Source organism: Capsicum annuum, chromosome 4 (assembly GCF_002878395.1).
Source record: "Capsicum annuum cultivar UCD-10X-F1 chromosome 4, UCD10Xv1.1, whole genome shotgun sequence".
Lineage (NCBI taxonomy): Eukaryota > Viridiplantae > Streptophyta > Magnoliopsida > Solanales > Solanaceae > Capsicum > Capsicum annuum.
Window position 1 is genome coordinate 191,255,680 of NC_061114.1, and position 72,089 is coordinate 191,327,768.

A 72,089-nucleotide genomic window follows, 5' to 3' on the forward strand; every position below is an offset into this window, starting at 1 on the left:
ACCGAGAGCTCAACCTTTCACTATCCCAATTTCGATGGCTCAAGAAGTTGAACCTTATGAGGAGATGGAAAAGAAAGTAAGGTCAAAAGTAGATGAAAATATAGCAAAGGAGATTTGCGTGTTAAAGAAAACGTTTAGAAACATCCAACGAAACAAAGAATGCGAAGGGCTTGAGTAGGAAGATTTATGTGTTTATACAGATGTCGAGCTGTCAATTAGGTATAAGGTATCGAACTTTGATATATTTGATAGAAAAGGGAATCCTCGAGCTCATTTAAGGTCGTACTGTGACAAACTGGTTGGAGTAAGGAAGGATGAGGACATTAGAATGAGTTTGACAGGAGAAGCTTTAGATTGGTACAAGTGCCAAAACCCATGAAAATGCCATAGGTGGAATGCCTTGGCATAAGAATTTATGGATATGTTTAGGTTTAACACTGAGGTCAACCTGGATCAATTTCACTTGATGAAGATAGAGAATAAATCGATAGAGTCCTTCAAAGAATATGCCATCCGGTGGAGAGAAAATGTCTCAAAAGTTCAACCTCCGATGGCAGAAAGCCAGATGACTTCTTTTTTTGTGTAGTCTCAAAAAGATGCGACGTATTATGACAAGCTGCAAACTGTGGTTGCACAAAAGTTCTCCGAGGTTGTTAGGATAGGAGAATTTGTTGAAGAATGTATTGAAACTGGGAGAATCACTAATTTGGTAGCTTTACAAGCAATAAGTAAGGTAATGCAGTCTGATCCAACTGGGGGAGCAAACAAAAAGAAGAAGGATGGAGTTTCTGCAATCATGACTATTCAGGAGAAAGGACCAAACCAAATGTTAACATACCAAAATCCACCACCCCAGCCTTCTTACTATAACCAATATGCCCAAATTCCTCACCCATATTGCCAATCTTTACTTGCCATATATCCAATTTATGCCACCCAACCAGTATATTATCTACCTCAAGCAACAGGTTATCAAAATCCGCCATAATATCAACCTACCTATCTATCTCAAACCCACTACCAACAACAAAATCGTCCTCCAAATTCACCCAGACCTCGTCCGAACTAAGAAAAGACCAACCAAAACCTATACACCTCTAACTGAACTCTTTGTATGAAAGATTGAGAACTGTAGGAGTACTCCAGTCGATCCAAGGTATAATTCCCAATCCCCTTCCTCGATGGTATGATGGGATAAGCATTGTGCTTACCACTCCAGGGTTGCTGGGCATGACACTGAGAATTGTCTTACTCTTAAGGATAAGATTAAGGCACTAATCAAAGAAGGAGTTATTCAACACAAATGAGCTCCCCCCAATATGAATAACAATCCCCTTCCAAATTATAGTGGTGCCCATGTGAACATGATCACCATTGATGAATAATGTAATTTGGAAGGAACTATTGTATTAGCTGGTGATAAAAAAGTGAAAACATCAGCTTTTTTCTCACCTATAATTACAATCCAAATGCGAGCGCCAATTGAAGTAGAAGTTATTATTCCCAAGCCTATGATCACAGGCTTAGTTTCTTAAACACCTTCAAATACTAAGGTAGTTCCTTGGAATTACTCAGATGATGTAAGGGACAAAGGAAAAGGAAAATTATTTATAGAAGTTGTTGCTGTGGGAATGATAAGATTGGGCATTGTTATGCCCTTGAAGGAGTTGTGCAATGAGCGTCTAATAAGGAGAATAGTCAAAAAGGGTTGTGACAGAGGCTGAGGTAGAGGATTTCTAAAGAAAAATGTCGACTAAGTCATATTCTTTTGTGGAATAGCTAAAGAAAACTCCTACCCAAATTTCCTTATTATCATTATTGATGAATTCAGCAACTCATAGGAGCTCTTTGGTGGAGGTTCTAAATGAAGCTTAAATGCTAACTGAGATCACTGGTGAGAATTTTTCAGCTCTGGTGGGACAATTTCTGGAAGCTAATACAGTCTCTTTTCACGAAGATGAGTTGCCGCTTGAGGGACTGGGGCTTAATAGAGCATTAAACATCACTGTCAGGTGTAGGAATAAGTTTGTTTCTAAAGTTCTCATTGACAATGGCTAAGCTGTTAATATTTGTCCTTTTACTAACCTTGAGCTTTGGGAGTTGACATTAGGAAAGTTCGTGAAAGTAATATGAGGGTTAAAGGCTTTGATGGGACTCAAAGAGGAGTTATTGGAGAAATTCATTTAGCGCTACTAATTGGACTTGTGGATTTTACAGTATAATTTCAACTGTTGGACATTTCTACTAGTTACAATTTGTTACTCAAAAGACCGTGGATTCATAGTGCTGGTGCAGTCCCTTCTACCCTACACCAGACTTTGAAATTTTTTTAGGATTATCATGAGATTGTGATTCATGGGGAGAAAAATAGTTCTATCTACCAAGTGAACTCAGTCCCTATTATTGAATAATTGGAACACCTGGATGGATCCATTTTTCAAGTTAAGGAGATCATATGTACTTCTCAGGTAGAAAACTTAAAGTTTCCATGGGTACTTATGATGGTGGCTTTGGAAATGTTAAAGAATTGTTTTGTGCTTGGTTATGGTCTTGGTGTGAACTTGGATAGAATACTAGAGACAGTTCAATTGTCTAGACATAAGAGCACTTTTGTTCTTAGATAGAGACTTCTCCATCTTAAAAGGAAAGGTAACATTCTCCACCCAAATCTTGTTCCTCTCCTAAATCAATTATTTTCTAGAGCATTTGTTGCCCTAGTGCCAGAGGAAGATCATGAAAAAGACCTCATGTAAGGACTCAAAACTTGTCCATTACTAAAGAAGAAGTTGAGTGCAATGTGATTCTGGAGGATTACATCGAGACACTAACTATCTGGGATGCTGAGCCTGGATATGCTTTGAACAATTGAACTTGTACCCCATCCCTATTTCTTTGGGAATCTTAGTAGATGATTGTATTAGTATTAATGAAACAACACGATTCAAAATTAAGGCCTGAATCATGTTTATGAATTTGTGTGTTTTGCCTCTACTTTTGAAAGCCTCACCTTGGTGACCTCCTGATGGAGGAAAGACTGATGTCATGGTTAGAAATCAAACTTAAATGCCAAATCCAAACTATGTTTTGATGTATTTATTTCCAATCATCTTTATTAGTTTTTTCCTTTTTTCCCTTTTCAGCCAGCAAACTAATAAATCTGTCAATACTATGAATGTGACATATAATGAAACAAGCAAAAAAATTCCAAATAGCCAATAAGACTTTGCAGAATATGAAGAAGATCTATTATCTGAAGAGTTGACTAAATAATTGGAACATTTTTAACATAAGGAAAAACCAAAAAGATGATAAACTTGGGGAACACAGAGCTCATAAGATAAATAAGGATTAGTGTTCATTTGACTCCATCCCAAAATAATGAATTGATTGGTTTTTTAAAGCAATATATAGATGTGTTTGCATGGTCCTATTATGATATACCGGGTCTAAGCATAGACATTATTTCTCATAGGTTGCTAACTAATCCATCTTGTCCTCCTGTAAATCAAAAGTTGAGAAATATGAAACTTGATTTGAGCTTCAAAGTCAAGGAGGAAGTGTCCAATCAATTCGATGCCAATGTCATCTGAGTCACGAAGTATCCCACTTGATTAGACAACATACTACCCGTGCCAAAGAAAGATGAAAAAATTAGAGTATGTATGGATTATTAGGATCTCAACAAGGCTAGCCTAAAAGATGATTTCCCTCTCCCAAATATTCACATACTCATTGATAATTGTGTGAAGCACGAGATGCAATCATTTGTTGATTGCTTCACAGGGTACCATTAGATCTTGATGGGTGAAGAAGATGCCGAAAAACTGCTTTCATCATACCTTGGAGGGTATATTATTGTTGGGTGATGCCTTTGGATTCAAGAACATAGGGGAAATAGTTGAGGGCTATGACTATCATTTTTCAAGAAATGATCCACAAAGATATTGAAGTCTATATAGATGATGTTATTATCAAATGGCAAAAGGACTCGGATCACTTGACAGATTTGAAGAAGTTCTTCAATAGTTTGAGGCGGTGCAATATTAAATTGAATCCCGCAAAGTGTGTATTTGGTGTCCCCGCTGGGAAGCTATTGGGTTTCATCGTGAGTAGGAAAGGCATAGAATTGGATCCTTCAAAAATAAAGGCTATCTAAGACTTGCCTCCTCCAAGAAGTCAAAAGTAAATGGTGAGTTTCCTAGGTCGACTCAATTACATCATTCAAATTATTGCACAATCCACAATGATCTGTGAATGGATATTCAAGTTGTTGAGAAAGGATGCTGCTACGAAATGGATAGAAGATTGCCAACATAATGGCATCACTACTAGAATCTAAAAGCCTGACTTAGTTACTTGTTCTATCATCTCCCCCTTAGGTTAAAACTATCATTCTAAATCTATAGGCCCCTTTAATAAACTCTAAACTGAACTGTAACTACTTTATTCTAGAGTCCGAGATATACCAATACACATAAATGCTAAACTCACCCTGAAAGACAACACCTGAACATGTAAAGACCACTACTAGTTCTTTCTTTTGAGATACACTCTTAACTTTCTATAGTCCCAATAGTCATCATACAATAACTTAAAACACTGATGAACTTGGAATTTCCAAGAGTTTTACCATGCCATGAGTTCACACCATCTAGAATTTCAACTCTTCTTTCTATTAGCTCAATCTTCAAAGATTCAAACTTAGATTTTAACACTTAACATGAATATTTCCAAACCTTTAATAAACCATAATACTTCCATCATAGCCTACCAATATCATATCTCTAAACTTAAATTTTTCCCTAAACTATGAGAATTACCATTACACCAACATACCCTACATCAACAACATATAATTTTGATTCAACATACATAAATTCTTACATATACTATTTCAAGTTTTATGGTTCACATTTCATACAACTAGCCCCATGGGTACATAATGTACTAAATTCAGATAACACTATCCCCACTTTACTACCGCTAAACTTCTGGGTTCATGCTTCTAACTCTAGATTATATGCTATCAAAGGATTTTGAGAAGGGATTTGAAAGCACACCTTACTTTGGCTTAGTGTACAATTTTCATGAATATGAATAAAGTCCTTAAAACTTTAGAACTTAAAAGTAATAATGGGATACTTTTGAGCCTGCGTGCAATCCTATAACTGTCTATGGGGACTATCTGACAAAACTTTATTTGTAAGGATTTAAGCTTGGATATTTCTATTGCCTCAAGAATAAGGCAGAGTTGGAAAGAATTGATTAATGTGAGAATCTACATAAGTTCCTTAGAGAACACTTCCACTACACGATCTGAGACATAAAAAAGGGAAAATATTTCATAAATGCCCTGTAGCTTCTCGAAGAAAAGTACAGATGTCTCCGTACAATTTCGCAAGACTCTACTAGACATGGTTTCATAAAAACCCTAAGACACTTGGAATCTATGCTCTAATACTACGTTTTTCATGACCTGAGACTACCCCTAGTCGTAACTCGGTGCTTGGAACCACAAGTGATCCCAAGCTAACCCATAAACTGGCATACTATTGAGCAATTGATTTAATATATGTAAAATAGTTGAGTTTGTTGTGCAGAAACATAATCCTGGTATAATCTAGATAAATACAATACTGATAAAGTTTACAAGCTGATAGAGTTGAGGAAAGAACTCAAATTACATTACTGACTCTGACTAACGTCTATGAAGCCTCTACTATATTGACTATAGATAGCTGGGATATGCCTCCAATAACCAATAATCAATACACATGGATAATAAAAATAAAGTACATGAACAACATCTGACTAGAGTCTCAAAAATAGGAGAACTCATCACCTACTAGCTGGAAACTACAACTGTCTAATCATGATGTGCGGGCTACAACTGGTACCTACATTATGAAATAATGTAGCAACACAAACATATATATGGATCAGTACTTTTGGAATGTACTGAGCAAGCAGGGGTGAATGTAATACATAAAATTGAATAGGTACATAATCTTAAAAAGTGTATGCTAAGTGCAAGTAGACTCACCAAGAGACTGAAATCAACTAAAATCTAAAGTAACTTAAATCATGAGTAACAAACATAATCTGATAAGCTGGTGAATCATTACACTTAAATTCTTAAAACTTTTATTTTGTAGAATAAGTAAAACTGAAGCTAGTATATGGTAAAACATGAATACATGAAAATACGAAACCAAACATACATGTATTGAGCTGACCTGACTAACTAAATAACTGATGCATGGGTAAAGAAAAATAATTGAAATCTAAGTAAAGGGATAACTAATGTGTATATACTGAGTAGCTGATATATGAATACGGACTACAAATATCCAAACACTGAATAGCTGATGACTGAATATTGAATGACTGGCATTTGAATACTAATTATATAAAATTGAACTATACTTAGTTGGAATAAATAGACTAAAATTATGGGGTACTGTGCATATGAGATAAGGACTGACTGAACAACATAAAATAGTTGAGCATGAATGCATGAAAGCTATAACATCTGAGAATGCAAGACCAACCATAATCATATTTTTTAAATAATTTGTAAACTGAAAGACTAAAATCTGATAACTGATTAACTAAGAATCTGTATGCTTTGGTCAAGAAAACCTAAACTTAAACTACACTGAATACTGTACTGAGACTGTGGGAGCTAACTATAACTGACATGCCCCGAATCAGTTATTGAGGTCCAACCTATAACCCTAATTAGAAGGGTGTCAGTACCGTGCCACGGGTACTAACACTGAATGTGAGTCACCCTATCCTGGCAGGTGCTCTTATGAGATATGTGTCAACCCTATCCTGGCAGGTGGACATCTCAAACCGATGTTGGCTATGTAGTTCTGTAACTTAGGGACTGCTACTAAGGGTCACACCCTGTCCTGGAAAGTGAACCCCCATCCCTAGTACACTCGGTGCTAAGTGTTTCTCCCAACTGATTGACACTAATATTAAACTAAACTAAGCTAAACTGAATGTTATTACATAACTGATAGTGCACATTATAAATATGAATATCTGAGTATACTGATAAGATTCATGGGTTAACTATCTGCATACTTAAAAAATTAAATTTATGTAAATCATATGGGTATCAGGTGTTAACAACCCACCAACACTGAATGACCACAAAGCACGACATTAACACATAAAACTGTAGTATGAGAATCATGTTTCAAAAATCCAAAACATAAACATTCCATCAAACATGTCAGAATGCTTTAAACATGAGAAAATAGAATGATTACATAACTAAAATCATAAATTGGGGATTTAACATGGAATCTACTTGAAATAGGACACGGGGAATTGAAATTCATAGCATGAGGAAGTCAAATCTTGCATGGAATTATACATGGGCTAAATTTAATTTAAATCACATGAAAACATGAAATTCAATCTTTCTTGAACAAACAAAATACCATAATAATACCATAATAATAGAAAATTCATTCTTTAGTTGAAAGAAAAGGGTTTTTGGGCTCCATGGGTGAAAGAGGGCCCATGGATGAAATCCCACATACCTTAGTTTCTTGCTTTCGTGATAAAAGCTCAAAATTGAACTTGAATTCTTAAATTTCTTGTTATTGAGAAGAAACCCTAATCTAATTATTCTTGAGATTTTTGATGATAGGAGGAGGAAAAACATGTTAAGGGACTACGGATGGGGGAAAATAACGCCATCTTATGTTTTTAAGTCATAGGGGTAAGGTTTGAGGTGAGGAAAAGACCAAAATACCTTTCAAAATTAATTAAAAATTGATGAAATTTTCTTTAGTTGATGACTTGGTTGATGGATTTTCAATTGGTTGACAGCCTATCAGCATAGTCATCAACTCCCTTTAATGTTCTGGTTATGGGTGATGAGTTGGCTAATGGATTATCAACTGGTTGACAGCCTATCAGCCTAGTCGTCAACTCCTTCAGAGTTACTGCCTAAGATTGACGACTTTGGCTGATGGCTTGTCAACTGGTTGACAACTTATCAGCCTGGTCGTCACCTTCTTCAGTGATTCTACCTGAGGTTGATGACTTTGGCTGATGGCTTGTCAACTTATTGAAAACTTATCAGCCTAGTCTTCACTTTGATGACAGATAGATATGCTGAGGAAAAATGGGCATAATTTCCCACTTCGATATTGGATTAAGGTGAAATCAGATGCATTGGAAAGAAAAATCAAAGAACTTTAATTTGATATATAGTAGGACACCTGAATAAATATATTTTAGGATTTAAAATCATCTAAAGTGGACCCTAGCTGGAGCATCTATCAAAACCCTATCGATAGAAAAGTCCTTAACTTGTCTTTGAGTTAAGAGAGTATTATGACCTTGATTTATATAAAAAGTTATTACCACCTCATAGATTTGATAATCACACATGTATCTACATAGAATAATTGGGTTCAAGTTTGTTCGCAGAGGAAAAATAATTTGAATTCTAGCCTGAAAATGTGGGGTGTTATATATACATTACTGGAACATACCTATTGTGCATTGACTTGGGTTGCACAAAATTTAAGGCATTACATGTGTGCATATATCAATTTTTTGATTTCTATGATAGATCCGCTTAAGTATATTTTTTAGAAGCCCATGCCTACCAGGAAGCTAGCAAAGTGGCAGATTTTGCTAAGTGAATTCGACATTGTTTATATTACTTAAAAGGTGATCAAAGAACAAGCTTTAGCTGACCATCTTGCTGAAAACCTGTAGATGAAGAGTACAAACCTCTTAAAACTTATTACCCAGATGAAGAAGTCCTATTTATTAGAGAAGATATTTTAAAAGAATATCCAGGTTGGAGAATGTTCTTTAATGGGGCTACAAACTTCAAAGGAGTCGGTATTAGGGCAGTTCTAATTTCAAAGTCAAGCCAGCATTATCTGGTTGCAGTAAAGATTAGATTTCCATTCACTAACAATATGGCAGAGTACGAGTCCTGAATTGTTGGTCTTCGAATGGTTGCTGATATGAACATACTAAAACTATTGGTTATAGGAGATTCAGATTTAGTGGTTCATCAAGTACAAGGAGAATTCGTTCATCAAGTACTAGGATAATGTAGTGTCAAGAACTTAAAGTTGCTTCTATATCTGGACTGTGTGAAAGAGTTGCACAAGAACTTTATCAAGGTTGAATTTAAACATGTCCCAAGAACTCCAAATGAGTTAGCAGACGCATTGGTAACCTTGTCCTCTATGATTCAACATCTTGTCAAAAATTTTATAGATCCTATCAAGGTGAATGTACAAGACCAACCGACATCCTATCTTCATGTAGATGCAGAACCAGACAGCAAACCCTGGTACTATGATATCAAGAGGATTCTCAAGTAGGGAGACTATCCATAAGGTATAACCAGTATTCAAAAGAGAACACTTCGGAGATTGGTAAATAACTTTTTCCTAAAAGGAGAAATCCTTTATAGGAGGACTCCAGATTTAGGATTGTTAAGGTGAGTTGATTCTCAGGAGGTGACCAGGTTGGTCAAAGAAATACATGGGGGCATCTGTGGTCCGCATATAAATGGTTTTCTTTTGGAAAATAAGATTCTTGGAGCCAGCTTTTTCTGGATGACAATGGAAATAGATTACATTTGCTTTGTGCAAAAATGTTATCAATGTCATATACATGGTGATTTAATACATGTTCCACCAAATAAAATCAATGTGATGCATTCTCCTTAGCCATTTACGGCTTGGGGTATGGATATCATCAGTTCTATTAATTCAAGCACATCAAATGGACATAGGTTCATTTTGGTAGCTATTGATTATTTTACCAAATGGGTAAAAGCCTATTCGTTCAAGTCTATTTCAAAGAAGGTGGTGATACATTTTGTTTGTAATAATATTATTTGATGATTTAGAGTTTCGGAGTCAATTATAACAGATAATGGAGCTAATCTCTACAGTGGCTTGATGCATGAGATATGTGAGAAGTTTAAGATTACTCATCATAATTCCATTCCTTACCGTCCTCAGATGAATGAGGTAGTTGAAACCGCCAACAAGAACATCAAAAGGATATTGCGGATAATGATTGATAACTAAAAACATTGGCACGAGAATTTGCTATTTTCCCTCCTTTGCTATCGCACCACTATTAGTACTTCTACTGAAGCAACACTTTATTTGTTGGTTTATGGAACGATAACAGTGTTATCCATAGAAGTAGAGATACTATCTTTGAGAATCATTTAGGAAGCTGAGTTGAGTGATGACAAATGGATTCAAAATCAGTATGAAAAATTAATGATAATCGATGAAAAGAGGATGAACACATTTTGTCATGGACAGATTTATCAAAATAGAATGGCCAAAGCTTTCAATAAGAAGGTAAGATCGAGACAATTCAAATCAGGACATTAATGTTGAAGTGCATATTTCTGCACCAGAATAAAGCTAAAGAAAAGTTTGTGCCAAACTGGAAAGGGCCTTACATGGTTCACTAAGTGATGACTGGTAGAGCATTTTGATCCTAGCAGAAATGGATGGTGAAGTGTGGCTGAAAGTTATCATTGCAGATTTTGTTAAGAGATACTATGTCTAAAAGCCTTTTTTTGTTTCTTATGTAATATTCTTATTTTCTCTCAATGTAATGAAACTACGAATGACCTATGGTTGACCTGCTGAATTCCTTGGCAGATACGTAGGAGGCCACATAGGCCTCGGTCACATTGGAAGAAAAATTCTATTTCCCCTTTTATTGTATATGTAATGAACTGCATTCGGCCTGATTCCCGTGGGATACATAGGCAACCTGCGAAGGGTTCGGCTCCTTAGTTTTTAATTTTCTGTAAGTGTATGTCCTGAACTAGCTTGGCCTGATTCCCTTGGTATAATACATAGGCAGGATATACAAGGCTTGGTTTTATCATTTTGGAATATCAACATCTCTCAAGTCAAAGATGGGATAATTTTTTTTAGATCATCATTTCGGGAAATGATTCAGCGTCAAGAGAAATTGAAGAATGTGGGTTTAATCAAGTAATTTAAAAAGGGGACATCCACTTTGAATAGGGACTTTTGCATTATTTCACAATATGTCATAGTTCAAAGTTTGACATAATTTCTTTTTACCACTCATATTTGCATATTTTATTTATCAAGTTATTTATAAGTCTTGTTTATCTTTTATTTTAAATAATTTTCAATCAAACATTTTTATATTATCTAATAGTCAAGATTTGGAATAGATGGGGTTACGAGTCTAAGAAAAGCTGGAAGTCCGAAGTATCAAGAGCCAGACCTTTAAAATCAACACAAATCAACCACCCCCCAAAACTTACAAATTTTCTTTAAGTGCAGGTTTTTGGAGAATAGCAGAAGCCAAAAAGTTAATAACATTTGTATTCCTGTAAGGATTACACATCAAACTGTTTGAACTTTCTTTAAAACATTTAGGAGAAATTATGCCTTTATAGTTATATTGATTAAATAATTTTGAAGATTTCACAAAGATTTCAGACGCACTGGATATGACTTCTAGCTAGTCTACATAGATGCCTTTTAATATATTGTACAAATGTTTTCACATTCTTAAAATGCACCACACAAATGCTTAAAAATATGTTAAAATTCATTGCCCATGGCTATAATGGCTCAGAATAAGCACAAATGCATTGCACAATCGCTTTAAATTACTTTAGAATGCACTACACATGACTTTCAATTACTTTGCATATAAGCTCTAAAATGCATCGTACATGCACAACAAAAATTGCTTTAATATATTTTAGAATGCATTGCACATATCTTTAATGGCTTTTGCATGGGCACAAATGCACTGCACAATTGCTTTAAGTTATTTTGCACTACGCATGGCTTTCATTTTCTTTTAAAGCACTGCACAATCGCTTTAAATTATTTTGCACTATGCATGGCTTTCATTTTCTTCTAAAGCACTACACAATCGCTTTATGTTATTTTGCACTATGCATGAATTTCATTTTCTTTTGAGGCACTGCACAATTAATTTAAGTTATTTTGCACTATGAATTACTTTCAATTTCTTCTATAGCATTGCATAATTTCTTTCAAACGCACTGCACAATTGCTTTCTGATAACTGCACAAAACTTATGAATGCACTAAACAAATGCTTTAAAGAAATGTATTGCTTGCAAAAGTTACACTTCATAAATCGTTGTCTTGATAAAAATCCGCCGTCCATCAATCATTTGGCTGAAAATGCCTCATCTTTATAATTTATTTGGTTTAAGACCCCATTTTCATCGCCGAAAGGCATCATTCACATGAATCATCTGACTAAAATTTTATTTTGCATAAGCTTTGTTTCTAGCTTCAAGACCACATTTGCATAAAGTAACGCCCAAGGCTTATTTTCATTAACTCACTGAATGCATTTACTATTTCTATACTAATTTCTTTATCTTGTTTAAGTTTTGTAGGAACCTTAGAACAAATGTGGAACTATTTCTAAGCAACAAACTAAGGCAAAGCTAGCGGAATGTCAAACATCCCTAGCAGCATCAAAGCTTGACTTGACTCAATTTTTAAAAATTCTAATGTAACTCTAAGCCTTTTTACTAATCTGTTCTTATATTCTAGTGCCATCATAGATCTGAAACTGAGACAAATTTTGAGATCCTCTCAAAATTTTTACATAACATAACTTTTAAACTGCATCGACTTGATTCTCGTGAAATTCAAGATATATAGGCGACTCAGAAACCAGGGCTGAATCAAATTCATAATCATAAATCTTGCCAATTCTAGCTTCATCGTTCCACCTTTTGAGTGTGGCCTTCCTAGAATTCATCCAATTCACCGGTCGAGATAAAATTGGTTTGCGTCAATGACTTCGCCTAAAGACCCTATTCATCATCTTTGGTCTAAGAGGGACAAGATGTTGACACTTAATTTTGGCTCTCCTTTATTCATAAAATTAATTTCTCGATGCTTAGGATTCATGAACATTTTGCAAAATATATTTTCTTATTTTTAATGTGAACAGTCTAAAAATAATATTTTTTCTTATATTTACTATTAAAATACAAATATCACATATTTTAAATTTACTCAAAAAATAAATAAATAAATAAATAAATTTTATATTACCATTCCACTACTTTTTCTAAAATGAATAAATAAATGTATGTCAGTGTATTAATATAACACTACTTGTATTATTTTTTGCAAACTTACTCCATCTTATTTTTTACTTATATATGTATGTATATATATATATATACATATATATATATACATATATACATACGTACATGCATGCATGCATACATACATACATACATACATACATGGGGCATTTAGTAAAAAAAAGGTATTGGTGACTCAAGTCTTAATAATTAAGTGTAGGTGACAATTACTTTATTATGGATTAAGAAAGTTGGGAAAGTTTGAGAATAGCCCATAAGTTTTTAAATTTATACTTTGATCCAAATATAAACCTAATAATAATATAACAAGAAACGGGTTGGGGGGAGGGGGAACGTGTTTCTCTCTCTTCTCATTTATTTTTGTTTTCTCTCTCTTAGAGAGTTTTTGTTGTTCATTATTGTTGCTGCTTTATTCATCATCTTCTGCTTCATTATTATCATCTTCTACTTCATTACCATTATCTTCTTGTTGTTGACCATTTTTTTTGTTGTTGTTACAGCTACTGCTGCTACTTGACCAATTTCGTAGGTCAAATTTTATTTTGTACATCACTTTCCACTTTAGCATTACCTCATTACCTCATAGTTGAATTTTTCATCTAGCTAACTGTTATTGTGTTTTATTTTCAACAGTAGATAGCACGCGAACATGAATGCAACATAATAGCTATCTATTTAAATAAATCACTCATTTTTTACAACAGATAGCTCATCTATTGCAACTGAAGACTCATATATTGGATCCATGTTTATTGTTCTATAGTATCATAACATGAATCGCACAGATGGGTCATCTACTGCAACATATGACCCCACTGTTGCAAGAGACTAGTTACCTATTGCAACTGGGTAAATATTTGTTATAGCAGATTAGTAACCTATTGCAATAAAACCTGAACTCGATTCTAACAGATGGGTCATCTATTATAATAGGTAAGTCATTTGTAGCAACATGTTAGTTATCTATTGCATCAGAACCTGAACTCGATTCCAACAGATGCATCATCTGTTGTAACAGATAAGTCATCAATGAAAACATATTAATTATCTATTGCAACATGTCACTCATCTGTTGGAATCAGTTTCAAAGGTTCTTTAGTACTGCAACATCTATCCCAATAGGTGCTTCATCTTTGCAATAGATGTATATTCTATTGCAAAATATGATTCACCTATTACAACAGATGACTTATCTATTAAAATCAGCTTTAGGAGCGTTACATAAATCCCAATAGGTAAGTAGTCTGTTGCAACTAATCACTTACCTGTTGCAATATATTTTTCACCTGTTGCAATAGATTAACATCTGTTGGGGTTTATGTTACGACACTATGAAATACTTATTAATTTTATTATGATATCATTATTATTATTTTTTAACAAATGACTTTATTTAGGTACAACTAATGGAAGAACCAATAACAATAGAGGTGTATTGTCATGGTCAATGAATCAAGAAGAGCAATCGATATGTATGACATTGGAAGAAGGGTGAAATTCTAGAGAAGATAGCTATGACAACCCAAAGTAATGTTTTGTATGATGATTTTGTGAACTTAATCATCAGCTATAGTGGAATGAATTATCAATTGGAAGAACTCATCATCAGCTACATGCATAGCTCCTTTGAAAATCAGAGGGTACTACCTTTAAAGAAAACCGATCAGGTTTGATTGCATGCTTATCTTAGTGATTCATCCAGACCAATGTTAAGGATCTACATGGTTGAAAAGATGAGAGAGAATGAGAACCAGAATGTAGAAGAAGAAGAACAACAAGACATCTTTGATGATAGGTTATATGATATGGATATGAATATTTCTGATGATGATCAAACACCAATGCTCGTTGCTGCAAGCAATATGGTGGGAAGTTCTTCTCAATTGACACAGTCGAGCAATCACCAAGATGAAGAGACCGGCTTTTACAAGGTAATGTCATTCAAGAATAAGAAATAACTTTCTACTTCTTTGTTTATTACTTGCTTGAAAAGAGATTTCAAAATATAAAGGTGATTAATTCGAGCAAAGTCTTTTACTTCAGATGTGCTAATCTGAACTACAAGAGGTGGTTGAGACTGGTGAAGTACTTAAGTTCAAACAGATTCATCATTCATAAATATGAAAAGTATCACACATTTGGTTCAGATCACATTTCGGACCAAAATCGTCATGCCATGGCAAAGGTCCTCGGTCAATATTTAAAGAATAGATTCCCCAATGGCAAAGACCCTTTTACAAGAAATATGTCCAATCAAATTCTTACAAAATTAGGTATCATGGTCAGTTATTGTAATATATATATATGGCCATGAGGATTTCCAAGACTTGGTAAGGGGGACACACGAGCATGGGTATGCAGTCCTCGATGCCTACCATTACATTCTTGAGTCCACAAATCCTGAAAGTAAGACGGCATTGCATGTTGATTAAAATAGAAGGTTCAAGTACTTTTTTGTATCCTATAGTGCTTGGATGTAAGGTTTTCAACATTTGATAAAAGTCATAGCCATCAACGGAACCTTCTTGAGAAGTAGGTACAATGGATTTTCGCTAGTGGTGGTGGCGTAGGATGTGGTGAATGATATCTTTCCTATCGCTTTTTGTGTAGCGGACAAGGAATATGATGCCTCTTATGGATATTTTCTTGAACAAATGCGAAGCTGCATCGAAGATACCAAAGAGTTGTGTTTTATTTTGGTAGGCATCCAAGTATTCCAAAGATGGGTTCAACTTTCTACACTTCAGCTCACTTTAGTTGTTGTATGAAGCATCTTAGAGATAGAGATAACATTCAGAACAACTTTCACAATGAAAGGGTTGTGATCCTTTTTTATAGAGCAACTAAAGCATATAGTAGAGAGGATGTTTTAGACCATTTCAATAAAATAACGGATATGCATCTCAAGGAAGCAGAACATCTCATATTTGTTAGTTTTGAGAGACAGAGCTGGGCATTCTGTCCGGTAAATAGGTATATTCTTATGAATTTAGTGTTTTATTTGAGTTACAAGTTTAGTATGATGTAGTACTAAGTGATTATTTTGTATAGGTAAAATATTATGACGTCAAACATAGCTGAATCGATGAATTCATTGTTTGGTGATGAAAGAGAATTCCTCGTCGTGACTCTGTTTGATAAAATAAACTAGAACTATGGTAATTTTTTTCATGAAAGGTGTGTGAAGTTCGAGAACGCAGGAACTAAATTTGTTTTAAAAGTGGAAAAATAATATCAACGAATATAAGTTGGGAGAACAAGTTATTTGTTCATCAAATAGCATATTACAAGTTCAGTATTGACGATCATGGAGATGTTGCCACGGTCAATCTTCAAACAAGATCTTGTATATACAGAGTTTTTGACTTAGACAAAATATCCTGTCCACATTCTATGACAATGCTTCGAGCTCAATACGGTGCAAAATATGGAACTAAAATTTATGAGTAATCCTCTACATATTATTCATTTAAAAAATAGATAATGGAATATAGTGAGCATATTACTCTGGTGCCTCTCGAAGAATCTTGGGTCGATCCTCCAGAGCTTTTGGGGAGATTGATACCTCCTCCATATATTGACCCAAGCACTTTCAAACTGGGAAGAAGGAAATATAAGAGGAGGCGTGGAGTCAGAGAATCATTTCCATCAAGAAAAAATAAGTGTTTCGTATGTAAGAATGCTGACCACAAAAGAAACTACATGCCCGGATCGTAATCCACCATGATCGTTGTAATAAAAAAACTTGTGTTGGTGTTTGTTATGGACTTTATATATTTAACTCATTGTTGTGAACGTAAATGTTATCATTTCTTATATAAATATCTTTTTTAATAACTTGTGCATCAACAAAAAGAGTCAAAACAGGAACTAAAAATAACAGACCACAAAATTATTTTCAACAAATTATCCATCTATTGCAACATATGGACATTAACTGATAGAACACAATACAGTTCATCAAACTAGAATATTTTCCTTCAATAGATGACAAATCTGTTGCAACATATGGATAATCTGCTGATAAAAACCTAATTGATGACCAATCTGTCTAAATAGATGGTCTATTTGTTGAAAAAATTCAAAACTCTTGCTATTGCTACTAGATTTAAAATTGCTCCTTACATCCAACCATCGATATATTTGTTGATAAGAAGAAATATACAAAATAAAAATTAAATAAGAATTGAAAAGCTAAAGTCGATCAAAAATAAATTTTTCATTAAACAAAAAGAAAATACATTAGGTACGGATCTGATATAGAAAAAATTAAAATACATACGCTAAAAGGAAACATGCATTCTAATTATTATTATTATTATTATTATTATTATTATTATTATTATTATCATCATCATTATTATTGTTGCCGATCAATCTTCAACTGGCAGTAGTGAGGTCCTCCTCAGCCTGCGCTTCTCTCCAAATATCCTTGCTCTCATGGCGACCAACTCCCACTGTAGGTCATTAACCTACCTCTGAAGTTCCCGCACGGTGTCGCATAGAATAATAATGTTCCAAATAGGATCATCCATATCTAGGACACGTATGAATTGACAAAAACTACAAACACAAAAGTAAAGAAAAAAGTCTTAATGTCATACAACGTATACTACCAACTGATAGATTTACATAGGAAAAACACTTACCTCAATGAGAAAAGAATATTTTTTTGAAGAGAATTAGTTGAAGACGTAATATTGTAATGCCTCGAGTCTACACCCTAGACGTCACACGGTATTTACGACCCCGAAGGATCACAAGCTAACCCATGATTGGTACCTGTTGTGAGCACTGAATAATAATACTAAAAATATATGTAGAGGTATAACTGAAAATGCCATAAGGTTCTCAAAATACTGAAATAATAATCGAATACTGATAATAACATCTAAAAACCAAAAATCTAACTGTGCTAGTCTGAAAGCCTTTAACTGTCTGAATATGGAGTTGATGGGATAAGTCCCCAACTAAATCCGATTGAAATAACTACTAAACTAACTGAAATACTAAACTACTAAAATAAAATGATATCCCCACTGGATGAGGACTCACTACTATAACTACTGCTAATAGCCTGAGCTACTAAGTACGGTCAGGAACCTGAGCGTCCGAACCTATGATATGAGACATCATAGCACAAAGAAAGAGTATGCATTAGTAAGTGGAATGTATTGTTATGATAAGTGAGATAGGCTGATATACATGGGTTCATATGCATGAGATGATAACTGACTGAATGAATATAATGAAATAACTGGGTGAGAGTACATGTAAAACTGTAACTACTGAACATGCTGAATATGTAATACTGCGCATATAACTTCTATCTAAATTAGGCTAAAAATGAGTTACTGAGTTGTAATAACTGAATACTAATAACTGAAAGTTTAGACTGATACTAAAGTACTAATTTATGATGGCTAAGTAACTGATAACTGATAGCCATAGTTCTATAGAGTTGTCTGCATCCTTTACTGAATACTGAGATTGAAACTGTAACTGTAGAAGTGTTCATCTAACCGACATACCCTGATTATCAACTGAGTTGGGGTCCAACCTGTGACCCCAGTTGGAAGGGTGTTAGCACCTTACCAAGGGATACTAACAAGGCTGGGTCAACCCTAATCTAGCAAGAAGACTCATGAATTTTATATATATATATATATATATATGGTTGCATCAACCATAGTCTAGCAGGAAGATGACTTACCCTATGCTAGCTATATAGTTATGTAATGCAGGGACTGCTACTAAGGGTCCAACCCTCTGCTGGAAGGAATACCCCCATCCCTTAGTTCGCTCGATGCTGAATCCTACTCCTAACTGAATAGACACTAAACTGATCACTTGGTTGTACTAGTCTTGACTAAACTGACACTGATCGTGTTGACCGACTAAACTGGACGGATGTTACTGAGTACTATTAACTGACTGAGTACTATAGTTCTTGACCTTTACTAGGACTATTCTATAACTACTACAACTAAGTAACCAGCTAAATTTTGGGTACTTGCTAAATTTTGGGTAACAAGTACCCCCAAGACTCGATAGCATCAATAATAAAGCATGACAAATATTGAAATCATAGCAATAGTCAATTGTTCACAATTCATTCATTTGGGCCTTTAGTCAAACACTTGGAAGTCATGAACTTGTACATGAATGAGAACAGATGCTAACATGTCATGATACATTATTCAATTCACATGGACATTCTATCAAACACTTGGGGAGCATAATTGTTATACAAAATAATGAACAACACATAAGCATTATGACTACAACTTAAACTTGCAATTTCAATGATTGTAACGTGGGAATTACATCAATCAACATACATGCTATCTTATGTTTATGAAACTCATAACAAAATCTTGAATTGAAACCCATTTAACAACACAAACATATATACAACCCAATTTGCACATGTAAATTCATGAATTAATAAACTTGTAGTTTTAAAAAAGGGTTCTTAAACTCTAAGGGTGGAAGGAAACCCAAGGATGAACATCTAACATACCTTAATTGTTGATTTTTATGAAAATTGTAGGGAATTTCTTGGAACTTAGACTTGACTTAAAGAATCTAGGGCTTTTCTCTTGAGAGGATTGAGTGAATAATGAATGTAATTTACCCTATTTGGTGTTTAATTTTGTGTTTTAGCTAAATTGGATAAGGGAAAAGGACTAAAATTTCCCTTGGCCTCTTTTTCCATCTAAATAACTCTTGAGGCACGACCCCCAAAAATAAGGAATGGACCTCGCATTGCGACTCCTAGAAATGGGAGTGGATCTCGCGTCGTGACTACCAAAAATGGGAAATGGATCTCGCATCGCAAGCCTATCGTGAGACCTTACTATTTTGGACATCTAAATTCACCCTTACACAAGTCCAAAAATTCTGAAACTCACCCAATATGACGTATTGACATCCTTGATCATGAATCAATTTAAAAATCAACAATCCAAGACCAAAAAGATCAAAAATAAAGTCATTGAAATATCGAGCTCAAGAATAAAACTAAGTGTTAATTCTTAGATGAAATTTTCTAAGTCTGGGACCTCTTTTGGCATGCTAAATAGGACTGAAATGACTAGAATTTTGTGGGATCTTACAAATACGAAAAGAAAAAATGCAATAAATAAATAAAGTGGAGTAGAATAAAGATAAAGGAGGGACCAATTTATAGAAAATTAAATCTGAATGTGTTAGGTAAAAAGGCACGACTATTTTTCTTCATTGTATTAATTACATTCAAACTGTTGACATTTTGTTTTCTGTGAAAAGTTGTGACTTTTTATTTTACAATCAAACTTCTCACCTTTTCAAAATGGTTTCTCTCTTAATAACAGCCATTATTATTGAGATGTTGCAATAAATCATTTATCTGTCGTAACAAATAACCTACTGTTGCAACAGATTTATCATCTGTTGCAATAGATGGTCTTCATGTGCAACTGATGTATCTATTGCAACATATGGATTATCTGTTGCAACAAATGGACCATCTATTGGAGGAGAAGTTTTGATTTTTTCTAACAGCTTATTCACCAGTTGCAACAGATGGGAAATTTTATTCATCAGTTGTCTGAATGTGTTAGACAAAAAGTCACGACTGTTCACCTCTTTTTTAAAAGTCATTGTATACCTTAATTAACCCAAATTGGTGATTGTTATATTATATAAAATAAAAATAGATTTAAAAACAAAAAAAGGTGAAAAAGTCATGACTTCTTGAACTTGTTTTTTCTTGATGGACATGTAGTCCTCTGACATTGAAGATGGTTACCCTCTAAGCCTTCGTAGTCTTGTACACTACTTTACAATGGGGTAGGAAGAATAAGGTGCGTGCAGATAAATGGATCCACTTTCATGCATTGGAGTTATGTATTATATATCAGGCTTTCGTGACAAACACACATAAAGTAGAATGATTTTGTGAATGCAGTTTTTACTGATTAGTTATTGATCCTTCAAACAAGATCCTATATTTTACCATTTAGTTTGATAGGTGCGAACTAATAAAATCAATGGGTTCTAAAAAGGTCGATACCCTGTTATAATTTAATGATGGTTTTGCCCATGTTTATGCTTCAAGTTTGGAGAAGGGTTCAAATTATTTGTGGAAGTATAGATATTCAAATAGTTATTGGACTAATTTTAAGGGTTCAATGGACTTTTGAAAGGCCTCCAACACCTTGCACTGCTAAAAACAGGAATGGAAAACCAATAATTATTGCCCTGGTCAAAATTTTTATGGATGGGTTGCTCGAGGAGACTATTATACAACAGAAGGTGTTTACGAGAATATTTGTGAGGGAAAGGGGAGAAAGAGAAGACCATATATCATCTCATACCTTGTTTAAGAGAAAACACAGGGAAGCAAGTAAGGAAATTCTAGTCAATCTGGCCAATGAAATTGACTTGAAAGATGAAAAAACTGAATAAGCTGCAAATGTGAAAGTGTATCCAAATATTAAAATCCATCAATTATTCTTAAAAATAAAATGGTAAAGATGACTGGAGCTGGACACTTTGCTAGGCAATGAGACTAGCAAGTGTGGTCTCAATGAAGACCCACAAAGAGTAGGATCAGAACTCTAAGGAAGCAGCTTGGCGAGCACAATGGATTGGTAAGATTTTCAGTCAAAAAATAAACTTAAACCAATAACTCCAGAAGTAAAAATAAGGGAATCCAAGGCATCAATTTCTGAAGTCTGGCTTGTATCCTATGCCTTCTGTTTGTGGTTGTGATCTGCTCAATGGTAGAAGAAACAAAAAGGTCTGAAGTTGGGCAGAAATCTCATGCCTTTTGTTTCCGCTACCTCTAACCATACCAGAACCACAAAAAGAAATCCTCGGATGCAAGTTTAGCTTCAGAAATTGCCACCTTGGCTTGATCCCTTATTTTTACTTCAGGATTTAATGGTTCAAGTTTTGTTCTTAACCGACAATTTTACCATCATCGATGCTCGGAAGGTTTCAACCTTAGAGTTCTGGTCCTGGATTTTGTGGATCGTCATTCAGGCCACGCTAGCTAGTTGTAGTCCCCTAACGAAGGGCACAGCTCCAATACACTTGAACTTTTTTTTTTCAAAATGGACTGATGAATTTTCATTTTTGGATACACTTTCATATTTGCATCTCATTCAATTTTTTCATTTTTCACGTTAATTTCATCAGTCAGATTCACTACACGCTCCTTCCTACCCTGTGTTTCTTCTTTTATAAGGTCTAAATTGATATATGGCCTTATCCACCTCCCCCTTCCCACATAGGTATTCTCCTAAACACCTTCTAATGTATAATAGTCTCTACAAGCAACCTATCTATATAAATTTGGACCAAGACAATAACTATTGGTTTTTCATTCTTATTTGCAATAGTGTGAGGCTTTGGAAGCCTTTCAAAAGTTCATTGAACCCTTAAAATCAATCCAATCACTATTTAAATGTGTATACAGCCACCAAAAACTTAAACCCATCTCCAAACTTGACACATAAACATAAGAAAAATCTTTATTAAACTGTAACAGGGTATCGACACTACCTACTTGGTCTCTCAACCTAGCCTGTTTGAACCTAACAATATTAACTGTAAAATGTCATATCTTGTTTGAAAGATTAATACCTAATAGGTAAAGAACCAATATTTACAAAATCAGTGTACTAGATATGTGTTTTCACGATTGGTTGATCAGTAATGCATACCTCCACATATGAAGTGGGTCCATCTACAAGCAGCTTATTCCACCGAACCCATCTTTACTCTAGCCTTTAATGCTGGTCGGCCAAAAGTTGATCCACTTTCACTTCCTTTTATCTGCTAATAAGAGAAAAATATTGGAGGCCAAATAAGAAAAAAAACAAAAAGAACATTACTAAAGGATAACACAAAATTGAATGAATACCACATATTACAACAAGTGTTGCAATAGATGACCTATTTGGTGTAATAAATTCCCTATATGTTCAACATATGAGTCATCTGTTGCAATAGACGATGGATCTGTGGTAATGGATGCCTAAAATATTGCAACATATAGGTCATATGTTGGAATAAATCAAACCAGCCTTGCTACTTGTTTGATTTCTTCCAATAGTTGCTCTGTCTATTCCAATAGCTAATTCATCAGTTGTAATAGTAGAGGAAACTATTGCAACACCACTAAAAACACCAACAACAACATCAACAACAAAGAAATAGTACCATATATTCTAATACCATCAACTATACAAACACCACATGTTCCAACACCCCCCAACAACAACAACACCAATGAAGTCACAAACAGAATCCATAAAAAACAAGAAGAAAGGAGCAATAGTGAACCATATCTACAATGTCCAAAAAGCAAAGGGATTAGAACACCCATTTTAATTGAGAAAAGATATTCATCGATTGAGATCCAAAAGGATCCTCATGCGAAAGAGAAGAGAAAAGAGAGGAAAAAAGAGGCAGTTATGATTACCCTAAAGAGGAGAGAAAGAGAATTTTGAAAGGAAGAAGAGAGATGAGTTAAGTTAATTTTGGCTGAAGGAGAGGAAATTCTAGAGATGAGTTTTAAATATTCATTAATAAATTTAAGGGTCACGAGGAAATAATGACATTAAAAAGACAAGATAAGACTACTCAAAGAGGAGATTTTTGACTCATCCAAGTAATATTTTTTACAACCTTAGTATTTTATCTTTTTTTATCTCAGACAGGAAATTGCTTTAAAATTTAGAAAAAAAAACTTAAAACATATAAGTCATCTGTTGCAACAAATGATAATTTTTGTTTGAAAATTTACAATGGCTCAGTCATCTATCGCAATAGATGCCAACGTCCATTTGATAATTTATTAGGTTATCTGTTGTAATAGATCCAATAATTAGTTTGCTAAATTCCAACAGATAAGTCTTCTGTTGCAGTAGGTTGAACATGTTTTTATACAATTTCAATTGAGTTCATATGTTCAACCATAACTTTAATTGATTTAGCTACAAATAGAGATGAGTTGATAGGGTGAACTATATTGCATGTTGTTGGTATTGTACTCCTCCTGGCCTGAGTCGGCAATCGATCAATTTGAGTTGAATTGATTCATATTAGCTTATTATTTAAAATAACTTAATTAATTTAGCTACAACTAAGGATGAATTGATAAGGTCAACTATATTGTGTGATGTTGGTATTGAGCTCCTCCTGACCTAAGTCGTCAATAGGTTAATCTGAGTTGAAATACCTAAATTGATTTAACTAAAACTAGGAATGAGTTGATAGGGTAAACTATATTGTGAGGTGTTGGTATTACATTCCTCCTAACCTGAGTCATCATCAACCAATTTGAGTTGAAACGGTTTATATTAGCTTATTATTTAAAATATCTAAATTGATTTAGCTACAACTAAGGATGAGTTAATAGGGTCAACTATATTGTGTGATGTTGGTATTGAGCTCCTCCTGACTCGAGTTGTTAATCAATTAATCTGAGTTGAAACAATTCATATTAACTTATATTTGAAATACCCAAATTGATTTAGCTACAACTAGGGATGAATTGATAGGGTCTACTATATTGCATGATGTTAGTATTTCGCTCCTCCTAACCCAAGTCATCAATTAATCAATCTGATTTGAAACGATTCATATTAGCTTATTTTTGAAATACCTGAATAAATTGAGCTACAACTAGGGATGTGTTGATAGGGTCAACTATATTTCTTGATGTTGGTATTGCGTTCCTCCTGACCCAAGTCATCAATCTACCAATCTGAGTTGAAATGATTCATATTAGCTTATTATTTGAAATACCTAAATTGATTTAGCTACAACTAGGAAAGAGTTGATAGGGTCAACTATATTACATGATATTGGTATTGCGTTCTTCCTGACCCGAGTCGTCAATCGATCAATCTGAGTTGAAACAATTCATATTAGCTTATTTTTGAAATACCTAAATTGATTTAGCTACAACTAGGATGAGTTGATAGGGTCAACTATATTACGTGATGTTGGTATTGCGTTCCTCCTTACTCGAGTCATCAATCGATCAATCTTAGTTGAAACGATTCATATTAGCTTATTTTTAAAATACTTAAATTGATTTAGCTACAAATAGGGATGAGTTGATAGAGTCAACTATATTACGTGATGTTCGTATTGCCCTCTTCCTGTCCTGAGTCATCAACCGATCAATCTAATTTGAAATGATTTATATTATTTTATTTTTAAAATACATAAATTAATTTATCTACAACTAGGGATGAGTTGATAGGGTGTACTATATTGTGTGATGTTGGTATTGCGTTCCTCCTGACCCGAGTCATCAATCAACCAATCTGAGTTGAAACGATTCATATTAGCTTATTATTTGAAATACCTAAACCGATTTAGCTACAACTAGGTATGAGTTGATAGGGACAACTATATTGCATGATGTTGGTATTGTGTTTCTCCTGACCCGAGTCGTCAATTGATCATTCTGAGTTGAAACGATTCATATTAACTTATTATTTGAAATACCTAAATTGGTTTAGCTACAACTAGGGATGAGTTAATAGGGTCTACTATATTGCATGACGTTGGTATTGCGCTCTTCCTAACCCGAGTTGTCAATCAATCAATCTGAGTTGAAACTATTCATATTAGCTTATTATTAGAAATGCCTAAATTAATTTAGCTACAACTACGGATGACTTGATAGGGTCAACTATATTGCATGATGTTGGTATTGCGCTCCTCCTGACTCGAGCCATCAATCAATCAATCTTAGTTAAAATGATTCAATTAGCTTATTTTTGAAATACCTAAATTGATTTAGCTACAACTAGGGATGAGTTGATAGGGTCAAAAATATTGCATGATATTTTTACTGCGCTCCTCCTGACCTAAGTCGTCAATCGATTAATCTGAGTTGAAAAGATTCATATTAACTTATTTTTGAAATACCTAAATTGATTTAGCTACAACCAGGGATGAGTTGATAGGGTCAACTATATTGTGTGATATTTGTATTGCATTTCTTCTGACCCAAGTCGTCAATTGACTAATCTGTGTTGAAACGATTCACAGTAGCTTATTTTTGTAATACGTAAATTGATTTAGCTACAACTAGGGATGAGAAAATTATTCGAACCAAATTAACATTTTCAAAACTTGTCATTCTTTTCGAAAATAAAATTAATTCATACAAATCATCCATTTACATGAAAAATATTTTATTATTTCAAATATCGAGTTCTCTCTTTTTTCTTTCACTCTTATTAATACAGACAACAACTACTCAACATATTGCTCAAACCTTCACAACAGATTAATTTTCTTCCCATTTTCGACCATATAGGTGTTATTTTGAACTTTATTCTTACTTGTATCCATTGTTTTCTCTGTCTTCATAGGTAATAGAGTTTGAGAAGAGTTCTATATTTGTTCTTTTTCTTAAAATTAGGATTTTTTGGTTATTAATGATAAATAAGACTTTTAGTTGTATTATCTTTGAGAAAGTGTTAACAATTTTGAGTTTTGATTCTAAAATCATAGGAATAACCCGAGAAAACCCTAGTTTTTATCGCAGTGTTCTGTTGGTTATCGTGGTATTATTGAATAATGGTTGTTCGTGCCATTAGTGGTGGTGGTTAGCTAACTTTAAAACCATACTTTAAAGTGAATGCTTTGCTATTTTCTATGCAATATGGGCAAGCTAACTTTCCAGCAGTCATCCAACCAAACAACATCCCATATGCAGGAAAATCGCTAATAGTCCACATTAAATTGGCACACATGACAAAATTCTGCTTAGTTGATACATCATATGTTACTACACCTTCATTCCATAATTGTAGTAATTCATCTATCAATGGCTGGAGATACACATCGATCAAACTTTTTGGATTGCGGGGACCTAGAACAATACAACTTAAGAAATATGTAGGGACTTGCCATGCATATTTCAGGTGAAAGATTATATGGAGTAATAAATGCAGGCCAACAAGAATAAGGTGTGCCAGAATTAGAGAATGGTGTGAAACCATCTGCACATAAGCCCAATCTAACATTTCTTGGTTCATTATCAAAATCAGGATAAGTTTTATCGAAGTACTTCTAAGCTTCTCTATCTGATGGATGAGACAAGACACCTGGTGGCCTTCTATTTTCATGGTGCCATTTCATGTATGGGGCAGAACTCATTGAAGCATAAAACCTCTTTAGCCTAGGTATAAGAGGTAAATAGTGCATATCCTTAATAGAAACCATCTTTCCACTGGGAGTCCGCTTATAACGAGCATGTCCACAAAACCTATAATTTTCTAATTTAGCATCACTCTTATATAACAACATACAACCATTTATACAACAATGGATTCTATTATATGATAATCCCAACTTGGAAACCAATTTCTTTGCTTGATAAAAATTCTGAGGTATGTTCAACTCTGGATTTACTAGTTCACCCAAAAGACCAACCATAGAGTCCATAGCAGCTTGAGCAATATTCAAATCAGATTTGATACTCAGTAATCTAACTGCAACAGATAAAGTAGAATGCGGACTTCCTTCACAAAGTGGGTGACACTCCCTTCACAAAGTGGGTGACTAGCCTCTACTAATTGTTGAAAGAAACCTCCTGCTTCTTCATTAGGATCTTCTTCTAAATTTTGTTCGGGTTCCATCTCATCCCCAATACCAAAAACATCATTGACCATTTCATAAATCTTATCCTCGTGTTGTACTTTATCGTGTTGCACCCTATGTTGAACTCCAGCATATTGAATCCTAGCATGTCGGCCATGTACAAGCATGTCATATTCATCTACAGGCAACGAAGTATAAAATATACCATTCAAACCATCTTTGTCTCTGTGATTGCCCGCACAAAGTATCTTGGCTTAAATCTATTACGATAAAGATGAGTCATAACTATATCTAGTTGAAAAAACCTCAAGCTTCTACATGAACTACAAGGACACCTAACCACTCCATTTTTTTGAAATATATCTAGTGACATTGCATGATCGATAAAAATTCTAACGCCATCAAGATATTGGGGTTTTAAACCACCAACATTTTCATAATTCATATCATACATCCACAGATGATGATCCATCTACAAAAATATAGATATTCAATAATATGCAACTTTACATTAAAACATATAAAAATCAAGTCATTAGTTCAGATATCAAGTGAATACACTTAAATCATTTTCAAGTAGCTAAACTTAAGTTTTTGAAAGTCATTAACTTCACATTTGAAGTAGCAACACTTAGGCATTTTCAAGTCACAAGTTCACAATTTGTAGTAACTATACTTGAGCATTTTCAAGTCATTAACTTCACATTTCAAGTAGCTACAGATAACCATTTTCATGTCACAAGTTCATAATTTGTAGTAACTAGAATAGAGCATGTTCAAGTCATTAACGTCACATTTCAAGTAGCTACACTTAAGCATTTTCAAGTCATAATTCACAATTTCAAGTGACTACACTTAAGCATTCTCAACTCATTAACTTCGTATTTTAAGTAGCAACACTTAAGCATTTTCAAGTCACAAGTTCACAATTTGAAGTAACAACACTTAAACATTTTCAACTCATTAACTTCACATTTCAAGTAGCAACACTAATGCATTTTCAAGTCACAAGTTCACAATTTGTAGTAGCTACACTTGAGCATTTTCAAGTCATTAACTTCACATTTCACGTAGCTACACTTAATCGTTTTCAAGTCACAAAGTCACAATTTCAAGTAACTACACTTAAGCATTTTCAACTCTTTAACTTCACATTTCAAGTAGCTACACTTAACCATTTTTAAGTCACAAAAACATAATTTCAAGTAACTAAACTTTTGTATTTTCAAATCACAAGGTTACAATTTTATGTAACTACACTTGAGCATTTTCAAGTCATTAGCTTCACATTTCAAGTAGCTACACTTAAGCATTTTCAAGTCACAAGCTCACAATTTCAAGTAACTACACTTAAGTATTTTCAACTCATTAACTTCACATTTTAAGTAGCTACACTTAACCATTTTTAAGTCACAAAGACACAATTTCAAGTAACTAAACTTATTCATTTTCAAATCAAAAGGTCACAATTTCATGTAACTATACTTAAGCATTTTCAAGTTATTAACTTCACATTTCAAGTAGCTACACTCAAGCATTTCACAAGGTCACAATTTCAAGTAACTACACTTAAGTATTTTCAAATCATTAACTTCACATTTTAAGTAGCTACACTTAATCATTTTTAAGTCATAAAGTCACAATTTCAACTAACTATACTTAAGCTTTTTCAAGGCATTAACTTCACATTTCAAGTAGCAACACTTAAGCATTTTCAAGTCATAAGTCATTAACTTCATATTTCAAGTCACTAGTTCATGTTTCACCTAAATCACCATAGCTAAAAACATGTATGTTATTTAATCTTCAGGGGAGTACAAGACCCACAACACTAAGTAGAAAATACAGATAAAGAAACTGGAGAGAACCAACTAACCAAAATCATGATATATTCCCTTCAATAAGCAAGCTCTCCAACTGCAATGGAGTCAATTGATTATAAGAACCTGGAATTTACATTTACACTCAATAAGCCTTTAATTTTATTTTTACAACTCTCTCTATGTACCTTATGCACAGAAAAATATAAGAGACAAATGTACCCTCACAAGAAGCTTTTCTAAGTACGGTAAACCAAAAAATAGGAGTAGCAAGAATACCTAGTCCTTCATATGGAGGTTGTTGAGCTATAATGTGTATAACTGCAAGGGAAAAACCAATACAACAACTGCATTAGTTAAAATCATCAAATAAACGACATTCTCAAATAAGGGTAAGAATGAAATTGCAAAAGGCTGAGAAAGACATTAAGTCATCCATCTCTAATTTGTACGAACTCTTCACTTTTGAGGCCACACCCACATCGGATTCTCCAAAAATACACTATCTTTGGCGAATCCAACACACACGTGTTGACCATTTTGAAGAATCCGAGCAACATAGATCCATCTAATAAATAGATTTCATGTAGTGCTTATTCATGAATCTCATTATGACAATCACAGTGCTTTTGAACATCCCTATCAAGTTTTAGATCTAGCATTATCATAAACTACAAACAAGAGTAGAACCCACATAAAAATGCCAATGCATACCAGCGAGATAGGTGATAATTCAAAACTAACGTGATGGCAATAAGAAAAATTTGAAAATAAGTAATTTTGGGTTAAATATTCCAATGGTAAATAATGAGAATTCAGAAGAATAAATAAAGAAATACTTGGTTGTAGATGGTAATGAAATTTGAAACCAAATTTTCCAGTTTTGGATGCTAATGATATTACTTACTGTTTATGGCATATGCTTTACAATTATAGAAAAGCAAGTACTACTAACTAATTTCACTTGCCATCGTATATGCACGTTCAATTTTATTTCATAAATATATACTATATAGTATATGACAGTGACATTGAACAAGTAGAAAGTGACGGGTTAAATTTGATAAGTTTACTAGTTGATTGGTTATACAGATTGAGTACGTAGTTTAGCAAAGGGGATTTATGTAGAATCCTAAACAAAAAACAAAGAACATACTGCATTTTTTTTAAAAAAAATTATAGCTCTTGCAGGACATTGTTACTTGAATGTCGTATGTTTTTATTTTAATGGAAACCATATCTTCACCCTCTATTTTGACCCCTAAATAATCTACTTGTAAGGGTTCATACTATGTAGCATGTGCAAGAGCCATCTACATTGCTTCAGAATCCAAGACAATAAGTAAAACACTCTGCAGTACAACCTTTACTTCATCAACAGTATCAATAGTCCAACTAGGAATTTGATGCTTTCCTGTTGTTTCTTGTATTGCAGTATTATTGTCACTTCTTCCCTTGATTCTATCTACTTTAGGGCTTCAGTGGTCCACGATATCATCCATGATAATAGGAAAACAACTCTGCACTATAACCTTCTTATCATTACTAGTTTTAGCACTATCAGTAGTCACATCTCTTTGTTCATCACTTTTATACTTCCTTGATATTTTCTGTGCTGTAGTGTTATTGTCACTTGTACTACTATTACCCTTGCTCCCATATTCTTGAAGACTTTAATGGTCCAAAATTGTCTCACTTTGCTACACTTAGGTCTTATCTACATCATGACTATGAACTTGCCTCATGTTATTGACCTCCTGCTTATTATTATTGGTTATCCCTCCTCTATGATTAAGATATTTCATTTTCTTATTGTGAGTTCCTAGGGTTCTCTCTTTTTTCTTGTAGGATGTTAAAGGGGTTAAGTGTGCATACTCCTTTATCAGCCTGAATTATTCCTTGCACCTTGCCATTTTTATTTTCAACTGTTGGCTCAAGTATGCACAATGAAGAAGCAGAAATTTGTGAAATGTCTAACGACTAGAGAAGAAAACACATTATATCATCACAAAATAAAATTTTGAATTTCACCAAATTTTCCCTGCCAACAAGTTATATGATCTTACTACAACAGAAATTTCACAACAGTTACAAAATGACACCATAGTATCAAATAACAAAACCTAAAAGATATTTCAACAACAAAAACTAAGTCAATATTTACTCCTCTGCTGAAACCCACAATTGAGATAACACAAATAACTATCATCTTCAACTTAGGGGCTAAAAGCAAACTTTTTTCCAACTCAACAATTGAGATTAAGAATGGAGCAGTACCTAAATTGAAACTTTAAAAGCTAAAAATTGAAACTTTCTTTTATGTGAACTTAAGCTAATATTAATTTTTTGAACCTAAATTCATGTGCAAAAGTTAACTAATATTAATTTTTTGAGGTACCTGATCGATGAAAGCTTAGGCTGGGACGTTATAGTGACGGCTGCGTTGAAGGGGCATTGATCGAAGAAAGACAGGAAGAGAGTGAGAGAGCGAAGTGGTGCAAGAGAGATAAAGAAAGGAAGAGAGAGAGAAAAGAAAAGAAATGGGTCTGTTGTTGTCCTAATATGCGGGGACTAAAAATTTTGACTTAATTTTCGACGACAAATTTCGACATTGGCCGTCGCTTTTTAAAAATTAATATATTTTAATTTATTTTTAAATTTATAAACATCATTTATTTATTATTAAATTAAAATATCAAATATCGATGATATCCATCGCTTTTAAATAATTAATTTTTATTTTAACAAAAGGGATGCTATCCGTCGCTTTTAGTAAAAAATAAAGAAAAAATAAAAATAATTACAAATTGCGACGGACAACGTCGCTTTTCTAGAATTAATATTTTAAAAAATAAAAAGTATAGAGACGTTGTCCGTCGCTTTTAATAAAAATAAATTAAAAAATAAAAATTAAATTTAAAAATTGATGGACTACGTCGCTTTTTAAAAAATTAATTTTTATTTAATTTTAACAAAAGCGACGCTATCTGTCGCTTTTTATAAAAAATAAATAAAAATTAAAAATAATTTCAAATTGCGACGGACAATGTCGCTTTCCTAGAATTATATTTTATAAAAATAAAAATATAGCAATGTTGTCCATCGCTTTTAATAAATAAAAATTAAATTTAAAAATCGATGAACAGCGTCGCTTTTTAAAAAATAATTATTATTAATTTTTAATAAATTACGATGCTCCCACTATGTGAGAATATACTGGGTTTATTGTTGGTGTAATGAATTACGACGCTGTCCGTGGCTTTTATTAAAAAAAATTATAAATTATTTTTTAATTACTTGGCACAAAAATATGCAAAAAAACCGATGGATATTGCGACGTTGGCTGTCGCTTTTAGTAAAAAATAAATAAAAATTAAAATTAAACTAAAAAAGCGACGGACAACATCGCTTTTCTCGTCACTTTTTGAAGCAACACAGTCCGTCGCTTTTTTTGCGTCACTTTTTGACCTTTTTTTAGTAGTGTCTTTACTCCTCTCTGTCTTCGTTTCTTTTAGATTATTTCAGTTTGTGAAATATGTGATTTAATTTCAAATGAAATCTTGTTGATATTGCTCTTCATTGCCTCCATAGATAGAATATAATTTTGATTTTTGTGAAGTTATTATTGGTATGAAAGTAGTATAAATAGTTTAATACTTAATATTTTGGTTTTAAATTTAATTATGATGGTGCTGTTGTTCGTTTTCTGCAAATTGAGTTTGAGTTTGATTCATACTACATTGGGTTTAACATCATGGGAAGTAAAGTAGTGTGAAAATCATTATGTTTTTCTTATTTCTCTATTCGAATAAGTTCCATAAATATGTAGACGTGATTTATCATCCACGCTAATGCTATTGTTGTCTCTGTGCAAAACTCTTACCACAATACATTGTCTTCTTCTTTGGTTGTTAATGTCATGCAGTTGTTTTGGTGCCTAGATGCAAAGATGTTTGAAACCAATTTTTTCTCTATTTTCTTAGTTTTGTACAATATGCAGGCTTTAATTTGGGTAAGGGAATAGTTTGAATCATATGCAACTTTTAACACTCTTCATAATATTGATGTAATGCAAATACGAATGGTAAATCATAAAATTGATCCTCTAGTCACGTCTTTCACTTTTCTCAAATTTCATTTGAATTTGATTATGTATAGTATAGTGCTTACTTAATATATCAATGGTGTGTAGCGGTATTCAACCTAAATGCTCGCCCCCTACTCTTGGTTATATGAACATAATTATGTGTATAATTTTGTTTGAATGTCGACTACGGTAAATGATTTCCACATTTTTTTCAAGCTCCTAGAGCCTTTTCTGCAGCCTTAAGTTGTACCTTTGGTTATGAAGGCAGATTTATATGCTATTGTGTTTCTCCTTGTACTTCTCTATATTCTGACTTGGTATTGAACGAGTAGGGTTGTCTTATACTTGATTGTACATATATTTTAAGGTGTTTGATAGGTTATTAATACTTGTGTCAAAATTGTCGAGTTTAGGCTTTTAATGTAAATTTCAACTCCTACCCTTGTTTGTTCCAATTAGATCAAGTTTCGAAAAGTTATTATACGTTCACCATTCGAATTTAACAGTGACTTAAAGAGGTTTTGAACCATTTTTCATGATTTTTTTTATTAAGTTTGTTGAACCTATTCATTTAAATTGAGTTCCTTCTATTTTTGAAGCTTTGTCAAAGTTGTCTGCCTTTCTCATGTCCGTATTTTAAGTTTTTATTTAGAAAAAAAAAAAATCAAAAGTGTGGTTTTGTCTTTGATGTGTAATTATGAAACATCCTGGGTTTTATCCCTTAGAAAATTTCCTGAAAATCCATTCCCCAAACCCAATACGACTCATGGGTACGATCCGTATGCTGGGGTACGAGTGGTATGGTCCTGTCATATACTGACTAGTGTTAGTGGGTGGGATGTTTTTGGTTACTAGAATGAGTATGACTTAAGGGTATGAGTCGTAGTTCTTGGTACGAGTCTTAATAAGGACTCGTATGATGGGAAGTGTTTGATCCTCCTAGTATTATATTTTTCCAGGGATACGGGTTATGGGTACAGATCGTATGATGTGGTTACGACTTGGTGGGATGAGTTTTCTACTAGACAGTGTTTGATCCAAGGATTGAGGCTTGGATACGAGTGGTGGATACCAATCATATAGGAGGGTATGACTCGTATGGGTCAGTCGTATTCCTGTGATGGGTTTTTAAAGGGTTTAAGTGGGGGTGTTCTGGATATTTTTCTGTTTACCTTAACTAGGACCCACAATTTCAAATACACTTAGGAGGTTATTTACCCTATTATTCTATTCATTAATACTTAGAAACTATTCCAAAAAATCTCAGAATTCTCTTAAGAGCTTTTGGGGTAAGAAGTCTAGGGTTTCATCTTATGGATTGATTTGAGGCTTGTCTTGGTGATTTCCTTCCATCAATTCTTTGGTAGAAGGAACGATTCACTTCCCTCATTATAATTACAACTAAAGGCATAGTTTATATGATTGATTTTAGGGTTTTGTTATTTCATGATTATGGTTTTCAACTATTATTTGGGGGTTTTGATATTGAATGCTTGGTTATGGTTTCCTATAGTTCTTAATTATGCTTTTATATGCATTAATGGTGGATTTTTACAATTAGATTGCATGGTAATGGTTAATGGTATTTGGAATTTCTTTTGGTTATATGATGCCCCTAAGGTGTTTGATAAAATGTTTATAAAGATATGTTCGTTGCATTGACTTCTTTAATAGAACTCTTGCATGTTTTAAACTGGATAAAGGATTTATACTTGGTTTAAATGGTTTGAAAAGGCTAAAGGCTAAATGGTTATTCTTGTGGAGAGCATGGAAGTCTTCAAAGTGGATTTAATATGATAATTGGAAGTTCCCCTTAACCTAAATAGTTTGGCTATGGATATTACTTGCAAGTAAGGGGTGGTATGACGATACCGCTAATATTGGCCTTAGTTAATAAATAGTAAATGGATTGTTTGCATATAGTTTTAATTAGGCATTAATGGCGGGGTGTGTAGCTAAGTCTTAAAAGGTGGCAGTCCCTGGGAAACCAAAATCGAAAACTCATATTAGCCGATATGAGGGGTCTTGATGACCATGTGTGTGTGTCACATTTTATATCTGGGGATGTACTAGTCATCCCATGGGATATTCCCTGGTCATGCGCCTACACATACTAGGGCCTTTTTAGCAGGGGGAGATGAACTTATATGGCCCATGGGTGGTTAGACGGCAAATCTACACAACCCAGGTAAAGGTTTTAAATGCATGCCAAAACCCGATTCCCATTCCCGGCACTTATATATGTATGATTGTATGCAATATGGATGGTTTTACTAAGTTTTATAACTAGCATTATTTTACCCTTTTCCTGAGATTTATTCTAGCTTTCATTCGCTAACCAAATCTACTAGCGTTTGTATACCCATGCTATGTAGGAACTGGTCATTCTACTTCTTCTATTTAGCATGTAGATTCGGTATCAGTATTTTGACTAAAGTGGCAAGCTTCCATCCTTTCGAAAGACATTATTTCATGTTTTGGATTTATTTAGACACTTTTATTTTATTTTGGATATTGGTTTTGGCCATGGTTAGGGGCATGTCCCAACCAGATTTGTCTAATCTTTTGGATAGAGGCTTTTTGGTACTTTTGAGGATTGGTATTGGCGGAATCGGTATTGGTGTCGGCCTTGGCATTGGAATAAGCCGGTGGGGCTGACACCACTGAACGATATTGTTGCTCGTTCTATCCTATTATATTTTGGGATTGATTTTCATACTATGTTTTGGTTTATGGTCTATGTTTTAGTTTGGTATGGTTGGGCAGTTAGTGTGGTACGATTGGACTCGATTAATTAAATCACGGTCGTGACCCTATCCCAGAGTCTAAATGAGATCAATAATGCTATCTTGTTATATGTTTTAAATTCAGCCTACCTAAAGCTGGATATAGGTGGTTGGGTAACAAAGGGTGGTCCGCAGTCCTAGTTAGACTTAGGATGCCCGTTACAACAAGGTTCGATGTCGAGCATGTCAAGTTGGTATCAGAGCCAGGTTTATGGTTAACTGGGAAGTCCATAAAGCCATATCGAGTAGAGTCTATTTTAGCTGTGTAAAGCATGCTACACTCATAAGAGAGAGGCTTCAAGACATCTAGGAATGTTTCACTTTCTTGGTATTCTATCTTCAAGCTTAAGTTCTCAATCCTAGAATCTCTTCCAATCCTTGTTTGTTCGTATTTCAAATCATACCTTCTAGATCTGGACCACAAGGAAATTCTTTCATCCCATCTGGTAATAATACTGAAGGGGTACGTCCTACGATTGGAGTACATTTTCCATCTCATTGTCCTATTTTGCATGGTGCTAGAATTCCTTCTATTTTGGCTAGTTCTCCTCAGGTCCCTCAGGGTAACGTGATGAACACGTAAATTCATCATTCTATTTATGTTATTGCCTAATTAGTTGTTGCTCAGACTGAGCGGGGTACGGCTGGTACTTTGTCTACTGAGGCCACAAGTTTTGGTCAATTTATAAAGATGGGTCCTCCATTTTTTACTGGAGTAAAGGTGGAGAAGGATCCATATGACTTCTTGAATGAAATGGAAAAGATCTTTCGAGTGATGCAGGCTACTAATGTAGAGGGGGTTAACTTTATAGCTTATCAGCTCAAGAATGTTGCTTATTAGTGGTATGAGGAGTGGGATAGAGAAAGAGGTGATATAGAAAAGAAAGGGTTATGGGAGGCCTTTTCTAATGCATTCTTAGATCGGTTCTTTCCTCAAGATCTGAGGAAAACTAAGATGGAAGAGTTTGTGAACCTTAAGCAAGGGAGGATGTCAGTAAAGGAACATGCTTTGAAGTTCCATAAAGTATCAAGGTATACTCTTAATTTGGTGGTTGATATGGGGTCGAGAATGAGAAAGTTCGCTTCTGGGTTGAATAGAGATTTGTTTCTGTAAAGCAATACTGTCTTGCTGATTAAAGATATGGACATCTTGAGGTTGACTGTTCATATGCAGCAGGTTAAGAATAATAAGAGGAAGCAGGCGGAGTTTGAAGATAGGCAGGGAAAGAGGAGCAGGTTTTCTAATTAGGGAGGTGCTCAATCTTAGGGTGGTAGAAATAGTGTCAAGTGGTGGAAAAAAATTAGGGGAGTTATATCTCCTTTTCTGCGAGTGATCCTTATCAGTCGGGAGACATGCGTCATCAAGATGGTGATAATACTCAGGCACAGGTTACCTAATCTCAGGCAAGCAAAGGTTAGTCTGTTTCTTTGTGTCTTTCTTATCAATTCTATAGTCGTTCTCATCTGGGCTATTACGAGGAAGAAAGGGACAAATACTTCAAGTATGGCCAGGTAGGCCATCAGCTCAAGGATTGTTCGGTCAATAAGGTTGCTACGGGGGCGAATAAGATTCCTGTCGCTTTATCTTCTACTCCTACAACTGGTGGGGTGGCATTTACTTTTGTATTACTCCTGGTTATATGTTTTAGTGTTGGTCAGAATAGTTTGTATGCTTTAGTGTACCGACAGGAATCTGAGGCATTACCTGATGTCATTATGGTACGTTATAGCTTTTCTCCCGTGACATATATAGTTTTCTTGATCTGGGATCCACTCTTTTTTATGTGACTCCATATATGGATGTGTTTTTTGGTTTTGATCTTAAAGTTATCTCGAATCTTTTTTCTCTTTCTATCTCGGTAGATGACTTAATTATTGCTAAGAGAGTCTATAGGAGAGGGGTATCTGTTGGTAGCAAGAAGACCTTAGTGGATCTATTTGATTTGGATATGGTAGATTTTGATATAATTCTAGGTATGGAGTTGCATTCTTGTTTTACGTCTGTGGATTATCGGACCTATAGGGTTATCTTTAAGTTCCCTGGTGAACAAGTTATAGAATGGGAAGGTAGTTCCTTAGCTCCTAGAGGGAAGTTAATTTCATATCTTAGAGATCAGAGGTTAATCTCTAAGTGTTGTCTTTATCACTTAGTCCGGGTTAAAGGTTCTAACTCGGAAGGTCCTTTTTTGTCTTCGGTCCCTATGGTTAGTGAGTTTCTAGAGGTCTTTTCGGATGATTTTTATGGTGTTTCTCTAGATAGGGAAATAGAGTTTGGTATTTATTTAATTCTGGATACTCATCCAATTTCTATTCCTCCGTATAGAATGGCTCCGGCTGAGTTGAGTGACCTCAAGGAGAAACTTAAGGATCTTCTGGATAAGGGATTTATTCGTCCTAGTATTTCTTCATGGGGTGCACCGGTGTTGTTTGTGCTCAAGAAGGATGGTTTCATTCGGATTTGCACTGACTACAGGCAGTTGAACAAGGTGACAGTCAAGAACAAGTATCCTCTTCCTCAGATAGATGACTTAGTTAACTAGTTACAGGTTGCCAAGTTCTTCTCTAAGATAGATTTTTGCTCTGGGTACTATCAGCTAAAGATTAGGGAGGTGGATATCCCTAAGACGACTTTTCATAACCAGTGTGAGTATTTTGAGTTCTTAGTGACGTTATTTGGGTTGACTAATGCTCCAGCCGTATTTATGGACTTGATAAATAGGGTGTTCAGGCAGTATTTAGATCTCCTCATCATTGTGTTTATTGATGACATTCTGGTTTATTTGAAGAGTGAGGTAGATTATGCAAATCACCTCTATGTGGTGTTGCAGGCCATAAAGGAACAATAGTTATTTATTTCAAGAGTGAGGTGGATTATGCTAATCACCTCTATGTGGTGTTGCAGGCCTTAAAGGAACAATAGTTGTATGCCAAATTCTCTAAGTGTGAATTCTGGTTGAATGTTGTGACTTTCTTGGGCCATATTATTTCTAGTGAAGGGATCATGATGGATCCGTAAAAGGTTATTATGGTGAAGAGGTGGTCTAGACCCACGACTCCATCCGATATTAGAAGCTTCTTGGGTTTAGCTAGGTATTATAGGCGGTTTATGGAAATCTTTTCTTCGAGAGCTGCTCCTTTGATTAAGTTGACTCAGAAGAATATTAAGTTTTCTTTTTCGAACACTTGTGAAGGGAGTTTTGAGAAGTTGAAAGATAAGTTGACTTCGGTTCCAATTCTGACTTTTTCGGAAGGCAATGATGGGTTTGTGGTTTATTGTGATGCATCTTGGGTAGGGCTTGGTTTTGTTTTGATGCAGCATGGGAAGGTCTCACCTATGCTTCCAGGCAGTTGAAGGTACATGAAAGGAACTATCCTACTCATGATTTGGAGTTGGTGGCGGTTCTGTTTGCTTTGAAATTATGGCGGCATTATTTGTATGGTGTTCACGTGTATCTTTTCTGATCACAAAAGTCTTCAATGCGCGTTCACTCAGAAAGAGCTTAATCTTATGCAGAAGAGGTGGCTTGAGCTTCTCAAGGATTATGATATGAGTCTTCACTACCACCCATGTAAGGATAATGTGGTTGTTGATGCTCTCATCAGGTTATCCATGGGTAGTTAGGCTCATACGGTGAAAGACAAGCTGGAATTGGTACAGGATATTCACCACTTGGCTAATCTTGGAATTCGTCTCTTGGACTCTAAGAAAGGTAGTATGATGGTGCAAGAAGTGGTTTGATCCTCTCTTAGTGCAAAGATTAAAGAGAAGCAAGTGCTAGATCCTATCTTGATGAAAATTAAGGGTGATGTTGGTGGGGGAAAAAGTAGTGGTGTTTGAGATCAGTGGTGCTGGTACATTACGGTACCAAGAGAGGTTATGTGTTCCTGATGTCGATGGGCAGCGACAAAGGGTTTTGGTTGAGGCACATGAGTCATGCTATGTCATTTATCCCAGCTCGACTAAGATGTATCATGATCTCAAGGAGATCTATTAGTGGAATAGTATTTCGTAACCAAGTGCATGGTGTATCAATAGGTTAAGGTTAAGCACATGAGGGAAGGACGGTTGTATCAAGAAATTGATTAGCCCGAATGGAAGTAGAAAGTGATCAATATGGACTTCGTTATCGATCTTCCTTGGTATCAAAATTAGTATGATTCGACTTGGGTTATCGTGGGTAGGATGACCAAGTCAGTGCATTTCTTACCAATACAAACTACCTTTCGGCGGAGGATTATGCACGATTATATTTTTAGGAGATTGTGAAGCTGTATAAGGTACCTATTTCGATTATCTCTGGTCATGGTACACAGTTTATGTCTCATTTTTGGCAACCTTTTTAGAAAGGTTTGGGGACTAAGATTAGTTTAAGTTTTGCTTTGCATTTGCAGTCGAATGGGCAAGAAGAGAGAACTATTTAGACAATGAAAGATATATTTTAGGCCTATATGATTGACTATGTGGCAATTGGGTTGAGCATCTACCTTTGGTGGAATTTGGTTACAACAATAGCTATCACTCGAGTATTGGTATGTCTTCTTTCAAGGCGTTGTATGGTAAGAGGTATAGATCTCCTATTGGGTGGTTTGAACTTGGAGAAATGGACATGTTTGGTTCAGATTTGGTTTCTCAGGTGATGGAGAAGGTCAAAGTGATTCGAGAAAGGCTTAAAGCTGCCTAAAGTTGCCAAAAGTCCTATGCAAATGTTAGGCATAGAGACTTTGAGTTTGAGATCGGGGATAGGGTGTTCCTCAAGGTGTCTCCCGTGAAGGGAGTGGTGCGGTTTGGAAAAAAGGGGAAACTCAGTCCTTGATTTTTGGTCCTTATGTGATTTTATGGAGAGTTAGCAATGTTGCTTATGAGTTTGAGGTGCCATCTATCTTGAGTTTGGTTCATCCGGTCTTTCATATTTCTATGTTGAGGAAGTGTCTTGGTGATCCTTCTTCTGTTGTTCCTTTGGAAGGATTGGGTATCTCGGATTCTCTATCTTATGAAGAGGTCCCGATTGAGATACTAGATAAGCAAGTTTGTCAGTTGCGAACCAAGGATGTAGCTTCAGTTAAGGTTTTATGCCGGAACTATAAGGTGGAAGAAGCTACTTGGGAAACGGAAGAAGATATCTAGTCCAAGTATCAGCATTTGTTTTCTACTCCTGGGATTCATGCGGAAGGTAGGTTCTTAAACACATCTTTTTTTTTCTGAGTTTGTTAAAGGAAAGATTAACATATTTCCCTCTTTGTTTTCAAACTTTGTTGAAGGGATGTTTGATAATGCAAATGACTCTGTGTGTGGCTACCCCTACCTTTTCCATCATTTGGGGACGAATGTTTCAAGAGGGGGAAACTGAAATATCCTGGGTTTTGACCCTTAGAAAATTTCCTGGAAATCCGTTCTCCAGACCAAATACGACTCATGGGTACAATTCATATTCTGGGGTACGAGTGGTATGGTCTTGTTGTATATTGACCAGTGTTAGTGGATGGGATAGTTTTGGTCACATGAATGGGTACGACTTAAGGGTATGGTCGTAAGGCTTGGTACGAGTCGTATCAAGGACTCGTATGGTGGGCAGTGTTTGATCCTCCTGGTATTTTATTCTGCGGGGATACGGGTTATGGGTACAGATCATATGCTGTGGTTGAGACTTAGTGGGATGAGTTGTATACTGGATAGCGTTTGATCCAAGGATTGAGGCTTGGATACGAGTTGATACAAGTGTCAAGCACTCAAGGCTTTTTACAAGAAGCCAAGCCAAGGAACTACAAAATTTATAAGCTTTGTTTATGCAAATGGGGGCTTGTGAGAGTTTGATGCCTTCAACCAAGGGAGTGTACTTGCTTAAATATGAAGAGGAGGGTCCTTTAAAGAACTATAATTCCTACATTACAAAGTGCCTCAACTAAGGGCATTATTGTTTTTTAAGACCTCCTTTTTACACTTCAAAGGAGCACCCTTCATTAAGAGTATTTTAGTTATTGTTATGTAATAGTATAAATAGACTTTTTAGCTTCTATTTTTCATTAGTTTTGGATGAATTGTTGAGTGATACTCTCATATTGTAGTTGTAGGTCTTGTAAAATACAATTGAAACTAGGGTTAACCTTATGTTGACATTTTCGCAAGAAAGGTGGGTGCTTGAGGACATTGATCTCTTTGTGTTCACCTAAGAGTATGGTGTTATCCATCATTGGTGTTGTGTGTCTTGGTGTTTGATACACACCTTGGTGCTAATCATTAGTGTTGATGTATGTCTCACTACTATCCATTTACTTTAATGCATTTTCATCTTCTTTTGTGTTGAATAAGATTGTGTCTTTGTGTGTTAATCTTCATCTTATCTTCTTCTTTCTCTTTTAGTTTCGGTTTTAGCCTCTTTTAGTAGTTGTCTTTTATCATTTGGTATCATTTGATTTTGAATCCGTTTGAAGCTCAAAAATGCTCCAAACTTGTATATTTCCCCCTCAAAACCATATTCCCTTCTTTACCTAAGTGTAGTTTGGCCGAGAAAAGAATTTGAGAATTGAAAATTTTGAAAAGTGATGTCCAATCACAAGCTTCCATATCATCACTTTTATGAACAACCAAATTGAGCTCGAAATTAGATTTCTAAGTTTCAATTTATTGTTTTTAGTTTCTTTAATGTTGATTTTATCACTAATTAGCAAACTATTAACTATCTACTAGGTTGATAATTAGTTTAGAGTCCTTTTGTTTCATGTCATCGTTGTTTGTGTACTTTTCTCATTTGAAATTCATTGTAACTTGTTGGTTCAAGTCCGTAAGCAATTTTTTTTTGGTCATATCAAACGAAAATCTATACCGGACCAAAGTAGAATCATCCCTCACTCACTTGCCAAGTACATGCCAAAGTATCAACACTTGTGAGACCAAGTGTGAGGTAAGAGTTGAGTGTGAAAGTGGTGAGGATTATTGGACTAACTTGTTTGCTCATTTTGTAGGTTTTGCTTGTTTCTTTAGGGACTTGAATCATGGAACCCGAGGGGACCACATCTCAACCTTTGGGAAATGATGTTAGTAGAGTCATATTGGAACGTCTTGAGGCCTTGTCTCGTGATATGGATAGTATGCACACAGGTTTGGAAGGAGTGAAGGATTATTTGGGGTCCTTGAAAGGTGATGTGGGGTCCTTGAAGAGTGATGTGGGATCCATGAAGGGAGAGTTAGGATCCTTCAAAGGTAAGGTGTAAACCATGAGTGGAAGGATTGATTATTTTGAGAGTCGAAGGAACTCACGACCCTCTACTCCTAATCCCTGCCATGTGTCTTCTAGTGTGCAAGCTAACAACTCATCTATCACTATCATTCCTGAAACTCACCACCAAATGCTTTACCCTCCACCACCCCAACAAAACCAAGTCCAAACACCCCTAAACCGAGATGTCCAAAGATCATTACATCCTGAAATGAACCAAGTCCAACAAAAAGGACTTGGAACCAAAACCCCACCACCAAACCCGAACCTTCAAATGCCAAATCCACTTGATCAAAGGCCACCTCCTTCACAAAACCAAATACCTCCACAAAATGCTAACTACCAAGCTCCAAATCCAATAAACCAAAGACCTTATCCTTCTCCCAAAAGACCACAAATTTGAAACCCCCCATCCACATTAAAGACTATGGTAGAGGGGAGCAAGAAGGTTATGATGTTCCTAATGATGACTATTGGTTTGAGGAAGAAATGAGGGAAAGGCATGATCAAAGAGGGCATTATGGTAGAAACCGAGGGCAAGAAGGAAGACAAGGAAACCGTGAGGTAGGCATCAATTCAATCAAAGTTGGTATTCCAATCTTCAAAGGTGAGAGTGATCCGGAAGTGTATTCCAATCATCGGTTTTGTCAAGAAGTAAAGAGGTAACTTACTTGTCTTCAGGTTGGAACAAAAACAAAGCTCCTTCATCTTCTTCTTCTCAACCCGCAGCTGTAATACCCCATATTTTGGACTAGGATAAAAATCCATCATTCCTATGCGTAGAAATTTCAAAAGCCTCGAATCCTATGTAAATTTAGTGTGTTAATAAATTATATAGTGTGGAATCTATTTTAGCATGAATTTAGATCATAGAGGTTCCCTAACTCAAGTACAAGTTAAAAGCTTTCCCATCGTTCAAGTTTTAGTGAGCGTCAAAACTTGGGTCAACTTCAATCGACCATAACTCGTTGTATATCATGAACTGGGTGGCTTACTATATATAAAATAAAATATCTTTGAACTATATTTGTAATGATACCAATTTCTCCTAAATCTGATATTGGAGCAAAGAGTTATGCCCATTTTACTCCGGCATATCAGGCTGGGAAACCCAGTGACGACATTTTATGAAAAGCCGTCATGCCCGTGATGGTCTATCACCAATATCGTCAGCCCTGGAAAGATTTTCAACCCCAATGATGACATTTTATGACAATCCATCACGCCCGTGACGGCCTATCACCAATATCGTCAACCTTAACCAGAAAACCAAGATTTTATCTTTTTGTGACGATAATTCATGACGACCTATCACCAGTATGACGGCTTGTCACGAATGTCGTCAGCTATTTTTTCCAGCAATTGAGGAACGCTTTAGTAAGGATATTTTGGTCTTTTTTGTTCACTTTCCATGACTTATAACCCTCAAGAAACATATTATCTTCTATTCTCTTTAGTTAAACATCTCAAAAAGCTCTATTATACACTCTTAACCACAAGATTAGGGTTTTCTCTCAAGATCATCTCCTCAAGAGCAAGCCTAAGGATTTCTTCAAGAACCTTCAAAAATATTAAATCTCTTTAAAGATTCAATCATTAAGGTATGCGTAATGTTCATCCATGGATCCCTTTCATCCATGGAGCTTAAGAATCAAGTTTTAAAATCATGAATTGTGATTATCTTGTTGTGGTATGATTATGTTCATGTTGATGGTTGTTATTTGGTATCTCGATGTATTTTCATAAAGTATGTGACTATGTTAGTTGAAATTCATGAATTTGGGTGTCTTAAGAATGTTAAATTGATAAGTATACCTATGCCAAAAGTTGTGCATGTAAGTTGTTTGATAAAATGACTAGCATGGTAGAAATCATGTATTATAGCTTAGGAATGAATTATATGATAAATTTCATGCTAGTCTATTATGTTCAAAGGGTTCACATGTTGTTGTTGTGCAATATATGTGTTAATGGAATGTACATGATGATTGGAGAATGGATTCATAGTGTGTCTATACGTAGTCAATGTTATAAACAAGACCATGATTATGAAGTACCACATGATTTATCCCCCAATTATTACAATATGAACTAAATGTTACATGCTTGCTATTCCCTTATGTTTAAACGGTTTCCATGCTATCATTATGAAAAGTATATGTTGTCGGAATGCCCATGATATTAGAACATGAGGTTTATGACATGATTTCAAGCATTCCCATTCATGTTAGATATTATGATGACCATGTACTTCATGAAATCCCTTACTCATATATTATGGATTATTATTGATGATCATGTATTCAAGAAAGTCACGTTGTGTCAGTTTCCTTCCATCAAGTCCTGGGGGTACTTGTTCCCAAAACATATATAGCTGTGTGCCTAGAGCCATATCATGTTTTCACGCTACTCTCAGTCAAAACATGTTCAGTAGACTTCAATCAGCCTCATAACTCAGGAAAACTCTTGTAAATTCAGTATCAGCTCAGTTCTACTCAGTACTCAGTAACTTCAGTAATCTCAGTAATTCAGTATTCGCAGAAATCTCATAACTCATTACTCAGTAAGATCAGTAATCTCATGAACTCAGTCAGTTATCAGATATCAGTAGTGTTCCATTAGTTAATCAAATTTAGTAAGTTTAGTCCATGTATAGTTCAATTAATCATGTTCGATGTCTCTTAAGATGGGAGTAGTAATTAGCACCGAGCGAATTCGAGGATGGGAACTCACCTATCAGTTTAGGGTGTGATTCTTAGAAGTTATCCTTGTGTTCCAGAACTACATAGCCAGCATAGGTTGAGACATCTGAACCTGTCAGATTAGGGTTGATGAGGTGGCTTAACCTGTCAGTTTAGGGTTCCCACTGTTCTCATTTTGAGTACCTGCCAGATAAGGGTCACTCATAGCTTGTCCTTAACAGTGGTGCGGTATTGACACCCTTCCAGTCAGGGCAGAGATTGGACCCTAGCTCATCTATAATAGCATATATGGGGTATGTCGGTTAGATAACTACCTCCCATAGTTTCAGCCTTAGTCTCAGTAAAAGAACTCAGATAGTTCTTCAGATTTCAGTATAACAGGATTGTCTAATACAGTCAACTCAGATGCAGTACACGACTCAGATAGTTCCATCAGATTCAGGACTGTCTCATATAGTCACTCCTGTTATTAGTAATCAGTATCAGGGTTATGAGATATAGTCACTCAAGCTATCAGTACTTAATTTCAGGACTGTTAGACACAGTCAATCAAACCAGTTCTTCATAATTTGAACTGTCAAAAATAGTCATTTATCTATTCAGTATCTCAATATCAGTACACTCATGTTGTCAATATTCAGACTCAGTAGTCAGTATCTCCACGAGTTTAGTTATAGTTTCTTATGCATGTATGTATTCTCACATTCATATCAGTCAGTATTATTCATGCATATAACCCTTTGCATTTAGCCTACCTCACTCATATACTCAATATATTCAGACGTACTGATGCATTTGCGCTATGGTGTTTTCTATTATGTTACACCATAGGTTCAGAGGCGCGAGCTCCAAATCAGCAGTAGTATTCTAGTGTTCAGAGTTTCTAGTGAGTCCTTCTCATTCAAGGAATATATGATTATTGCTTCATTTACTATTTTAGTCCAGTCGCTAGATGAAGTTAGTTGGGTACATGACCCATCAACTCCTTATTCAGACACTTTAGAGGCTTTCCAGACTATAGCATGTCAGACAGTTATTTCAGATTTGTTTTGGTATTGTTATACCATTTTCAGACATTGTCTTGTTAGATGTTTTATTCAGATTTGAACCTTATGGACATTCAATACATGTTTTTGCATTTTCATGTTATATTATGTAGTGTACAAGTATAGATATCAGTCATGGGTTAGCTTGTGGTCCTTTGGGGTTATGAGCATCGTGTAGCATTCCGATTTAGAAAATTAGGGTGTTATAGCAACCCAGGATGTTCAACACCAACCTCCAAGGTTGAAAGGTGATCCAAATTTTCCTCCTCTCTCTTCTAAAGGTTTTCAATATTTCAAGTGCTAAAGTTGGGGGCATAGAGTAAGTGAATACCCAAACTAAAGGAATTTGATTCTAAGAGATGGAAAGTTGTACTCTCTAGGAGAGAAAGTGTTGATGGAACCTGAAAATAATGATAAGGTTGAACCTCAAGATGGAGAAATACTAGTTGATGATGTGAATGAAGAACATGAGGAAAAAACTTAACCACAAGATGGTGAATGTCAAATTCCAAATTATGTGGTAAGAAAAGTTATGGTGAACAAGGCAATTGAAGATACGAGCCAAAGAGAAAACTTGTTTCATACCAAATGTCTCATCTAAGGTGAAGTTTATACTATGGTGATTGATAGTGGAAGTTTCACCAATGTAACAAGTGCTACCATGGTTGACTTTTTGAAACTTCCTACTTCTCCACAGGTCAATCCCTATAATCTATAATGGTTGAATGAATGTGGGTAATTGAAGGTGACTACACAATGCTTGATTCTATTTCAGGTGGGGAATTACCAAGATGAAGTATTATATGATGTGATTCTGATGCAAGAATGTCATTTTTTATTGGGTATACCTTGGCAATTTGACAAGTCTACCATGCATGATGGAAGGACTAACAAGTATTCACTTGAGCATGGTGTTCAAAAATTCACTTTTCTTCCACTTTCACCATCTCAAGTGAGTGAATTGCATCAATAATTGAGAGAATTGAAAGAAAAGGGGAAAAAGAAAGTGAACCAGAAGGTAACACAAGTGAGGTAGCCACAGTTTCTCCAAATACAAAGGGTAAAGGGTCCAGGGTAATGTTGGCTAGGAGGAAGGACTTTTCAAGGAATAAGACCATGACACTCCTATGTTTCTACTAGCTCATGTTCTTAATGCTAACACTTCTACTTCTTTTTCTATTCCCTCTTCTTTTTCCTTGTTTTACAAGACTATGATGATGTATTTCCAAAGAAATTGCCACAAGGATTACCCATAATTCATGGCATTGAGCATTAAATTGACTTTGTGTCGGGTTCCCAATTACCCAATAAATCGACATATAGAAGTAATCAAACAGACATTAAAGAACTTCAAAGGAAAATGGGGGAGCTTCTTAGAAAAAGATGCATCAAAAAGAGCATGTGTCCGCGTGCGGTACCGGTCTTGTTGGTACCAAATAAAGATGGGACATAAAGAATGTGTGTACCCAGTCGGTCCATAAATAAGATCACAATAAAGTATCATCATTCTATCCCTAGATTAGATGATATGCTAGATGAGTTAAATGGCTCTTGTGTGTTTTCTAAAATTGATCTTAGGAGTGGCTATCACCAAATTTGAATGCAACCTGGTGATTAATGAAAGACCTCATTCAAGACCAAGTTTGGTCTATATAAAAGGTTGGTAATGGTATTCGGCCTCACAGATGCTCCTAGTACTTTCATGATGCTAATGAATCATGTGATGAAGCCTTTCATTGGAAAGTTTGTGGTTGTGTACTTTGATGATGTCTTGGTTTATAGAAAATTCCTTAAAGAACATGTGGTGCATAGGAGAGCTTGTATTCTAATATGGAAAAATGTTCTTTTGGTGTTCACAAAGTGATATTCTTGGGATTTGTTGTTAATCCAAGATAGACTCTATACGAAGTTGGCCGACCCCAAAAACTATTGGAGAAATCCAAAGTTTCCATGGGTTGGCAAGCTTTTATAGGAGGTTTGTCAAGGATTTAATACCATAGCAGACCCCTTAACCGAGATTATTAGAAAGGACCAACCCTTTAAGTGGGGTGATGAGTAAGCTAAGGCCTTTGAGACCTTGAAAGTTTTGCTCATCTCGACTCCCTTAATGCAATTGGTTGACAAAATATTTGAGGTTGAATGTGAAGATAGAAAAGTGGGTATTGGGGTTGTTTTAATGCAAGAACAAAAACTTATTGCTTACTTTAGTGAAAATCTCAAAGGAGCAACTCGAAACTATTCCACTTATGATTTAGTGTTGTACGCCTTGGTTAGAGCTTTGGGCAATTGGCAACACTATTTGTGGCCTAAGGAGTTTGTAAGTAGAATGGATCATGAATCTTTGAAACACCTTAAGGACCAAGACAATTTGAATAAGCTCCATTCTAAGTAAATTGAATTCCTAGAGACTTTTCCTTATGTAATCCAATACAAAAAGGGAAGGAAAATGTAGTTGCCGATGCATTGTCAAGGAAGAATGTGCTTGTTGCTACCTTGTCTTTAAGTTTAATAGGATTTGAGAGCTTGTGGATGTTGTATCCCAAGTATCATACCTTTGCTCCTATTTTTAGGGAATGTGAAGAGTGGGGAAAGGAAACATGGCTTAAGGAAAATAATAACTCCTCCTACTCTTGGTTTGATGGATACTTGTTTGAGGGAAGGAGATTGTGTGTTCCTTCGAGTTCATGGAGAGAGTTGTTTGCTAGAGAGGCACATGATGGTGGCCTCATAGGTCATTTTAGGGTTACAAGACCCTCAGTATCTTATATAAGCAATTCTATTGGCCAAAAATATGCAAAGATATTGTTAAGGTTTGTGGCCAATGTATGCATTGTCGGAGTGCAAAATCTCACCTCCTTTCTTAAGGGTTGTACACCCCACTTCCCACTCTCCTTAGACCTTGGCTTGACATATCCATGGACTTTGTTTTGGGGTTTCCAAGGACAAGGAAAGGTAGGGATAGCATCTTTGTTGTTGTTTATAGATTCTCAAAAATGACACATTTCATCCCTTGTTCTAAAACTGAGGATGCCCCTAGTGTAGCTTCTTTATTTGTTGAACATGCTGTCAAGCTACATGGGATTCCAAGGACCATTATAAGTGGTAGGAACTTAAAGTTCCTAAGTCTTTTTTGGAAGTCAATGTGGGGTAGGCTTGGTAGGAAGTTGCTATTCTCAACCTCTTGCCATCCACAAACCGATGGCCAAATGTAAGTAGTAAATAGGACCTTAGGTTCTATGCTAAGTTACATGGTTAAAGGTAAAATGAATTCATGGTAAGATTACCCTTAGTGGAATTTGCTTATAATTGGGTTATACGCTCAAGTACGGGTATGACACCCTTTGAGTGTGTTTATGGCATGAATCCCCTTACCCCCTTAGATCTCGTTGCTTTGTATAGTGATCTTATGAAAAGTTTAGATGGAAGAAAGTGAGCCAAAGCTATGAAAAAGATATATGATAAGGTGAGAAGCCAACTTGAAAAGAGAAATCTAGAAGTTGCATAAAGGGCAAGCAAGGGGAGAAAGAGACTTGTGCTTGAACCTAGAGATTAGGTGTGGTTTCACTTACGGAAGGAGAGGTTTCCAAATCAAAGGAAGGGTAATCTTATGCCGCAGGGTGATGGATCTTTTCAAGTGCTTGAAAGAATCAACGACAATGCATATAGGATTGATCTACCTCCGAATTACCAAGTACATCACACTTTCAATATGTGTGATCTTTCACCCGTGGACACTCTTGAGGATGAGGAACCCGTGACTTTGAGGTTAAAATCTCTTTAAGATGGAGATGATGATACAAGTGTCAAGCACTTAAGGCCATTTACATGAAGCCAAGCCAAGGAGCTACAACATTTACAAGCTTAGTTTAAACAAATGGGGGCTTGTGATAGTTTGATGCCTTCAACTAAGGAAGTGTACTTAGTTAAATGTGAAGAGGAGGGGCGTTGAAAGCAATATAATTCCTACATTACAAAGGTGCCTCAACTAAGGGCATTGCGGTCTTTAAAGACCTCTATTTTACACTCCAAATGAGCACCCTTCATTAAGGGTACTTTGTTCATTGTTATGTAATAGTATAAATAGACTTTTTATCTTTTATTTTTAATTAGTTTTGGATGAATTATTGAGTGATACTCTTATATTGTAGTTGTAGGTCTTTGAAAAGACAATTGAAACTAGGGTTAACCTTGTGTTGACATTTTGGCAAGAAAGGTGGGTGCTTGAGGACATTGATCCCTTTGTGTTCACCTAAGAGTGTGGTTTTATCCATCATTGGTGTTGTGTGTCTTGGTGTTTGATACACACCTTGGTGCTATTCATTAGTGTTGGCGTATGTCTCACTACCATCCATTTACTTTAATGCATTTTCATCTTCTTTTGTGTTGAATCTGATTGTGTCTTTGTGTGTTCATCTTCATCACATCTTCTTCTTTCTCTTTTAGTTTCGCTTTGAGCCTCTTTTAGTAGGTGTATTGTTCCATCCTACTACATTTTGGGATTGATTTTCATACTATGTTTTGGTATTTCTTTAGTTTATGGTCTATGGTTTACTTTGGTATAGTTGGGCGGTTGGTGTGGTATGGTTAAACTCGGTTGGGTCGGTCATGGTCGTGACCCTATCCCAGAGTCTAAATGAGAACAATAACGCTATCTTGTAATATGTTCGAAATTCAGTTCACCTAAGGCAGGATCTAGGTGGTTGGGTTGGGTAATAGGGGGCATTTCCCGATCCTATGGAACTTGGGATGCCTATTACGACAAGGCCCGGGGTCGAGTTGTATCAAGATTATGGGAAACTTATTAAATGAACCTATGCTCCGTCCTTTGCTCAATAAACGTTTGGTTATGTATCTCTAAATAAAGGTTCCCAGAAATTATTTGTTCTATCTTTGTTTTCAAGTAACTATGGATAGAAAAAGGAGGTTTGCTTCATTCAGATTAAAAATTAAGATTTTGACTACATCTATCTCTGTAAGTATGTTCTGGTTGGCTCATTAGTATTTATCTTAGGGTGTTCAAGCTAATTACATGTATGGTTTACTTGACTTTTAATAAGCTTGTTATGACTTAAATAGTTTGATATTTTAGTGGGTTGTCTCTAAGTCTATAAAATAAATTTGACCATTGCAAATAAATAAATAAATAAATAACAGTGATATATCATTCTTGTATGCTCGTTTGTGATTTTTGAAGCAATCTGATTTAATCGATGCTTTATTACGACTTAGTGCACTTGCCTCTTGTCTTGTATCATTACACCTCTAATTCTTTTTCTATTCTTATTTTTACATGAATCGCGTTTGGAGTCTTGTGACTTTGACTCCATCTCTGTCCAAATTAGAGAAGTGAAATAACAGATGCATTACTTATCTCTATATAGCAGTCTAGTTCCTCATTTCCTTTTTTTCAATCTTTGTTCTTCTTTTGTAGACACTTATTATTATTGTTGTTTAATATCTTGCCGATTATTATTTAAACTTTGTGTTTTATACATTCTTATTTGATTAGTGCGAATTCTTAAATATGATAGTGAATTTATTTCCCCTTCTCACCTCATAGATTTTATACTTAGCATAATCACTAGGCTTCGACATATAATTGATATCATTAAAAAATTTTAATTTGGTAGGTTAAAACATACATTTTAGAATAAATGGCCTTATCGTTAGAATTAAAATTAGTTTTAATTATTAGTAACATTGGATTAATAAAAAATATAAATTTTGCGTAGATGAATTTATCATCGCTGAACTCAAAAATTGACTTTGATTATTTTAGATATGGTAAATCAATCACATTGTCATCAATCTTAAATAAAATTGCAACTTTATCAATTAATTTTGAAAGTCCCTTTTTTAGGATTTCAAATAACAAAGAATATGTATTTTTTTAGCCCTTTTTCGTAACAAAACGATATGTTAATTCTCAAGCCATTATGGATTTAAACAACTATATTCATTTTGTGTAGGATAATTAACTTATTTTTATAAAATTTAATTTTAAAAAAAGAATAGCAAAAGAGCCATCTTTTTTAACAAAGAATTTATTTTATTTTATTTGTTTATTTTATTAATTAAAAAGCTTCTTTGTGAAATCATTCAAAATAATTTCATCGTTGTTAAAAGGTTCTTATAAAAATTATTTCAATAATTTTCAAAAAGTAGATTTATGGCAAGGATGTTCTAAAATATTTTCTAATCTTTTTCTTGTAAATAATTAGCATATATTATCTTATAAAGACAAATATTTTTTTTACTTATAGCTTTTCTTATTTGATTTCCTTATCTAATCTAAGTTCGACCGGTTAACCGTAGTTAGTGGATCTTTTAGGGTGCCGAACCCCTTCCCTTTAGGATAATTAGAATCCTTACCAAGAATTTGTTAGGTTTCATAGATCTAAAATGAAGTCTTTAATTTCTTTAATCATATAGGTTATAATAGGTGTCCTAATTCACCGTAGAACTAATTAGGTGACGACTTCCTGAAATTTAATTTGAAATTTTTCAATATGTTGTTCCTCGGTTTGACCCGTGTTAAAATGGGGTATAACAGTTGTCACGGCCCAAGGCTACCCCCTAATCGCGACAAGGTGCTTAAGGCCATAAGTGACCCCAAGCTAACTCATGATCTAGTACCTACTTTGAACACGGAATAAAATACTACTGAAATATCATATGCGGAATATTAACTGATAAACTACTGATAAGATAGAATACTGAAGAACAATACCACATGTCTGAACTACTAATAAGGTTGAAAACTAAATTAACTATCTGAAAGCCTCTTAAAACATAAGAAGTTGATAGGACAAACCTCCAACTAACTCCAACTGTTTGAGATATAGAAAGTACTGAAAGTATCTAAAGAAAACTATCTTGTCCTCGATGAATAAGGACTCACCACTACTGTTGTTAAGAGGTACTGAGTTGTCTAAAATAGTTAGGAAACTGCGTGTTCGAACCTATATTATAAGACAACATAGCGCAAAAGAAGAGTATGTGGTCAGTACTTTGAATGTATTAGTACGTGAGATAGGGACTAACTGAAATACATAGGAAAAACTGAACATGAATGCATGAACATGTAAAACTAAGAATGCAAGACCAAGTAAAGCATGTACTGAAATAATATATAAAATTGACTCACTAAATGACTAGTAATTTGAATACTTGGTCAAGCAAATCTAAACTAATCTAGACTGAGTACTGATTGAAATTATGGGAGCTATCATGTAACCGACATATCCAATCTGAGCTAATCGGGGTCCATCCTGTAACCCCAGTTGAAAGGGTGTCAATACCTTTCCACGAGTACTAACACTAGATGTCTAGATCTACTAATCTTATGTCCCTAAGGACTAGGAAGTCACCCTCTACAGGAAGGTGCTCCTAAGAGATGTCAACCCTTAACTGGCAAGAAGACATCTCAAAACCTACGTTGGCTACATAGTTCTAGAACTCAGGGACTTTTACTAAAGGTCACACCCTCTATTGACCGGTGAGACCCCCATCCCTGAGTTCATTTGGTGTTAAATCCTATTTCCAACTGAACTGACACTAACTCTGACTAAGGTCAACTGAATATCTCAACTGATTGTGCTCAACATGATCATAACAAACTGAGTATGACAATAGGATCCTGAATTGACTGACTCATTACTTGAAAATCTGAAACATGAGTAAACACATAGGTATTGGATCTTCATAACCCGTCAGCACCAAATGATACTCTAAATACGACAACATCATTTAAAACATTGATAGAACGTCATAATTTAGAGACCCAAAATATAATACATTTCAATAACCGAATAAAATATATGAATTTGAACATGGGGATGGATTAAACGTGGGAGGATAACATATTATAATGGTTTAATTCATAACTTGATAAATTGACATGGTATTGACTAAACATGACATGGGTGATTAGAACTTAAATCATATAGGAGAATAATTCACATGAAAAATATTATTAGCATGGCTTGAATGTAAATCTACTAAGAAAACTTGGATAAATTTCATAATTAATATTGAATTTGTTCATAAATAAGAGTGAAATTTATACTTGAAGAAAAGGGGATTTTGGGACTCAATAGGTGGAAGGAACCCATTGATGAATACTCTACATATCTCAATTGGTTGAATTCTTGAAGAAAAAACTTGAAATTGAAGCTTGGATGCTTGAATTCATGGGAAGAAAGCTTGAATTTTGTTCTTGAGGAAAGGGAAAGGTTTTTACGTATGCTATCTGCTGAAGAATGTGCAAATAAAGACCTTCTTGGAACTTTAATTCGTGTTTTGACCATTTGGGGGTGAGGGGGAAGGACCAAAATACCCCTTGGTCCTTTAATTAAAGATGCAGGAAAAATACAGCTCTGTAGCACAGAGGTTATCGCGGAGACTAACCTCCGTGTCACGGACCTTATTGCGGAGGTTCAGACTCCGTGTCACGGAGGTTATCGCGGAGGCTAACCTCCGTGATACACCAATATTACGGAGGCTTATAGCCTTTGGGGTCCAAAATCACCTGAACCCCGTTCGAAAATTCCAAAACTCTCTCAAAATATCCCTTTAACATACATATTTCAACTCAAAAATCAACTTTTCGAATATGGGAAGGTCAAAGATAAGTTTCTTGAAATCTTGAGGTCTTAAAATGACTGAGTCTCTTATGCTTAGTTTAAAATTCATGCCTTGAAGCCCTTTAAACATACCACTAGGAACTGAAAATGAGCCTAGAATCTTACGGAGTATTACAATAGTAAGTGTTTCAATCATATTAAATTATGAGCAGCATAAGATGTTGAAAAAAGACCAATGTAATAAACATGGAAGGAGCGTTTGAAGAAGAAATTGAGTTGGAAGATTTGGAGAGAGATGGTGCACATAGTGTTTTTATCTGTCTATTTTTGTTAAAAAAAATAAAAAGATAATTAAAAATAATTAGTAACCTGCAATAATTGGTAAATTTTCCTGATTATGTAAAGAATTTTGGACCCCAACAATCTATTTTATTGGATTAACTTTTTACATTGTCATTATAATGAACACTTGAAGAAAATGATGGTGGAAGGATGAAATTATGAATTTCTTCAGCGCAAATATCTGTCCAAAATACTATACTATCTCTCCAAAAAAAATTTAAAAGAAAAAATAGGCCTGGAAGGATGAAATTATGAATTTCTTCAGTGCAAATATCTGTCTAAAATACTATACTATTTCTCTCCAAAATGATTTTTTTAAATATATATTATATATAATACATCGATCGTGAATAATAAATTCATGAATTCAAAGCAGTTTATACTAACTACATAAGAAAAAAACTTGTTGAAGTATTTGATAATGTCGCTTAATTTAGGCAAAATCTTTAAGAGTTTAGATATCAATAGGTAACATAGATTCTAAAAAGAATCACAAAAAGCACAATAAAATATATTGTCATCATACCGTGTGTATATATGTAGCTAACCGTGAAAAAGAAGACTTATATGTACATGTACAATAGATCATTTTTATGTGCAGTAAATAAAAAAGATGACATGACTACATTATACGTATTTAATACTTTTCAATCCAAACACATATTAAAATACCACATTTAAAAAATACCCAAAAAAAAAATTTAAAAAGAAATTGCATGGCACACCTTAACATGCCAACATTAAATTTTAAAAGGCTTCTGACATAGTAACAAACTATGTACAAACTTTAGATACTATTTACTATATATCTAAGAGAAAGACGATCTCTGTGGATAACTTGGTTTTATTACTTAGAAGATTAGAAGATAAACAAACGATGTGTTATAAAACTTCACGAACAAATCATTTTCTTTTCAAGCTTCATTATTTTCCTCTTGATTGGAATCGGATGCAATTTCTATGATCTAAAAATTCGAACATATAAATCTTGTAATCATCAAACGCCAAATCTTGAGTGAACTTGTTAGCTTTCCTCTATGACTGTCTATATCTCAATCAAAGTTGGTTCATGGTTGATCACTGCATCACTTATTAAATTATCATCTTACTATGAAAAAAAAACTCTATAAAAATATTAACAGATACTAAATACACAGTAAAAAATTTAAATCTAAAAACAAAGAGGGAAAATATACATATAATGTACTCCCCTACTAATTTTTTTAATCAAAGAATAAAATAGAGGAGTGAATAGACCTCCAAAATTTCTTTCTTTTCAAGTCATATTTGTAGGCAACAATTACATTAGTAAGATTCATTAAAAGGTATGGCATCTGGGAAACATAAAGAGAAAAGGCAATATCACCTTTCGCGACGTTTAAAATAGTAGTCCTACTAAGACATGTAAACTGTGCTATTACGAACACACAACTACGGTCTTGCATCAAAATTTATTTTTAACATTCTTTGGTTTGAAAGAGAAATAAGATTTCTTAATCTCGCTAGATTTCAGTCACCCTTCCACTAATGATAAGAATAATAAACAAGCAAAGGCTTCAACTATATGACATTACAACTATATATTCATTAACTATTTGTTAAATTATTGTATTTACACACAATATTTATAGAAAATATCACAAATGCAAGGATCAAAATACCCCTAAGGGTTAGTAAAATAATAACCAAAAATTGATTGCATCCTATTCAAATTGCTCCGAAAAATCCACCCTTTGGCCTGATGCTAATTTTGAACCGAAATTTTCTCTTCTTTCCTTTAAACACCCAAATCAGCAACAACATTTTTCAAGAATTTGAAACTTAAAGGGTAATTTCTTTAGTCAAATTTTCGAAGCAACAATCAAAAATTGAAATAAATCAAAGGGGCAAACACTCTTTATAAGGCGTGACGGGGAACACGCCTTATAAGGCGTGCCACCCCACACACCTTGCATCAAACTTTTTTTCTTCCCTAAACAAACTTCTTAGCTGTTTTGCCTCACTTATTTGACTTATTTAATGCTTCATGCCCACCATACTAACAGTTATAGTAATGCTTAAGAAACTATATTAATTTTGGAGCAGTAATAGCAACTTGGCTGGCAAAATTAAACTTTCTCTGCCCGTCCTATTCAAAACATCAAATATAGGAAGAAGGACCGACTTATTTCCTCATTTTGTTACTTTTGATTTATCCACCTAATTAATGATGAAGGGATTGGATGAAAATTCTAGCAGATAAAGACACTAAATAGACTACTACATTTCAACTTACAAGACATATCAGTAACAATCTAAATTGCTCGGATTCTCAAAAAATATTGTCACATTCATGTAGGTTCCTTCAAAAATGCACTGTTTTTGAAGAATTCGACATGCACGTCATAACATTTTTGAAGAGTCTGAGAAACATAGAATCACCTAGGTACCTAGGGCTGGGCATTCGATTTGTTCAGTTTGATAGTTTAATATCGGTTTGATTTTTTTATTTTCGGATTGACAAAAATGACAAACGTAACCAAATCGAAATAAATTTGGTTCGGTTCAGTTTCTACAAATTCGGTTCGGTTATTTTGAATTTTTATTTCGGTTTTGAAGATTAAAGTAGTGAACCTCTCTTTGTTATGACTGGACATTTAAAATTAATGATTTTAAAAAAAAATTCAAACCTATTTTTCATTCCCAGATATAAATAATTCAACATGGATGAAACTAAATGATATAACCATAAGTTTAACATAATATATAACTTCATTATGCATGAGTTTGCATAAACAGTTGAAACTCGGAAGAGTGGTCGCCGCCGGAAAGACCACAGTTGGCACTGCGGGCTGCAGCCCATAATGGTGGTCTGGTCGTCGGCTCTGATGTTGTTGTACAGACGACGATCTCGCCGGTGGTCTATGGTTCGATCGATTGTTCGACTATTAGACTGATGTATGCTATTAGTTGTATGTGGCGTGCTATTACTTATTAGTTATTAGGGTTGCTATTATATATTTATATTATATTATTATATATTAAATATTATATATATATATATATATAATAAAATATATATATTATTAATTATTTATAGAATTTCGGTTAATCGGTTTTTCCAAATTATTTTTTTGAAAAACCAAAAACCAAACCTTTAATCGAATTTCAAAAATTGAAAATCGAAATCGATCCAAAAACTGAATAATCAAATCGAAATTAAAATTTTGATTTGATTTTTTGATTTTTTCGATTTAAACCAAAATATGTCCAGCCCTATAAGTACCGTATATTTCAAGTTAGAGATTTTTTTTGCCAAACACATCTTTCAATATTTTGTTGCCCCTTCGAAAATTTTGATAAGTTGCCCTTCAGGCTCCGAACTACATTTTCAACACCAAGAAAGATTCGAAAATCAAAAAGGATAATTTTTTTCAACCGAAAGCATCTTATGACAATCATACACTTTTGGATTCTTCGAAAGACATAAACCTGAATTTCATTCTCACCTTTCCATTACAAATACATACATTGTACAGATCGGTGATCCACCTCCAAGGTCTCTAAAGTCTTTAGGTTACCCAACTTTTGCATCAAACGCTTCAACACAAAGAACTTGTAGCTCCCGACGTGGCTACAATGACTATGTTATACCATATATGTATATTGTACATCTTGTGTTCATCTAAAATTGGAGGAACTTGTTAGCGTATCACATTGTCACTTCAAATTGAAAAACTAACTGTAGAAACGTTATTGACACATTCTTGAACTGCAATTTCTTAATTTGCAATTACTTATAAAGAATACGCAAATAGAATTTAAAGGCTAGACAATTTACCTCATATGACAAGCAAACATGAATACAAAGACCTAAAAATTCAAATACCAAAATTCATAAATGCAAAGAGCCAAAAATTTAAGAGAAGAGAAGAAAATATGAGAAAGAGAAATCGATGGACCTTTAAAACGTGAAGCTTAGAATCGATGGACCTTTAAAACGTGAAGCTTAGAAGTAGTTTGTCCCATAAATGCAGGATTCTTCTTATTTATCTTAGGATCCCTTTCACGTAGAAAACCTCCAGGTATAGAACTTCCTATATATTTATGATTATAGTCAATATATAATGTGGTCATGAGTGTTCATTACCAGCAATGAGAGCAATAAAAAAGTCTTCAACATCAGGGTTCTTCCTCCACCTATTAGGATGATCAGAAAACATCATCTCCAAGCCTTTAAGGTATACTCTTTTGATATGAAGAAAAACAAAACATATATTGTCTTTGGATTAATTACTCTTTTTAGCCAATCCAACTACTATTTGTTATTTGTCTACGATTTGTAACATATGAAAGGTGACATGAAGATATTAGAAGACAAAAAAAATAGAACAAGGAAGTAACAATTTTTGCATCAAAGTTGAATTCTTCTAGTGCCAATTCTCCCTGTTCAAATGAAAAATCACCTGTAAAGATTAAGAACGAAGTGAATTGCTTAATTGATTCACACTTGTAGTTTTCTAGCAATTAAATAGAATAAATCTAATCACAAACATTTTTAATTAACACTTTCCATCACCAATGTTGTTTCAGCGACGTCCATCAAAAATTGGTCGGTGTCCCAACCTGCATCATTAAGAAGAAATTAATAACTTGAAGTCTCGTGTTATTAAAGCAGTCATAAGGAAAAACAACATTAACATGTTTGATAGTTATTCTCATAATTTCAAGATCATGATGACAGCTGCAAACACGAATTGTTTTTAAGAAAGTACAAAAGTCATGCATACTTAAACAGAGCAAATTCAACCAGACCAACCCAACAACTGAGAAGACTGAATTTAAAATGGGAGCTCGAGAAAAAAAAAACACAAACTATGACCAGCCAAAACAGCATGATTGCACTCGATGTTTAATTTGAACTCTCCTGCAGAAAATGTAAATTCAAAATCATAAGAATTTCCCCTTATACTAAACTAAAAATGTAATGACAAAACTCCCATGCCACTTCTTTGGGGAATGCACGTATGAAGGAATGAAGAATGAATCAAGTACCTACAAGCTCATATTCGCACAAGAAATTAGCAGATGTTGCACCATTCCAGCCATACCAAGAGTAACACAATAATTAATTTAGGCAAAAGTTTAGCCTGAAAATAATTTGTGCATTAGACAAAATAACCAAAAATCACAATCTCAAAATCATTACAGATGCCGAAATAGAAAGAAAACAACTTTCCAATTGCAAGCTATGACATTACATTGACAGATGGAACACTGCTCTGAGCCCTAACCACGTGAATCCATTCTCCAGCTCTCAAAGTCTCACCAAGCCGATCCAAATCTTCATCAGGTAAATCCTCAGCTACATTAAAACACATAATAGACTTAATTTCGAACTTCACAATTAATTTGTCGCTAAATGGAATTTTTTACTTGAACAGAGAAAAAATGAAAAGATATAAACTTTTGATTTAGCCAGCTAGTTCATAAAAATAAACAACATTATATTTAAGCATAATAATGTAACACAACTACTAATAACAAATTAATAATAACAGAAAAATTAATTAACTATAATAAAAACATGAAAATGTTTACACAAACATAGAGAGAAGAACTCAGATCATGAGTGATAATACATGTACAATGGCTAAAAAGTAGTAGATAAATTTAAGTACTGTATACCAACATATCTCATTGTCAACTTTTATCTAAATTGTATAATAATCATAGGAAAGATGTTGATCTCCAATAAAACAACCCGAACATAAGAATCATAGGAAAGAGGTTGATCTCCAATGATACAACCACAATGTAAGAATTACTACATAAATTCATGAATTGTGCAGATGAATAAACATGCATAACAGTAGAAGAAGTGTATGCTACATTAAGTAAATTAAATGACTTTTACCTAAATTGTATAATAATCACATCAAAGTTTCAGAAAGCATATGACTCCTTTAATAATCCACATCTAACTTTTTCCGACTGAGAAGGTGTAGTCTTAAACTGATTGTTGTTCTCAATTGATTATTTCACCATTTCACGTTGAATTTTGCTCTTTATGTATAAAAGAATCCTAAACCTAAAGTGAGTCCCGAACCTAATTCTAAACCTAAACAAAGAAAAGACATATATATAACTATTAAAATAGCAAAAAATTATAAGCGGTTACAATTAGAATCTTATGCAAATTAGAATTTAATATTCTTATATTTATTTTCAGATTTTTTAATTTTTTTAGGTCAAATTTAGTTGATTTAGAATTCTTAAACTAATGAAAAAAGGTTTTGCCATAAATATATCTAATCAATTTTCAGCTTTTAAATTTTAAAAAAAAATAGTGAAAAGATAATTTACTTTTCTAAGGGTCTTCACACTTTTAATAGATTATAGATTATAGATTATAGTTTATAGATTATAGATTATAGATTATAGATTATAGATTATAGATTATAGATTATAGATTGTAGATTGTAGATTATAGATATAAATATAGACAGACATAGACATAAATATAGATTATAGATATAGATATAGACATAGACATAGACATAGATATAGATATAGATATAGGGCTGACCCATCATTTGCCAATCCTATTTAAATTTTTCAAAAACAAAGTTATGCCGTAACCCCCGCCCCGTCGTCCCACCCTATTCAAAACTTTTCCTGCCCTGACCTAACTAAATTATAAAAAAATAAGTTTTGCCTTGCCCCTACTAAATATCGAGAAAAATGAGTCCATAGACCCTCTAAGTCTTTAATTAAAAAAAAGGACAAGTGGGTCTCACAATGTTCCCATGTTAAAAAAAAATAAAGTCGCTTGAACAACTGGGACAGTTGTTCTACAACTGCATTAGTTGTCTCAACAACTTCGCACAGTTGTCGAACAACTTTGATAGTTGTTGAACAATTTCGTAAAGTTGTTGAACAATCCGCAGCCAAAAAAGCAAGATTTTTTAGTCAAAATTCCAAAAGGGCACCCCAATACTGAAAAATTCCAAAAGAAACAAGGTAAACACAGGTATTTACCTTGTCTATTAAGAATTTAACGCCGTCAGTGCAAATGTTCGAATGTAAGGTAAAATGATGAGTTTACCTAATAAGGTAAAATGGTGAGTTTACCTTATAAGGTAGAATAGTGAGTTTACCTTATCTATTATCTATATGTAAGTGTCGGCAAAGTGTAAGGCTACAAGGTACATGAAGTCGTTAACCTAGTAAGGTAGGATTCCATGTTTACCTTGTAACAACTTTAAAATTCTCGTTGTTATATAAAGAATGTGAGCAGAGGTTCATTTTTTGCATCAACTCAAAAAAATTGTTAAACTTCATAACTCAAAAATTTGTTGAACCTTATTCATTTCTTACTTTAAAATAGATAAGGTAAGATTAAATTTACATTGGGGTGGTGATACAAGACAACCAAGAGGAACACAAAACAGCCACAAAACAGTCCAATACACACTCCAAAACAATCCACAAATCACAATAAATCGTGGACCAAATGGAGACCTCACTCGGATTCGACAAATACAACAAGAATACAAGAAACAAAGGTGTATTTGACACTCAAAATAGCCACAAATCGAGAAGAATAATATGACAACAAGAACACAAATTTTCGGATTCAACAAGGCACAAAAATAGTCCACTACAAATAATAACAAGATTACAAGAATAAAAGGATAGATAGTGAGATATAGATTTGCTACAAGACTTAGGAACAAAGTGTGATTCAAACACTAAACCCTTAATTAATGTAACAACAACACCACACTCTTACGGTGACGGCCAAGGGAATCACTCACCTCAAGATCCATTATTTCCAAGCAAAGAACAATATTCTCTTTTCCAAGCCCTATACTAAGGATGACTTTTCCAAGCCCTAACTAAGAACTATACTAAGATTTTGCACTCTCCAAAGAGAGAATAAGTCTTTCAAATGTTCATCATTCTTTAACTAAAGAGAAATGACCTAAAATAGAATATATATAGTATATTACAAAAGAAAGATAAAATGACTCCATTGCCCTTAATGAGGTAGGTGGCAATGGAGTGTCATTTAGACAAGGCTAAAAGACCAAAATGACCTTGAGGCTAAGTGACCAAAATGACCTTAATAAAAGGGACCAAAATCGTGAACCATCAAATGTGGGCCAAACCCATGAGTCCTCTAGTTTTCAAGGCTCCATACAATCTTCCACACACGGGTTTGTTTGATGGCATGCTCAAAATGACCCCTACAAGTATGATCCCTTGCCCTCCATGGGACCAAAGCTTGATTCTTCACGTAGTGACTTTGACTGATGCCATCGAAAGCTAAGGCGGCCATTTCACTTGTATCATCCTCCCCTTCTTGAAAAGGATTCGACCTCGAATCTGTACCTTGCAAAACAAGAGAAAGGACAAATAAGCACAACATCCTCATGGCATAAGGGATAGGGTTAGCACAATAATAAACATCATCACGCCAAGGGGGTACATACTTGAAGTATAACCAAGAATTCTTTGAAGTGAGTATTAAAAACTCAATGAAAAATGTACAAAGGATTTGGTTATGGGATACACCAAGAGTGATACTTTACTTGTCATGTAGACCAAGCAGCAAGTTGGGTGCACCAACATCACCATTTCTACATTTGGCACTGGGGTCAAATAGGAAAAGTAGCTATAAACACGGGTCTAGACAACACTCCCCTTTCCCGTGGTCTACTCCCAAACTAAACGACATACTCTCTATAGTAGCATACATATCATTCAAAGCAAATAGAGAGTAGGGAAAGGTATCTCTCAAATCGACTTCTACCAAGGTGCCCTCATGTGTGTACTCCCTACTAATTTCCCAATAATAACCATGAGTACTCTCAACAATAAAGTCACACAAAGTAAAAGAAGAAGTAGCTTCCGTAACTACACATTCCTTACCTCTAAGAGTACTCTCATCTTCCAAGAAGATATTTCCATATTTAGGAGGAATGTTGTCACACCAAAGTGGGTTAGCATATAGGCTATATCTTCCAAGGCAAACTATACCATCATTTTCACCACTAGCTTTATTAGAAGTGTTTAAATCATCTTCAAACAAGACATTACACCTAAAGCGAGTGTGATCTACCTCACAGATGGATTTCAAATAAGCAAGTTCCTCACACTCTAAATGATCAATATCAAGTTTGAAGGATGTTCCAAACACAAGATTACCCCAATAAGAGATCTCAAGTTTACTCCCACTTTGTAGACCAACATTTTCAAATACTTCACTCACTTGAGTTCTATTAAGCACATCACACACCTACTCAAGTAGAGGATAATTTTCACAAACAAGTTCATCAACACCAATTACACAAGACGATGTACTTCCGTTCAACATATAGGCTTCAACACTAGGTGGACATAAATTAATCTTACAAGAAGAGTCAATTTCGTCATCAATAGGATCAACTAGCGTATCCAAACTCACAATATGTACATCATCAACAAGGGGCAAGGAATCATTAGACTCATAAATAAGTAAGCTACTACTCACACTCAATGGCTTACTAGCGACACGATTGTCATTCACATGCACTAAAGTGTAAGAGTTAGCTATTTTACCTTTAAGATCTTGAGTGGATTCTTCCTTTCCGTGAGGTGAAGGTCCTCCACAAGCTTGGGAAGCAACTTCCTTTTAGCATTGTTCGTCTTCGCTTGCCATGTTGGTACCTACATAAATGTTCTTAGAAATGGAAGGATAACCAATGTTAGCACGGTTTGGTGGCAATCCGCTCACTTCGCTCCACATATCCTCTCCTTTTTCCACTCTTGGATTACCACCTTGCACTTCCTTACTCCTCTCAATCTTTTATCTCTTATCATAAATCGGATTGGAGTAGGTAAGCATTTCTCTTTGCCGTTTGGGTAGCAAGTACGTTATGAGGCAATTTCCCCATTGGTCTCTTACAATATTAGGCCAATTTTGCACGTTAGGAACTTGATGTCGTGCAAACCAATCGGCACCCAAGCTCATATGATCGTAGGTTAAGGAAAAAATATCACACCATACCTCCTCATGGTAATTAAATTGGAAGAAGACAACTTTTACCCTCTCGGTAACCTTGAACTCTCCCAAGTATTATGGAACAAGTAAAGGCTCTCGAAATAATCCCAAGTAGTCAACCATGGATGGAAGAATGTAGTTTCCATAGTACCTATCATTCAACACTATAAGGCAGCCCGGTATCCCACAAATAGTCACCTTTCCAGAGTGTAAACTCCTCCTTGGATCAATATTGTAAGGCACACGAGTACCCATCGGTTTTAGAGATGTTTGCCCTCTTCTTCTCATGGGACAACCTCTACTATAGCTAGTATAACCAATCACACCATGTCGACATTGATAAGAAGTACTACAAGGTGAAGAATATGATCTTTCACACTCCACACGCGTACTCTCATCATAGCTCTCATAAGTTTTGCTAATAAAAGGGTTATACCTAACACCAAATATAGGTTCAGAGTGGGAAGTATAACACTCCTCACATGCCCCAACTTCATCATAAGAACCATAACGAGGACCTACATCATCTCTAAATTCACCATAAGCACTAGGCATATAATTCCCCTCATTTTCTCCCCTAAATTCGAAACTCTCAAATCTAACCAAGTTTTGATCATGGCTATTTTCATAGCCCCCATAATCTCTCTATACTTCGTAGCCATAAAACCCTTTACTACAATCATAGTCTCCCTTGTTGTAGTCACAATAATCCCCGGCTATCAAAGGCATGTTCCCCTTATATCACCTTTGTACCTACAGAATGAAAAAATAAAATTAGTATTAAAGGTTCTCACTAATACTCGTATACACTCACCTTTGTGATTCTCACAATTGGAGCGGCGAATATTGAAAGTTGCTTATACTCCTGTAGTCAATAAGATGTCAATTCTACTTGGCGGTCAGAATAGATTCTTGTTTGATCGACTCAAGACACAAAAAAATAAAATTTACTTACGAACTTGAAACAAAGAAGTTACTACGAGTTAAAAATGAGAAAAAGCACACAAATAACGAAGATACAAAAGGAACGGATTCAACAATTATTCTACAACTAAGTAGGTGATTAGTAGTTGTTAATTAATTCTAGAATCAAGACAGGAAACTAAGGAAATAATAAAGTGAAACTAATAATCTAAAATTTGAGCCAAAATTTGATGTGTGAACAGTAACTTGATGATGTGGCAGCCACGTATTGGTTGCGGTTTCTACAATTTTTATTTTTCAAAGCCCAATTCTTGACCAATTTTAATTTGGATAGGTGGAATTTGTTTTAAGAAGGGAAGAATAAGTCTTGAGCCTTTTTTTTTTAAAGTTTCAAATTTCAAGACTTGACTTTTGTAGTACTTTTCCTTAAAACATGGACCCTTATTTTTTTTTGGAAAAGTGATTGAGATGTGATTGACTTGTTGGTGAGTGATGGTAAGTCTTTCAAGACTAACAAAGTTCTTTCACTTTTTCCTTCACCTTTTTGGATCTAACTTTCACCTTATTTTAACAAGGTATGGAGGTTTGGAAGAACATCAAGAACACTTCAAGAATCACCAAGAAAATCAACAACAATCTCCCAAGAACAACAACAATTCCGCAACAAAAAGGTCAACTACAAACTTCTAACAAACGGCCAAGTCCTTTAGTGTGGTGTTTTAGTCTTAACAAGGGGTGAAGATTGGGATGAACAACAAGAACACAACAACTTTTCAAGAACAATAACAACACCAAAAACATCCAGCCTAAGTCCACAAGAAAGGTCACCACTCGGCCAAGAACAACAATATCAATACATGGCCATTAACTTGTTCACAACAACCATCTCAACAATTCAAGCTCAACTTTAGATCTAGACTCTAGAGTGCTAGAGAAGAAGAAATCTAACACTAGAAACAACAAACAAACAAAAGAACACCTAGATCTAGACTCAACTTTTCAGCCATGGACACAATTTTTTTTTTTGTATTTTTCAATTACCAAGCCCAAGATTGATCTTGTAGGAACAAGATCAAGCCATGCTTTGATACAAATGATACAATAAAAACAAGAGGAACACGAAACGGCCACAAAATAGTCCAATACACCCTCCAAAATAATCCACAAATCATAATAAATTGTGGACCAAATAAAGACCTCACTCGGATTCGACAAATACAACAAGAATACAAGAAACAAAGGTGTATTTGACAACCAAAATAGCCACAAATCGTGAAGAATAATATGATAACAAGAACACAAATTTTCGGATTCAACAAGGAACAAAAATAGTCCACTACAAATAATAAGATTACAAGAATAAAAGGATAGATAGTGTGATATAGATTTGTTATAAGACTTAGGAACAAAGTGTGATTCAAACACTAAACCCCTAACTAATGTAACAACAACACCACACTCTTACAGTGACCGCCAAGGGAATCACTCACCTCAAGATCCACCGTTTCCAAGCAAAGAACAATATTCACTTTTTCAAGCCCTATACTAAGATGACTTTTTCAAGCCCTAACTAAAAACTATACTAAGGTGTTGCATTCTCCAAAGAGAGAATAAGTCTTTCAAATGTTCATCATTCTTTAACTAAAGAGAAATGACCTAAAATAGACTATATATAGTATATTACAAAAGAATGATAAAATAACTCCATTGCCCTTAATGAGGTAGGTGGCAATGGAGTGTCATTTAGAAAAGGCTAAAAGACCAAAATGACCTTGAGGCTAAGTGACCAAAATGACCTTAATAAAAGGGGCCAAAACCGTGAACCATCAAATATGGTCCAAACCCATGAGTCCTCTAGTTTTCAAGGCTCCAAGAGATCTTCCACACACGGGTTTGTTTGATGGCACGCTCAAAATGACCCCTACAAGTATGATCCCTTGACCTCCATGGGACCAAAGCTTGATTCTTCACGTAGTGACTTTGAATGATGCCATCGAAAGCTAAGGAGGCCATTTCACTTGTATCAGGTGGTGAAGTTTTGCATGATGGAGATTCGGTGCAATATAGTCGGCGTCCTATAGTGGTTCAATTATTTTCTTTATCTCTTAAATATGATCGTTTGAAAAGGTTGTTTAGGAGTAAAAAGGGTATTACTAATCTGGAAGATGATGTGGTTATTTTTGGATGATATTTGAATTATTTTACATCCAACGGACAACTAATATTTGGTGAAACTCCTATTTGGAATGATGATTCTTTATCTTTATTTCTTCGCACCGTTGAAATTTTTAGTAATCACCTTAATTTACAAATGCTTGACATGTATGAATGTGTGGAACATTCTCCTATTGTTGAAGAACCCGCGGACAGTGAGTTTGATGTGCGAGTAAGTTAAAATTCCTTGAATTTGAATATTGATTCTTCAAGAATGGCAATGGAACAACAATTTGTTAGTGGGTTTGAAACACATTATCAAAATTCACCTAGACTTGTTAATAATTTTGATATGGGAGGACCTAGCAATGTGACTATAAATTTGGAAAATTTTATTTCAAGTGGTCCACAATATCCTTCTTCGATGGAGGCAATTGATAGGTAATAAATAATTCATTTTATTTAATTAAGTAGTTTTTTTTCTTACAATTAATGAGATGATTCATCCATTTTGCAGATTTAATGATTGTGGATTTACGCTCACTCAACTCACAGAAATTGCGAATAACAATGACGACGTACAAGGGGAGTTGAATAGTGATAAACCTTCACAATATGAATTGTCAGATGATGATCAATCTTCTGATGATGATAATAATGATGAAAATGTTAATGGAGAATCTACACTCATTGGTGTATATACTGGCAATCATTCTTCTATAGAAATTCTATATTTGGATCATACTGAAGAAAGTCTAGAACAATTGAGGTACATGGTCAATGAAGATTATTTTCGAACTCCACTTTGGAATCAAAATAATCCTGAGCATATTAATTCAGGTTGGTATTTTAATACATAAACAAGTAAACTAAAAAATTTTAGTCATTTGATATTATTATTAATATTTATTTTATATCTGCATTTAGGTATGTTATTCAATAACAAAAAGTAAATGAAATCGGTTGGGGTATAGAATTTCTTTATGATAGGTCTAAAAGAGATCGTTGGAAGGTTATTTGCAAGCAATATTTGTCGGGGTATGAATGGATGATACGCTTTAGAGCAGTTTTCAATGGTATGTGGAAGGCAGAAAAAATGATTGAGCATACTTGTAATCCAGATAAATATAAGGAGGATCATTATAATTTAAATAGCAACTTGATTTCTACTTCATTGATTCCTTATATTAGGAAAGACCCAAATACTAGCATCAAGATGGTTCGCAAAAACATCAAAGGATTGCACATTATACCCCTAGTTATCGAAAAGCTCAAAAAGGTCGAAGAAAGGCATTTAAGATGGTGTATGGTGATTTTTTTTGAAAATTCCTTTAAGGCATTACCTGCTTATATAACAGCATTGCAATCGTTCAATCCAGGCACTGTTGTTGAATGGGAGCATGATTCAACAACAATGCAAGGTGAGCACATATTTAAGTTTTTATTTTGGAGTTTCAAGATAAGAATTGATGGATTTATAAGTTGTAGGCCTGTCATTTCAATAGATGGCACTCATCTCTATGGCAAGTATGATATTAAATTATTAATTGATGTCGTAATTGATGCGAACGATAATATTTTTTCACTCGTATATGCTATAGTGATGCGTGAAAGTTTTGAATCTTGGTCATGATTTCTCACATTATTATGGAGGCATGTTGTGGGTGACGAAAAAAACATTGGACTTATTTCAAGTTGCCATGAAGGAATTTTACAGTGTGTTAAATCTTACGTCTGGTTGCAACCATCAAAAACACACTACAGATTTTGTGTTCGACATTTGAAAGTTATTTTAATAAAAAAATTTAAACAGTGAACTCAAAAATATGATGTGGTTGGCTGCTATAGAGCATCAGAAAAAAATTAAAGCAGTATCCCCGAAAGCGTATAGATGGTTATGTAATTATCCTTTTGCAAAATGAACAATCAACATGGATGATGGTCGTAGATGGAGGGCTATGAAAACTAATGTATTTGAGTCGTACAATAGTTTGTTAAAGAAAGCTTAGGGACTTTCAGTGACTGCAATGGTTCGCATGACCTTTCATGCCTTAGTTGATCGTTTTGTTGAAAGAGACAAACTTCCTACTGCTTTATTAGAAAAAAGGCTCGTTTTCCTCTTGACGTAGAGGACAAGATTCAATAATATTAAAAAAGATCTCAATCACACACAGATATAATGATCTATCAGACTGATGATGGTGTGTTTGAACTTTTGACATTTGCAAGAAATGGTAAAGGTGGAAACGTTCACAAAGTATCTACCAAGGATAAGAAATGTTCTTGTGAAAAATGGAGAAATTTGCATATGCCATGCTCACGTGCTATTAAATTTTGTGGAATTCGTGGTATTGAGTCGAAGAATTATGTTAGCAAGTACTACAGTACGAAGTATTAAAAAGGGACATATAGTGGAACTTTTACTCCCGTGGGTCAGCAAGCGTATTGGCCACCTGCTCCATTTCGTTTGATTGCAAATATTAAATATTTGCAGACATCTAGTGTGGATTCAAGAACTCGACTCAAGAATGACATGGACATTGTTGCTGCTCTCATGGCACGAAAATGTAGTATTTGTAAGCAAACAGGCCATACTAAGGC